This window comes from Aulonocara stuartgranti (genome assembly GCF_965226115.1).
Source record: "Aulonocara stuartgranti genome assembly, chromosome: 12".
Taxonomy (NCBI): Eukaryota; Metazoa; Chordata; class Actinopteri; order Cichliformes; family Cichlidae; genus Aulonocara; species Aulonocara stuartgranti.
Window position 1 is genome coordinate 6,820,348 of NC_138948.1, and position 52,607 is coordinate 6,872,954.

The window sequence follows — 52,607 nt, forward strand, 5'->3', positions numbered from 1 at the left end:
CTTAACGTGGCAACTCCGTTTATTGCCAAGCTGCAACATACAATACCTGGCACAACCGCCAGAGGGTGCTGCCTTAACTATTGGATAAATCCTTACCATAACATCCCCCTTTCTGAGTACATTATAACCATAATGTTTCCTGTGCTAATCCACATTTATGTCAACACTACATTCACTGCAACTTAACTTGTAGCTGAATATTTCAATGCTGTTACATTAACTTTTATTCTGTAACGGACATTTATTGTTTCCACTTTATAACAATTATTTTATTTAACTGTGTGAACCTATCCAACTATGAAGGTGGGGTAGACTTCCCAATCCTTCCGCTGAGTGAGGGGATTATTCTGCCCCTGGCTGGTCACTCAGGTGCTCGAGAGTACCTACTACCTACTTCAAAGTCTTTAAGGTACCTCGGTGGGTTTCTGTCTCTGGTGGGATATCTTTTTTCAGTAATCCGGTCATTCGGTGGTGTAAGACACTGCTGTGCCTTGTTCGAAACCGGGCTGCTGCTGTCTTCTGGTATGACAGGGATTTGCTGTTCTGTCGGTTCCGTCTCGGTCTCTTTTAGTGTGATGAGATGGCTCCTGTTTCGACGTAGAAGTCCTCTCAGGGTCTCAACAAGGTAAGAACGCGGCGTCTCTGCTCTGCCTGATATAGTTCCATTTGTTTTCATGTCTGTGATCCAGACTTGATCTCCTGGGTGTAATCCTGTGAGGTCTTGTGCTCTGTGTCTGTTGTTGAACCATTTCCACTGTTTTTCTCTCTCCTTCCCTTCTCTCTCTCTCAGTTTAGTGATGTTTGTCCAGCCTGGGTTGAGGCAGGAAGGAAGTATGGGAACCGTGGTACGAAGTTTCCTCCCCATCAGGAGCTCTGCTGGGCTATGTCCATTGGCAAGCGGAGTGGCGCGGTATGCCATGAGAGCGAGATATGGGTCTCCTTCTTTCTGTAGAAGGTTCTTTACTGTTCTCACCGCTCTCTCTGCCTCCCCATTGCTCTGAGTGAATCTCGGGCTGGAAGTGGTGTGAGTAAAATTCCACTCTGAAGCGAACTTCTGGAAGTGTTCTGAGGAGAATTGTGGACCATTATCCGACCTTAACTCTGTTGGAATGCCGTGGCGTGCGAATATGGACTTTAAGTGGTCAATCACTGCTGCTGATGTGGTAAAGGACAGCTTAGCTATTTCTATGTATCGTGAGAAATAGTCCACTGCAACCAAATACTGGCTGTTACTCCACTCAAAAAGATCAGCACCAACTAACTCCCACGGCCGTGTAGGAAACTCAGTTGGCATGAGTGTTTCTCTGGGTTGCTGTCTCACCTTTGCACACGTCTCACATTCTGCTACCAGCTGTTGTAGTTGAGAGCTCAGTCCTGGCCACCATACCGACTGCTTGGCTCGTTCCCTGGACTTTACAATGCCCTGGTGACCTGTGTGCAGTCGTGTCAAAACATCTTTTTGTAATATCTTTGGAATAACTATACGCATACCTTTTAGGAGAAGGTCATTTTCAACAGTTAGGTCCCCTGCATGCTGGTGGTATGGGAAACATGGACCTGGTATTTTGAGTTTGTCCGGCCAGCCATTCTTGCAGTAGAATTTGATTTGTTTTAGTGTTTCGTCTTTGTCTTGCTGCTCTCTTATTTGTTGTAGTCTCTCCTCTGTTGCGGGAAGACCTGAAATCACCTGATGAGCGTACAGGTTCATTTTGTCTCTTAATGTCTCATCACAAACAGTTTTGTCTGGTGCTCTGGACAGCACGTCTGCAGTTGCGATGTGTTTGCCTGGGACGTGCGAGATGGTGAAAGAGTATCGCATCAATCTCATTCTCAGTCTTTGTACTCGTGGTGGCAGTTCATCCAAGTTCTTGGAGCCCAGAAGTGGTACTAAAGGCTTGTGATCTGTCTGAACGTGGAACTCAATGCCTATAAGAAAATCCGAGAATCGCTCACATGCCCAGGTTATGGCTAACGCTTCTTTCTCTATTTGAGCGTACCTCTGTTCCGTGGGGGTTAATGCTCTTGAAGCGAAGGCCACTGGTTTAGTTGTTTCATCCTCTTGTTTCTGAAGTAGCACCGCTCCTAGTCCATAGGAGGATGCATCAGCTGATACTGTCGTTTGTGCTTTGGGGTTGTAGAGTGCCAAGTTCGGTGGTTTACTCAGTTCTGCCTTAATGTTGTCGAACGCTGTTTGTTGAGTTTCATTCCAACACCACATATTTTTGGCACTGAGTAGTTCTCTCAACGGCTGTGTTTTCTCTGCTAAGTGGGGAAGGTACTTGCCCAGATGATTAACCATTCCGAGGAATCGTCTCACTCCACCCACGTCCGTGGGCGCTTCCATGTTGCTGACTGCTTTCACTTTCTCCGGGTCTGCTTTGACTCCTGCAGCATCGATGATCTGTCCGAGGAACTTGATTGATGTCTTTGCAAACTCACATTTCTCGCTTTTCAATGTCACGCCTGCTTTTGTGAGCCGTTCCAGGACTGCGATCAGTCTCTTGTCGTGCTGGGTTTGTGTGTCAGCATAAACCAGAATGTCATCCATCTGGCAGACGACTCCTTCCAGCCCCTCTAAAAGCTGAGACATTCGTTTTTGGAAGTGTTCGGGGGCTGAAGATATGCCAAAACAAAGTCTATTAAAACAGAACCTTCCGAATGGCGTGATGAAGGTTGTGAGAAGAGCTGACTGTTTGGACAAAGGTATTTGCCAAAACCCTGAACTAGCGTCGAGTTTCGAGAACACTTTCGCGCCCTCTAGTTGACCTAGAGTGTGCTCAACTGATGGCAACATGTGTCTTTCTCTTTTCACTGAGTTATTCAGTTTGGTCAAGTCCACGCACACGCGCACTTCTTCTCTGTTTGGTTTAGGTACTGGAACCATTCCTGCACACCAGTCAGTAGGCTGCTCTACTCTGGAGATTACACCTAACTCTTCCATACGAGCAAGCTCTCTTTTGACTTTGGGCAACAGGGGAAGCGGGACCCTTCTTGGGGTTGACAGGGTGAATGGTTTAGCGTCTGCTTTAAGCTCAATTTTGTATTCCCCCTCCATTCGGCCTAACCCACTGAATAGTGTTGGAAACTGCTGCTTCACTGTTTCTACTGAAGTGAGTGACACAGTTTCTATTCTAGCCACTAATCCAAGTGCTACGCTCGCTATGCGGCTTAGTAATCCTTGTGTCAGGTCTGCTACTACATACACAGGCTGTACTGTAGCTTTGCTTGGAGTGCTCAAGTTAGCAGTAAATTTCCCTCTAACTGTTAATGGAGACATTCCCACCCCATATAGTTTCAGATCTGTGGGTTGCAGCTGCGGTTTTTGTGCTAGAGTGTTGTACTCTTTTTTGGGCAAGACGGTTACGTCCGCTCCTGTATCAATTTTTAGCCAGCAGTCTGCATTGTTAACTTTTACTTTAGTCAACCACGCATCCTCTGTTCTATCTGAGGCTACTGTTCCCAGAAATGCTATTTCTTTTTCTTCTCTGTTACCACCCGCTGCACGTATTTCTCCCACTGCCCCAGACCTACATACTCTTGCGTAGTGACCTTTCTTTTTGCACTGATTGCAGAGTACCTCTCTGGCTGGGCACTGGTGTTTGCTGTGAAAGGGTGTCTTTCCACATCGGTTGCATTGGCTTTTCACATTCCTCTCCGTGGTTTGTGGTACAGTCTTTCGTGGTTTGAAGTGTTTCGTTTTTGCTTTAACGATGTCCACGTTGCAAAGATTCTCCTGCTTGAAGTTGTTTTTAAGAAGATCCTGTTGTTTCTTAACAAGTTCACTTTGGCGAATCCGTATCACTGCTTTTTCTAACGTGAGCTCCGCGTCCATTTGCAGTTGCTCCGAGAGCCTCTTGTCTCTTATTCCAACAACGAGTCTGTCTCTTATCATTTCACTGTGCAGCGCCCCGTAGCCACAATGCTCAGCCAAGGCATATAGGGATGTAATAAACCCGTCTGCAGTCTCTCCTGCTTCTTGCTGCCTTTGGTTGAACTTTGCACGTTCAAAGATAACATTTCTTCTGACTACAAAGTGTGCCTCGAGTTTGTCTTTGAGAGTGTGGTACTCACTCGCCTCCTCTTCGGTCAGGTTCAACGAGGTGATCACGTCTTCAGCTTCATCGCCCATTGTATATATCAGAGTGTTAACCTGGTTTTCGTCCGATTGTAGCTCGAGTCCGGATGCTATCCTGAACCTGTCGAAGCGTCGGATCCATTTCGGCCACTCTTCCGGCTTTGAAAAATCAAACTTCGACGGCGGTGATACTTGAAAAGCTGCTGGTGCGGCCGCCATATTGTTAGTCGCGAGATGCTAGTTAGCGCTTCTTGCTAATTTGTTAGCTTAGCTCTTACTGTGGCTGGTATTGCAACCTTGCAGGGCGAGTTCTCTCCGGTGAGGAAGTTTCCGTGTTCCGTTATGTTCTTCTCTCCCGAGCACTTCTGACACCATGTTTTGGTAGCTCTCGTGACTTTAATAGCAACGCCATAAACGACACTGGGTCAGCTCTGTCTTAACGTGGCGACTCCGTTTATTGCCAAGCTGCAACATACAATACCTGGCACAACCGCCAGAGGGTGCTGCCTTAACTATTGGATAAATCCTTACCATAACAGTATTGTTTGACTGATGGCCCTTAATATAAAGACTTGTTTTGGGCTTTACGTTTCCCAGTTTTGTTTTAAGTTATAAATTTATTTTGTTATTTGCATATGGCCTAATAATTATCCTTATTGCTGTTTTAGAGAAGAGCGGTGCTTCAAAGGATAGTTGAGGATTTCTGTCAGAATCTGCAGATTATACAGTACAAATAAAATGTTCACGTTTCTCCAACGTTGTCTTCCCAACAGTTTCACTAACATCTACACTGGATGGCCAGGAAGCGTTCACGATGTCTTCTCGGGCGCTTCTCCGGCACTGATAATTGGCGTCTGTCTTGTGTCAGTGACGTAAAAGCCGGATTTAATTCAACATGACCATTCAAACAGCAGTCGCTTTCTAAAACATCAGATATGTATCGGATTCAGTACCACATACAAAAGTGACCCAGGTCCATTACAATAATGCTGAATATGTAACTTATTTAACTGACATAACTAAATTTAATTGTTGTCTTTAAGGCTATGGATAAGGGTTTTGCTTTGCTGTAATCATTTTTTGCCAAAACGTGATCTTATTTTATTTCAGGATAGAACAAAAAGGTTGCAAATGTTCCAAATACAATTTACATTTTTGTTGTTAAGACATAAGAATTTTGTGATGAGTGCTGTGTCATATATTTCTGATATGACAAATGTAAAATAAAATACCTAGTTATAAACAGCTAGAGTTTGTAAGCCTTTATTGAGTCTTTATTCTTAACAGGCTACAGGGACTGAATTTTACAGGCACCTTTGTGTTATGTAAGTTCTACTTCCTGGTTGTGCCAAAGCCAAAATGGTGGAAATACGTTTTAATTTAAACTTCCACAGTTTCACACTCAATAATTCAAAAATTCTCCGTGTCACAAGATGAAAAACGTAATGTTTCATTTTAGATACAAACTGATCACACATTAAATTACACAATTTCAAAATAACTGATTTCGAAGCGCTTTGTATTTCCGCTTTATTAAACAGTGAAACAAATTTTACTGATTTATCCATTTTTACCCCAATCTGAAGCTCTGCGTAGAGCTAGAGTGATCAGAGAGTTATTTTCATCTTAGTCACGGATATTTCTGTGAGAATAACGAAGTGTCGATGTAATTTGAGTACACTCGAACCTGCCGGCGGGTCAGCGATCGATTTTCAGTCATAAACGTCAATTCTGAAGTTTAGTGTAGGTAGTAATCGATTCTATCCACCCATCCATCATCCACAGTAAGCTACGGTTTTTACAATAAATGTATTTTAATCGTAGGTCGAGTTACTCACCTCTCCTAATCTCCTCCTTAATGAAAGCGAAAGCGTTTAGAATGGAAAACAAGGAAGCAGACGGACAAGTACGAGCTTGCGCAGAAATAGCGCCACTTGGCCATGTCTAAAAAGAGAGGACATTTTTTATGTATAAATAATAACAATAATAGTTCTGTTGCTTATCGTATATTTTGTAAAATCCTGCAGAGTTGAAGATTTAATAGCTTGTGTTACATTTCTGTTAAATTTGTATCGTTTGTCACAGAAAAGAGAGATTTAGGCTAGTGGACACATTATTCTTTTGTCTGATTTAAGCATTCTCATAGTGAAGTACTAATTGTAATTTTTTTAATTTAAACTAATCAAACTCATATCTAAATGTTAAACATATTGTCTCTCCAGCATTTCTTATATCAGTGAATATATGTTTATTTATGAATTAAACATTTATTTATATGTGTATTTATTATGCATATCAAGCACTGACTGAAATGTGAGACATTTTGCTACCCTTGAGCCACATAGATTCAACATGGTAGAAGAAGAGCTGATCTTCATTATTACTGATGATTAAAATAATAAATAACTATCAGAATTCTGCAGAATCAGTCTGGATCAGATTCAGATCGCTGTGAATTCAAACAGTCTGAAAATGAAAACCTTTTAGAGGAGAGTCACTGCCATCTGTTTCTGCTCTAACGGCTGAAGTAAATCTGCTCATACCTGAGCACTGAACTCTGGCTCAGCAATTTTCTACATTCATCAGAAAACTGCATTCTGCTCAAAATAAACATGAGCTTATGATTTGAGAGTTATTAACCTCAAGTTGCTCATACAAATGTGTGTGAAAACATTTACACAGGAAAAGCATAGAAAAAAATGCTTGTATAAACAGGTTTGAATGGCTGCATGAGGTAAGTGGTATAAAGTGCTTTGAGTGCTCAGGTAGAGTAGAAAAGTACTATATAAGAATTTACCATTTACATAGTGTACACATTACAGCTGTTTTTCTTTTCTTTTCTTTTCTTTTCTTTTCTTTTTGTTCTTGGTGCCTAAGCAACAGTAGAGAAATTGACACAATGGATCAAGGTCTGAAAATAAGCTGAAAAATTAATAAATAAATAAAATGAACCAATGACCTTGAAGAAAAAAACATGAAAAAGAACTCAAGACTCCAAAGGAACAGCATGAAAAGAGCCGACTAGAAAAACAACAAGGGCTGAGCAACTTGAAGAGAAAATATGAAGAAGTGAAGGATTCGTCACAGAGACATAGAAACCTTCTGTTGATGATCCTTTCTGCCACTTTAAACTCTAAATGTGACAAACTCATCAGACTGAAAAATGTCTGATGAGTTTAAACCCAGTTTTACTCACTGAGCTCATAGAAACCACACTTTACCAACATTTTCCAAAAGTAATCTTACATGATAAAAGGCCTCTGGGCATTTATTTGGGCAGTTACTTTAAAACATTATCAAAATTCAAAGTCAGTGGTCGCCAAGCATTATTAAGTTGATGCTAACAATCTTTTATTTGATTTCAATTTCATATTGAACACTACTGTTTTTTTATTCTTTGCTTTTTGTTTTTTCTCATTGACTAGCAGCCAATTCATTTGTGCTTGTTAGGGACCAAGCGGCCAAGGCATAGAGGACACAGGCAAAAAAAATATTTTCAAAAAGGGTTTTCTTTATTTTAACCCTCAAAAAGTTCAAAAATGACAAAATTCAAAAACATAATTAGCAGGCCCATAAAAGAGGTCAACTAAATATAACTATACGAAAGGTAATTTCCAGAAACTTAAACAAACAAAGTGGGATAAAACTCAACTCACAAACTGACCTAATTACAAAGACATGAGGGTAGCTTTTAAATGTGTGTGTTAGTCCCCATAGGGAAATAGTTCCTCTCCATTTAACCCATTCACCTAGTCAAGCAGTGGGCAGCCACCAATGCAGCGCCCGGGGAGCAGTGTGTAGGGACGGTACCTTGCTCAGGGGTACCTCAGGGTAGCCGTTTAGTGGAGTTGAACCCCCGACCTTCCGATCATGGGGCCACCACTCTACCTACTGAGCTATCCCTGCCCCAACCATAGTGGTTTGGCCAAACCATTTACACACAATAGGGGGAAACAAAAACACACACTAATATTAACTAAGCACAGAATAACCTAAGTAAACCTAAAACAACCCTGCTCCTGGTAAGCGCATGGTTGGTCCTGCTGAGCAGGCATTTTGTTCCCATAGTCCTCAGCCAAGCCTTTTGCCCAGGAAACAGCCACCGCCCAAACCCAGGTAACTCAAAGAAAGAGAAACATAATTAATATAACAAAACATTTTTAGAAAAACCATACAATGCTACTATGTGCGCCTCATAATATCAGTGTTAGGTTTAACCAAATGATTAATGAATTATATTAATGAAGAAAACTGCAAAACAAACTAATAAAGTGAACAAATGGACTGATTTACCCATGTGTGGCTGATGCCATCACAGTGCTGCCAGACGCTCATCAAGTGCAGTCAGCTTCCCCAGCCAGTAGGCGTGAATCATGTTGGGGTCTACAGCTTGCTGTACTTCTTAGGACACTACTTCATCGCACTTTTCTGCAACTCTGATAGTTGGCAAACTTCCCTCCGTGCTACCTTGATCTTGGCCTCTAGTCTCCTTCTCCATGAAGGGTACTGCTCTTTGAGCTCCTGCCCCTTTCCTGATGGGTGCCCCAAGTGGCCTTTTCTTGAGGCTTTTTTTGTTTTTGTTTTTAATGTGTGTTTGCGTGTAGAGTCCTGCCTGTGCCCCTCAACAATAATGTTTAACTATTAATCACAGTGTTGCTAAATAAAAGGATTGCATCAGTCACATGATGACCATTAACCAATGATCTGATCACCCTTTGGCTGCAGAGCGCGCTGGTTATGAGCCGGGAACGAGCTCGCAAATGCATTTTTTGCTACCTAGAGGGTGCTGAGCTGTAGTGGAAACTCACAAATTAATTGGGAGACGCAGACTGATGCAACAGAAATCAGTCAGTAGGGTGTACAGTGTACACTGTAGTCTATAGCACACAGGAGTATTAGCTTATTACGTACATGTTGGTAGACTGTCTCGTGGTGTGTTCGCAACTTTTGAAGCCAATATGATAACCTTATTACACCAATGATGTAGAGGTCCAGCCTTTCAGATCTAATGGTATCAAAGCTTGAACTTGAGATGATTATTCATGCTTTTATTTCCTCTCGTTTAGACTACTGTAACGGCCTTTTTACTTGTTTTAACAAATCAGCCTTAAATCGTCTTCAGACTGTGCAGAATGCTGCAGCACGTCTCTTAACAGGCACCAAGAGAAGATCTCATATCACTCCAGTTTTGGCCTCCCTTCACTGGTTGCCTGTAAATTTTAGGTTTCATTTTAAAATTTTAGTTCTAACCTTTGGGGCCCTACATGGTCAAGCTCCTCAATATTTATCTGACCTGCTGAAACCACATTCATCTTCTTGGGCTTTAAGGTCATTAGATCAGAGACTGCTGGTGGTACCGCGCACTCATTTTAAAACTCGTGGTGATCGGGCCTTTCAGACAGTGGCACCACGGTTGTGGAATTCTCTTCCACTGTCTCTTCGCTGCACGGACTCCATTGATTCTTTTAATAAAAAACAGCTGAAGACATTTTTATTTAGGAAAACATTTGATTAATTTCCTCTTATGCTGTTTTTATTGTTTCATTGTTTTATTTGCTGTTTTATTTACTGTTATATTGTTTTATATTTCCAATTCCTGTGTTGTAAAGCACTTTGTGATTTTTTTTTTTATCTGTGAAAAGCGCTATATAAATAAATTTTACTGACTTACTTACTAAATTAAAATCAAATCACTCAAAAATATGCTCTGGAAAAGAGTAGAATTCTTGGAACAGAGTTTAATATACAGAATCACATGAATAGAATGAAAATACATACAGTATAGTATAGCATGACAATTACATAGCAGAAAGCAAAGCGACGCGAACCCCGGGGTGAAGAGCCTTTAAGCACAAACAGCTCAGACTAATACACAATGACAGAAAGGGAGAAAAGCAGCAGCAGCAGCCCGGGGCATCTCGACCCTCCTCTTTATGTAGGGTCAGTGACCCCTCCTGCTGATGTTGGGTATTTTCCATTCCTTGCTTTTTCCCTTTTCCATATCAAAAATTTAACTAAAAAGTATTTTCTCAACTCTACAAATGTCAACATTAACCCCAATTATCGATATAATATGTTTGTCAAATTTTCCCCAATCAATTTTCAATTTTGCACTTTGTTCTTCTTAAATCTCCGACACTTGTGTTACATAACCTTTTGGCATTGCTCCATAACTCTGAGAGCACTATTAACAATTAATCTTCCTGACGGCTTTGTCGGGTTTGCTGCCAGGGGTGGGCTACGATACCTGTTAAGGAAGGGTTTTTCACAATTTTGGCAACCGGAGACGGGTAAAAGTGTCCAGGTGCACTCTCAGGCAGGCAAATTTGTTTACTTTTATGGGTTAGAGATGGGTGCTTCACCACCTTCTGGCAGCGGAGAAGCTCCCAGGTGCAGCTCAGCGGGGCCAAGTTTATTTAACCCTTTGTTTGGACTGGTTACCATTGGTCATATTACAGTCAAAGGTTACTTATTGATCCTAATCACTACATTTCAGACAGTATTGATCACATATGCTCATTCAACAAGTGGCACAGACTTCATTAATATACTTGTGCATAATATTTGATCTACAAATGTGGGTCTTGTGTTTATTTTAACATGCAGGTTAAATGCTTATCACCGTGATTCCATTATATAAACACTCCAGTTCAGATATATATAGAGAGTATATGTGTATATGTGAGTATATGTCCAGTGTACACAGATATGTCATAAAAATCCACAACAGTGGCAACAGACGAATTGAAACAAATGAGCGTGCTGTGTGTGCGCAACAGGGCCACAAAAATTACCTGTCCTTTTATTAACTGCACAAGTAGGGCTGGTCATTAGCTGCTAGCTAACTGGGTAAGGCTGTCATAAGTCTGTAGCTCTGTCCACCGTTTTAGGGAACAAATTTAGTTTTAAAGTAAGTTACAGGGCTTTTCCTGCCTTTCTGGAGGCCTTAAATTTAATTAAAAACTAATACGCATGTCCACATAATTATGGATTATTATAATTTGGATATTCAAAAAACACACTGTTTTAAAGAAAATACATTAAGAAACAGATTATATTAGATTTCTATTTAAAATATGACTGTTATGGCCCGTCAAGGCGAGGCCAGACCACGACATAAAGGGTGATCCATCCCCGTCCAACCCCAAGCAGCACGTCACACACTTAATACTTTGACAGTGATTTATTTACAATGAGTGCAGTTAAACAAAGGAAGGGAGCATATCATAACTTCAGGGTGAACCCAAGGCCAAAACAACAAACAAAAGGTAGCCTAGCTCAGAAATAAATACAACTTACCTACTCAAAAGAACTAAATCAAACGACAATCACTTTCCTCCCTGCCTAACAAAAACAGGAGAAAACTGATCAAACGAAAAGGCGGTCCACCCCTACATGCTCTTACATTAACCAACATAGTGACACAGTGAACAGTCTGCCGGTTGGGTTGGGCCAAGGATTAATGACCTGGCAGTCCCTGGCGGTGTCTTCTTATCCGCTGCCTCCCGGTCCTTAGCCAATCGGTGCGATCCATCCACCCTGGATACACCAATCACGGAGGAGCACCTGCACACTCAAATTTACATATGATAATTACGACAACAGTCGTAACAATGACAAAAGGCTGATTTTTACAGCAGCAAAATGATTGTATCTCTATAGTTTAAACATTTAATAAGCTTTCTGCCTGCACACAGTGGATAGTCAAACAAACTGAATCATCACTAATACATTATTTTATATTTATTACATAATTTTTTTTATTCTCATTGCTTTATTATTATAGCATTAGGAATAAATCATAAGGGAAAGATTCAGGATCAGCACCATGATGCAAACTTGTGGCCATAGTATTCTGGAGAAGGTATAAAATGTCATTGTATGTGTGTGTGTATAGATTTTTTGTGTTACAGTCTTACCCTACCATGACCACCCCTTTCTTTTGCCCTACTTATATTTCAGTTTCAGTTTATTTCCCGCAGTTTTTTTAATCTGTTGCCTTATGGTTCCAAGCGCTGTCACCGATCTTTGGATTTTATTATTACCTCTGATGTCCATCTTTTTTACTATGCATTTGGCAAATACACCTGTAAAATGGAGGCATGCTACAGTTTCTAATGAGTTCAAAGGTACAAGGACCATCTAGCAAAAATAGTCAACTGCAGCCACAAGATGGCAGTAATGTAAAGCATGGGTCCAAACAGCTGAGGAGCTTCATGACAGAGCAATGCCTGAGATAAAAGTAAAGAGATTGATTTACTTTAATACTTCTTAATTAATCAAGGTCTGTTTTTAGATTTGACTCGGCAAGCACTGCCTGCCTTGCTTGTCCTGATGGAAAACCACTGGGTGATGAAGACATGTTACTTATTGGATGACCTCTGATGAATGTGGTCCAGACATTAATGTTCTCCTATGATGACTCTACTTTTTACATTTAATGCCATCATCAATTGAGTATATTTTTTTTTTTTGCATTTTTTGTAGCTCATTTTAATTGACAGCATCAATTAAAGAAGTCCAGACACTTTTCTTTCCAAGCTTCTTAAACATCATAAATTGAATATTTCTTTTTAATATTTTAGCTAATGATAAGAAGACTGTGTGACATCTATAATTGTTATTAACATTAAGGGCAAGTTAAGTGAGGCAGTATATGAGAAGAAGTTAAAAAAAAAAAGACACACATTCACAATTGCTTGTGAGTGTTTGTACTCCCTGTCGCATCTAAAATGTTTGATATTCTGTAATCTGTGATTTTAAAAAATAATTAACAAAGTGAGCAAACTGGATTTGCACTGGCATCTTTGTAATGTTATGTTTCATTAGACATAAAACAATCAGAAATATAAAACTGCTAAAGAGCAGAAACTGGCAGGACTGTACAAAAAAATATCACTTTGTGATTGGTGTCAGAACACACAGCTGTTAATCAGATGCAGTGTGGTAACTTATTTTATTTGTTCAGGTGTTACAGAGCGCAGTAATAAACTACACATTAAAAGCCTTCAAGGCCTTGTCATTTCAGAATGTGCATGCATGTGAATCTGAGGATTAAAATGAACTACAAAAAAATGCATAAATTAATAAAATTACACACATTTCACACTAAAACAGCCCAACTACACGTTTCTGTTAAAGCGACTGTTGTATTCCAACTGTGGTGTTGCAGGAAAACACAATGCAACAGTGCCATCTAGTGACTCCTCAGGTTAACAGCACAGTAAAGGGGTCACGTTCAAAGAGTCACTGGCCACTTCTTTACGTACACCTGTTCAACTGCTCATTAATGCAAGTCTCTGATCAGCCAATCACATGGCAGCAACTGAAATCATTTATGCAACTGAACATAGACTCAGCTGTTATTGTCATACATTGTTAGACATGAGTTTAACCAGTGAATGAATGCCACACAGTGCACAGGGACAGTCTACTCAGATAAACCTCCTGAAAGCTTTCATTACTGCTATATATTAATTACTGTTCACAGTTACTGCGTGCTATTTTAGGAGTAACCTGTCTACCTGAGCAGTCATACTTAATTTAAGACGCCCACATGGACCCTGGCAGGTGTCCTGCTGATGACACTGAATACAAACCAAGACCCTTTAGTTTGTTCTGCACACTCCTCTAAAAAGTGAGGCGTTCGCTGTTTGTAATTACAAGTTGGTGTTTGTTGTTTTGTTGGGTGGTAGCAGCATGTGACCTTTTTATTATAGTTCATTAATCCATTTGAAGAGTAAATGAGTAATTTCAGTCTGACGTGTCTGACGTGGTCCAATAGTTCATTTCAGACACCATCGCTGCTGCCCTTCACTATTCCCTCTCCCATCTGGAAAACAAAGACTCATACATCAGGGTACTTTTTGTTGATTACAGCTCCGCCTTCAATACTGTCATCCCACACACAACTCACTCACAAGCTGGCAACACTCGGCCTGCACCCCACCCTATGTGACTGCCTACCAGTGTTGGGACTATAACGCGTTATTAAGTAACGCATTACAGTAACTACGTTATTATTGTGGTAACGAGCACGGTAACTAGTTATTATGCCAAAATCAGGAACGCGTTAGTCTTTACTGGGATTTAGATAGGGTCGTTACTCGTTACTTCGTGTGGTGGCTATCGCGGAGCTTCCAGATTCAGTAACATTAGCAAGTGGTGGAAGCCAGCAGGTGGATGAGGGAAAGGAGACGCAGGAGGAAGAGAGACCCGAAGCGGCCGCCGGTCTGAGTGTGAACTGAACTTCAGGTAAGAAGTTATGACCTGCAGTCTATCTGGGTCAGATATAAACCAAGTTTAGGTGGAGTTTATTTTCGTTATGCTGACTTTTTCGTACTGCGTGCTAGCTAGCATGACGGGGTTTCTACACAGCTGGGTGGGTGCTATGTTACTGATGTTGAACTTTATTTTGTTCATAAGGTTAATTATTAGAGTTGCCAACCGTCCTGTAAAAAAAACAGAATCGGCTCATATTCAGAGAAAATATCACGTGTTTCGTATTGATGTGAAAGGGAGCACAGTTTGTCCCAGACTTCAGCTACAATGAAAAAGACACAAAGCTGGAGTTACTCTGTGTTTGCTGCACAGCTGCCTCTTCTCTCATCCCCTCCCTTCCTCTCATGTTTCTACTTCAATCATGAAAACTGATCAATGATCAGCTGATCGGCTCTCTTGTTTGTTTATCGCCCACTTCGCGCCAGAAAGAAGAAACCAGCCGATGTCACGTTAAACAACAGCAGCACGTTTAAGCTTGATCAGCTGTTGTTAGAATTTATTTAATATTAATTTCTAGTATCAGCTGATGTTTGCTGGAGCCACAGCTGTGAAAGCTGCTGGTCATGATTTCGGTTTGGTTATCTGGTGAGAGGGAAACATGAAGATGAAACCAGGAGATGTCCTTACTGAATCATCAGAGCTGAACAGGTGATGGAGAAACAGGTTTACCTTTTAGGTGACATGAGTGAGTTAAAGGGAAGTTATGAACTGTTTCTGAGAGACCACTTACACCAGGATCCTGTTCTAAGTAGCTGACAGCTGGTAACTGTGCAGGGGCGGATCTAGCAAAGTTTTGCCAGGGGGGCCAGGTAGGGCATTAACAGGGAGAGGTGGGCACAAGGAAATACTTTTCTTTCTTAATCTCATTTAAAATGTCTAGCTTTTAAAAAATAATTATCTGAATCTTACAACAAACGATTGATAGATTGATACATATATACCATCAAAACAGTGAACATCATTGTCACAACAGTGTTTGTTTTCATTCAAAGGCTTTATGATTTTTCCTATAATGGCGGGCCGGTCTCTAGTCACAATGCTTGGGCCGATTTTTTGTCCCAGTCCAGCCCTGTATGCAGCTCATCTGAAGTCTGGTGTTACCTACATCTTCCTATTCGGAAGGCAGAATTTCCGAGTTCTGAGTACAATCGAAAGCACCACGACTGCAGTTTTTGTGTTGGATGTAAAAAGCGCACATGACGCTGTGACGTAGGCTAGAATCATGGCAGCGGTCAATGACGGTCCAGGCGTGGGATTTCTCTCGTGGAAATAGGCACATTTTTTTTTTTCTATTGGTAGGTGGCACAGTGCACTTGTGGCAAGTAAGCAAGCTAGAAGACTGGCAAAGTTATGGAAGAAACATATTAACAAGAGAATTCTGAGTAAAACCAAAGTTACTTTCCCTAGTAACTAGTTACTTTGAAAGTAACGAGTAACTTGAAGTAACTGAGTTACTTTTGATAGAACTAGTAATGTAACTAAGTTACTAATTTAAAGTAACTTACCCAACACTGCTGGCTACAGGACTTTTTGACTGGCAGGCCCCAGTCCGTCAAGATCAGCAACAGGTCTTCAGCCAGTATTATTAAAAACACTGGCGTTCCACAAGGTTGCGTCCTCAGTCCCATCCTCTACACCAGGGGTCCCCAAACCCAGTCCACGAGGGCCGGTGTCCCTGCAGGTTTTAGATGTGTCCTTGCTCCATCACAGCTGATTTAAATGGATAAATGACCTTCTCAACATGTCTTGAAGTTCTCCAGAGGCCTGGTAATGAACTAATCATGTGATTCAGGTGTGTTGACCCAGGGTGAGAGTTAAAACCTGCAGGGACACCGGCCCTCGTGGACTAGGATTGGGGACCCAAAGATAACATAATTTTGTCATGGTGTGAGGACAACAACCTCACCCTCAGCACTGACAAGACAAAGGAGATGATATTGGACACGAGGAAGAAGAGGAGGCCTCACCAGCCACTGTTTATCCAGGGGCTTGAAGTGGAGAGTGCGAGCAGCTTTAGGTACCTGGGTGTCTACATCTCTGAGGACCTCACCTGGACACTGAACACCACACAGCTGGTCAAGAAGGCTCAGCAGTGGCTGTATTTCCTGAGGAGGCTGAGGAAATTTGGTATGTCGGCCAAGATCCTCAGCAGCTTCTACAGCTGCATTGTGAAGAGCACACTGACCAGCTGCATCACTGCATGGTACGGCAGCACTACTGCTATGGACCGCAAATGCCTGCAGAGAGTGATAACAACTGCGGAGAAGATCACCAGGACCCCGCTGCCCTCTCTGCAGAGCATCTACCATTGCAGAGCCCAGAGGAGAGCTGCCTCCATCCTTAGAGACCCCACACACCCCCAACATGGACTGTTCACACTTCTGCCCTCAAGACGGTTTAGAAATGTGAAATCCAGAACATCCAGACTCAGCAACTCCTTCTTCTTCGCGGATGCAGCCTGTGACACTCTCCACTCTGTGGTCAGCAGACTGCAAACGCAATCTCCGAGAGCTCTTCTTTTAATATCAGGGGACTTTAATCATGCCTCACTGGACTCCACACTGCCCACCTTCACCCAGTATGTGACATGCCCAACCAGAGACAATAGAACACTGGACTTACTGTATGCCAATGCTGAAGAGGCATACAGTTCATCACCTAAGAGCATCCAATACACACTCAACACAAGGCTCCAGCCTGTCTCTCTTAACCACCCAGGTTAGGAGGGACTGAGGAGGATTAAAGCCAAGAAGGCAGCGGGCCCAGATGGCATCAGCTCGAGGGTCGTCAGGTCCTGCGCAGACCAACTGTGTGGGGTGATGGAACACCTCTTCAACCTGAGCCTGAGGCTGGGAAGAGTCCCACAGCTCTGGAAAACCTCCTGTGTCCTACCAGTGCCAAAGACTTCACGCCTCAAGGACCTCAACAGCTACAGGCCGGTGGCTCTAACATCCCACCTGATGAAGACCCTGGAGCAGCTGGTCCTGGCTCAGCTTCGGCACCTGGTGAGCTCATCATTGGACCCACTTCAGTTTGCCTACCAGCCTGGCATTGGAGCGAATGATGCCGTCATTCACCTCCTACATCGTTCACTCTCTCACAGGGAGACCGCTGGAAGCACTGTGAGAATCATGTTCTTTGATTTCTCCAGTGCCTTCAACACCATTCTTCCCACGGTCCTGAAGGACAAGCTGGAGAACTCTGGAGTGGACCATCACCTCACTACCTGGATTCTGGACTACCTCACCGACCGACCACAGTATGTGAGAACTCAGGGCTGTGTGTCGGACAGGGTCGTCTGCAGTACGGGGGCCCCACAGGGAACGGTTCTGGCTCCGTTCCTCTTCACCATCTATACTGCAGACTTCTCCCACAACTCCACCCAGTGCTTCCTGCAGAAGTTCTCTGATGACTCTGCAATAGTCGGCCTCATCACTGATGGGAACGACAAGGAGTACAGAGGACTGACTCAAGACTTTGTGGACTGGTGCCAGCTGAACTACCTCCAGATCAACACCAGTAAAACCAAGGAGCTGGTGGTAGACTTCCGCAGGCACAAACATCCTCCACTGCAACCACTGAACATCCAAGGTATGGACATTGAGACTGTGGACAGCTACAGGTACCTTGGTGTTCATCTGAACAACAAACTGGACTGGACTCATAATTCAGAAGCCCTCTACAGGAAAGGGCAGAGCAGGCTGTACCTGCTGCGGAGACTCAAGTCGTTTGGAGTGGAGGGCCCACTCCTAAAAACCTTCTATGACTCTGTGGTGGCCTCAGCCATCTTTTACGGTGTGGTCTGGTGGGGTGGCAGCATCTCTGCCAGGGACAGGAAGAGACTGAACAGGCTGATCAAAAGGGCCAGCTCTGTTCTAGGATGCCCTCTGGACCCAGTGGAGGTGGTGAGTGACAGGAGAATGGTGGCTAAGCTGTCATCCCTGTTGGACAACATCTCCCACCCCATGCAGGAGACTGTGACAGCACTGAGCAGCTCCTTCAGTGGCAGGCTGCGGCACCCACGGTGTGGGACGGAGAGATTTCGTAGGTCTTTCCTCCCCACTGCTGTCAGACTCCACAACAAAGACTTTAACTGATCAAACACACACACCCATACATGTGCAATAACACTAAGTGCAATATTCCTTTCTGGCATTGTTGTATTTTTACTCAGAATACAAATGCTGTATACAACTATTTTTATCCTATTGTATATTTTATTCTATTTCATTCTACTGTATATAGTATTTTATTTTATTCTATTCTGAACAGTTGTGTACAGTATTTATTCTTATTATATTCTAATTTTTGCTTCAGAATTTTTGCACTGTCCACTTCCTGCTGTGACAAAACAAATTTCCAACGTGTGGGACTAATAAAGGTCATCTTATCTTATCTTCCCCACTGCCTGCTTGAACAGCTGACCTATTTTTGAACAGTAATAGTAATTTTTTTGCGCATCAGGTCATCCTGCATATTAAGGCAGCATATTAAGCTATAGCTCTTTTGCACACATCTGTTTCAGACTTCAATATTTTGTCTCCTTTTCTGTCTTCATTTATTTATTTGTACTATTTGTATTTTATCTGTTCTATTTCTATTGTATATATTAATCGGCATCTGTGGGTGGACAGCAAAGAAAGAATTTCATTGCACAGAGAAATGCCCATTTTTTTCCTGTGACACATGACAATAAACACTTTGAATCTTTGAATATTATTTAAAGTAGCTTGAACAAACTCCATCAGGGTAGTTTACATCTTAGCAAACGCTACAGGCTCTTCTCTGCCTTTGCACTCTCTGTAGTGTGTGCGGTAAACACATAATAATATAATAAAATTATTAATAATGACAATAAGGCCACAACCCATGAATATGTCCACTTCTTCCTCTTCCACTGATATTCTTCCTGGAGCTTTCTGTGGCTTGCTTTCACCTCCTCCAGGTTCTGTTTTTGCTCCTGATGAAATTGCTCCCAGATCTCCTTTCTTTCTATATCCCAAGCATCTCGCTCTTTCTTCATCTGTCCTGTACTGCTCCAGCTTCCTCTCAGCTGCCTCTCAGTTCTCTTTCTGACTGAACTGACACTTGTTGGGTTTTTTTGTGTCTCCTTGTCTCCTCCTCTCGTTCTCTCTTTGCGCTCCTTGTTGATGGATTCATCTTTTTCCTTCAGCTCCTTTACTTTCAGTTTTCTCTCCTCTTTATTCTGTCCAGGCTGCTCACTGATTTTCAGCTTTTAACTCTTCCTCGTGTTTTTTCTTGAGGTCTTCATCTCTCCTCTTCATCCTTCTCTTTCACAACTCTCTCCACGTCTGTCTGTGGTACGTCCTTTGTGTCGTCACTCATCTCACTGATTTTACGTTCTCTCGCTCTGCTCTGATTTCCATCAGCACCTCCCACCTCACTCTGTTCAGCTGGAAGCTTCCTCACTATTACAATCAGACCCTTGATGTGTCCTTGGAGAAGCACCCAAATTCTTTAACTCTCATCTTTTTCACAGTATCTAACAGTTCTGGGATGTGCCGTTTGTCCTTCATGTTGAGAACAACAGATCTTCCTCCACAGCTCTCACAGAGCTCCTGGATGTCCTGGTTTTCCTTTAGACAGTTAAGAACAGCTGGATCTGTAGGATCTGAGTCCACAGTGAACAGAATCATGGTGAAGTCATTGACTCGAGAGCTGAATGTGTTCTGGATGGTCTCTAACTCTCCCTTGTCTTCATCAGTGAGGCAATCCACAGGTAGGACCAGGATGAAGGCATGGACACCTTCAGGATCACTGAGGGAGATAGACCTGAGTGATTCCTCCATCACTGCCTCCTGAGGTTTCTACAGGGTGGGCCATTTATATGGATACACCGTAATAACATGGGAATGGTTGGTGATATTAAAGTCCTGTTTGTGGCACATTAGTATATGTCAGGGGGCAAACTCCTCAAGATGGGTGGTGACCATGGTGGCCATTTAGAAGTCGGCCATCTTGGATACAACTTTTGTTTTTTCAATAGGAAGAGGGCCATGTGACACATCAAACTTATTGGTAATGTCAAAAGAAAAACAATGGCGTGCTTGGTTTCAACATAACTTTATTCTTTCATGAGTTATTTACAAGTTTCTCTTTGTTCACAGCCATTGACATATCGAAGAGGTTAACACGTGAGGAGCGGATCGAAATTGTGTTGATATCTGGTGAACGCAGTAACCGGGTCATTGCAGCAGATTTCAATGCAAGACACCCTACGAGACCACCCATCTCCCATGCTACAGTTAGCAAACTGCTTGCTGAGTTTCGTGAAACTGGTTCAGTGTTGGATTTGCCAAAATGTGGACGCAAGAAAACTGTCACTAATGAAGAAACAGCAGTGGCTGTCCTAGCTTCATTCAGCAAGAGCCCACAGCGTAGCACTCGCCGCATGTCACTGGAGAGTGGCATTAGTCAAACATCCCTTCGGCAAATATTACACAGCAAATCCAGCATGTCCAAATTAATACTGTCGGATTTGATTTCAACACTATTAAAGTGTCTATATGGGTCCACACCAGAGAGTGTTAATTTAACTCTTTTTGGAGAGTTGGTACGTTAACTCTGATTTAGTGTTAAACACCAAATCTGTCTGGAGTTGATAATTTAACACTTGGTGTTAAGAGTTTATATATTAACTCTCAAAGAGTATTTTAGTTTAACTACGTAAGAGTTATCTTCTAATTCATTCTAAAAAGCGGGAATTTTACTGTTCTGAACTTCTAGAAATTTCTTTTGGAAATAAACATTTACTAAAAAGACGCAATGGTTTTTGAAAAACATTTATTCTGAACTGTGCACCACAATTTCAAAACATTTTCTGAAAGATGTAACAGTATACATGTTCTCACTTTCATTAGAATTTTGTTTATCAAAAGGTCTGACATAGGTGAGCTGGTAAATGCAAATAACAGCATTCTCAACACTTATTTCTTCAATACAATATGCATGTCCTTCATTCATCACTTTGTGGAACTTCAATGCACTTCTGCTCTCCCCCATATTCCATCTTCACAAGCATATCCTGTGTGGAGATTGAATAAAAATTAGTTGACACTAATTAATGGCACAAATAATCCAGTAAACAATTGCAGCACAGTAAAAAAAAAAAAAAAAAAAGGAATCCTCTTTGAGCCATTACTTGTGTAAAGTATTTTCCGAAAAGACAAGGACACAGGCAACAGGTAATACTGAACTAAATGTAAAACCTCAACCTTTTTAATTTTTACCTAAACCGTGTGCACAAAACTCTGGAGGGATCTATGATAACGTAGAATCCAGTCAGGACGTCTGCTACTGCTGTTTGCTCGTTTTTTTTTTTTGTTTTTTTTTTTTTTTTATGGGCGATCATTTTCAGGCTTCAAGTAGCACCATTATACCAACATTTCACATTCTAGACATTGTTTTGGGTGTATTTGACCAAAGATTTGACTGAAAATTCACATGCAAGCTTTTTCCAAGGCTGTGGTATTTGCCCGCAAACAATACCTTTCAGCTAGCTAAAACAGAATATTATGCTATCAGCGAGCAACATGGCTAATGCCTTTCACACAGCTTTGTCTCAACTCCAAAGAGCCACAGAAGTAAAAGCTAATAGAAATAATTGAAACAATCTTTGAAAAAATGACTTACCAAGCATGGCAAACAACTCAAATATGTAGAGCAAAATGTTCTGAAACGGCTTCACTTCAGCTTCGATTGGAGCCGTGCTGGGGGCGGAGTCTGTGAATTTACTCTGTTGGTGTCATAGCCCCTGTAGGAGTTCAGAGTTAAGAGGTCAAGAGTTAATGTTTTCACTGTAACACCTCCAGATTTGACACAGAAACACTCATTTTTAACACTCGATTTTAACTACTATCATTTTACACCTCAGAGTTACATTAAAAGAATGTGACTCTACTTAGAGTAAAATTAACTCTACTTTTGCAAGAAGACGATTAACACCAAAACATTTAACACTTTTGAATCTGCTGTGTAGCTACTCACAAATGGCACCCTTACAAACTCCAGCTACTGCAGCATCTCAACGAGGATGACCCAGATCGGCGCCCAGAATTTGCAGAATGGGCAAAACAAAAATTGGAACAGGACCCTCAGTTCACGCAGAAGATTTTGTTCAGTGATGGCAAACTTTTATGTGACTGGTGAAGTTAACAAACAAAACCACCGCTATTGGTCTGACACTAACCCATGTAGCACCCAACTCAAATAGCTCAGGATTAACCCTCGGTTAAGGTGGTGATAGTACTATGAGCGGGGCCCTGGGTACGTTACTTAATTTCACTGGTAAACAGGAGAAACAATAATTAATCAGTTTTAACCTTTGTACTTAGAAGTCTTAATATTGGCGGTGCCTCCACTTAGTGAAAATGATATGAGTTCTGTTTAGTCTTCACTAAGAATAATGAATTTATCTAACATGTTAAACCTCTTTTTTACCTTTTTAGTAACCGTTATCACTTATAAACTCTGTAAGTAATAATTATGACACAACACAAAACTTTAAATTCAAAATGTGAACTTTAGTCAAAATAAAGTATGATTTAAATTAAAAAAAAAAATACAATATTCCAAGTTCTGAAGTGTTCCTTACAATTCAATTGGATGATTTTCTCTCTTCACAACTCACAGTCAATGTTGTAGAAACACATTTATCCAAAATACTCCCCTTTAAGTTCAGTTCAAATTTTGTAACCTTTGTGAGCTCATTTACTGAAACCGTTGCAGGCCTGATCGTTGCTCGGGCTCGTTGGGCCAGAAAACACACAAATGGCCGCTTCACTTGTTAAACAAGCAGAAAACAAAACGCACATGCTTAGATCTACTCACAAATCCTTTGGGCTAAGTGCGAGGGCAAGCTGAGGGGCAGGCTCGGTTTGTGACCATGCGGCCTCCACTCAGCAACGTGGTTGGAATTAGCGGCATACCCGGGCTGCTGAGTACACTGGGACAAACACACGGAAATCCTATCCACAGCAGAGGGGTCCAGAGAATTCCTCTCAGTCCACTGTGCATTAGAGATTACTATTTAGTTCCATAGAGTAATCTGTAGCTTACATACTCGGCATACATAGCTATTACTGGCTCTAAAATGCTAACTCGCAATTAACATCATACATTTTAAGTACTTATACATTCTGTTTAAGCTCAGTACCAACTCCACATTCAGTACTCACTCATCACAGGGTAAAACAGTCCATAACAGGAACGTAGACTCTGCATCCACGGCTATTGTTTTGACTATTCTCCCGTTAGCTCTGGTACACAACCTCCGATAATGTGCAGCTGCCGACTCTCACTAGCTTAGTTAGTGTTCCCTTTCAGTCGATTCACTCGGTACAACACATAAGTATGGGATATCACACCCTCGCGTGTCCTGGCTGAAGAAACCTTTAATCACGCCTTTAAGGCAGATGACGTGTGATGACACGCGCACGGCCCCGCCTGCACATATAGCCGCTGTCATCACAGTCATCCCTCAGTTCTTACGCTCTTCACCTCGCTGAGAACACCTCTGCTGAGTGTGGCTAGCTAGCTACTGCTAGTTAGCTCCGTTGTCTGCCGACTTGAACTTAGCTTAACTGCCCCTGTTGGTGTTAGCCTCCACCGCGCAGTTGGTGTGTAGGCTGCCCGCGGAGCGCTAATTTCAAGTTTTTCCTGTGCAGCATTTCGCTTTGCGTTTTGGAATGTACTCCAAACCGAAGCGAGCAAAGCAGAAATCTTCTGTTCGCCCCTGTCCTCAGGGATGCGGTTTCTCTTTGCACGACTGCGACCAGCACGATGCCTGCCCTGTCTGCCTGGGGATCGTCCATGCTAGGAGAGCCTTGACGGAGCCCGAAGCCTGTGCGTTTTGCCGCCAGCTCCAGCGCTCGACCCTAGAAAGACGGGTGACGTTTGTGGAAAAAGTGCTGGGACGCTCGGCTGTCGCACTGCATGACCCTCCCCTTTCCGAGTCTGGAGCCCCGGCTTCGTCCGAGTCCGAAGACGAGGATTTTCCGGTCGATGTCCCCGCAATTAGCTGGGCTGACCACATGGAATATGTTGACGGGTTAGCCGATGACGAGCCGGAACCATGCAGGAGCGCTGACGGGCTTCAGCCTGGGTTGAAGCCCGCCAGCGCTCCCCAGGAAGACGATGACGTGCTGGACATCGGCCTGGACATCCATGGTTTGTCGGAGGATGAGCAGGAGAGCTCATTGTCGGCCCAATGTGCCGCCGCTGCTGCGCCTGTTGACCACGATGACATCTCTCTTTTCTCCCTGTTTCACCGTGCTGCTGAGAAGCTGCAGGTGGACTGGCCCTCTCCTCCGCCAGCTCAGAAGCCGTCGCGGTTCGCGGGGTTTTTCCTCCCACCGGAGCCCGCAACGGTCAAAAACTGCCTTCCCATGTTCCCAGACGTTCTCTGCGAGCTAACAGCATCATGGGACAAACCTCTGTCTACCCGCGTCAATGTGCCCGGCTATGGACAGTACATGGAATTGGACGGCGCCGAGGGGGCTGGCTTAGCTAACCCACCCCCTATGGAGCCGTCTCTGGCTGCTTATCTGGCCCCGTCCCATAACCATGGTGTCGGTGGCCCCGCAACTCTGCCGTCCAAGCACTGCAGATTCTCTGCTTCGCAGCTGGAGAAGATTTATCGAGCTCAGGCCGGCACTGCTCGCGCCATGAGCTCTGTCACCATGCTCCAGACGTACCAGGCAATGTGCCTGACGGAGCTCGGATCGCTGGTTCCTGATGACATCCCGCTGGCACCTCTTCTTAACAAGGTCAGAGTCGCCACAGATTACATCCTCCGTGCGTCTCGCTGTGCAGCGCTCTCCCTGGGCAGAGGGATGGCTTCGACAGTAGTGGCGCAGAGGCACCTGTGGCTGACCCTCTCTGACGTCCCGGATAGGGACAGGGCTGTATATCTGGACGCACCAGTGTCTGCGGCTGGGTTATTCGGACATTCACTTGAAGCCATTCAGGCTAGATTCGATCTGAGGAAGAAGCAGACGGAAGCTCTGCGCGACATCATCCCCAGACGTCAGCCCAAGCCCGCAGCTAGCTCTCACAGGCCCGCCGCTCCTCTGCCAACTGGCAAGAGACCGGCGCCCACTGCTGAAGTGGGTGTGCCGCCAGGGAGAGCACATCCTCCGGCCCGAGCTCCACGCCAGTCGGCCTGGAGCAAAGGCCCACCCTCGGGCCCCCAGCGGGACCCGACGCCCAGGAGGAAGAAGCCTCAGCCCTCTTAGCTATGGTTTCGAGTGGAGAGGGGGTCCAGCTTAAGTTCTGTTCAGGTTGTCAGCCCCAGAAGGCGCTGCACTTTCCTAACACTGTCTCCCAAGCACAAAACCCCTGCACACAAAATGCCTCAGGTAACTCCCTGTTCAGGTGTGTTAAATGTTCAGGTGACCACATCGAGTGTTCCCGCTGTTTTTCATTGTTGTGCCCCAGAAAAGGTGCCTCCAACAAAATGTATAAATGTACATGTTTCCATGTTACAATCAATAAAGAGTGTTGTTTATTCTCAAACAATCAAATGCTCAGCCTGCAGGCAGAATGAGCCAGGTCAGGCAGGTGATGCAGTCCCCTGCAGACACACTGGGGGGCGACAACGCCCCGTCGACGGTGCTGCAGGTCAGCCGGCTGGCTGCTCACTTCCCTCGATGGCGCGCTTGCGCCCCCTCTCCGTGGGTGCTGCGAACCGTTACCATGGGTTACCGGTTGCAGTTACGGGTCAAGCCGCCTCGTTTCCAAAGAGTCGTAAACACGACTGTCAACACCGAGGCGGCCATGATACTCAGAGAGGAAATAAAGGCGCTATTGCAGAAAAGAGCAATACGAGTGGTCCCCGCTTCGGAGACAGACAAAGGTTGGTACAGCCGTTATTTTGTTGTTCCGAAAAAAGGGGAGGGCTTCGTCCCATCCTCGACCTGCGAGTCTTGAACACGTATCTACGAACGTACAGGTTCAAGATGCTAACACTCAGACAGCTCTTGAATGCGGTCGGCCCGGGAGATTGGTTTGCAACAATCGATCTAACAGATGCTTATTTTCATGTGGTTATACACCCGAAACACAAGCAGTTTCTGAGGTTTGCATTCGAGGGCGTAGCCTACGAATACCTAGTTCTGCCGTTCGGGCTGTCGCTCGCTCCTCGCACCTTTACGAAATGTGCCGAGGCAGCGCTAGCGCCCCTCAGAGAGAGAGGAATCCGCATCTTAGCCTACCTAGACGACTGGGCTCTCGTAGCTTGCTCCAGAGAGCAGGTGGAGACACAGCTGTCGCTGGTTTTGTCACACATTCAGACACTGGGGTTCTCTGTGAACTTTCAAAAGAGCTCACTAATCCCGAGTCAGCAGATTACTTTTCTCGGTTTGGAAATATGCTCGCTTTCCAGCCGCGCATGTTTGTCGGAGCACAGAGTGGCCACGTTTCATCGCTGCCTCGCTCAGTTTCAGTTGGGACGCAGACTGCGTTTCCAGACGATATTAAGCTTGTTGGGCATGATGGCATCTATGATCGCCGTAGTGCCACTTGGACTGTTAAAAATGAGAGCGTTTCAACGCTGGACTCTCTCTCACCATTTGTGTACATCGCGTCACCTCCGGAGGAGGCTGCCGGTAACTGCGTCTTGCATGCTAGCTCTCAGTCCTTGGAGGGAGCCCGGGCTGCTCCTGTCTCGCTCTCTGCTGTTATGGTGCAGTGTTCATTTTCTGTCTCTAAGAGCCACCCATGTCCCGGGCCACCTGAACCTTCTCTCCAGGGGGGTCCTCTGGTGAGAGAATGGAGGTTACACCCTTTAATAGTGGCTCAGATTTGGGACCTATTTGGCAAGGCGCAAATAGATCTTTTTGCTTCCAGGGTAAATACTCACTGCCCCCTGGTCTTCTCCATAATCGACCACGATGCACCCTTGGGCTTGGACGCGCTAGCGCACCAATGGCCAGACGTGCTCCTGTATGCATTTTCCCCAGTGGAAATGATATCTCCAGTTCTAGAGAGAGTGCGTCGGCATTCCCCCTCTCTCTGATTCTAGTGGCCCCTTGGTGGCCCACAAGGTCGTGGTATGCAGAGATAATCAGCCTGCTAGCAGCGAGTCCTTGGCAGCTTCCTCTCCACAGGGATCTCCTCTCTCAGGCGGGAGGAGAAGCGTTTCATCCGCGCCCAGATCTGTGGCGCCTTCATGCTTACCTGCTGAGAGGTTAAACTTGATTGCTAAGGGTTTGCCACCTAGTGTGATAGCGACAATTCAGAGTGCTAGGGCCTCATCTACTAGAGGCTTGTACGCTTACAAATGGCAAGCCTTCGAGCAATGGTGCCAGGACCGCCACATTCTCCCATTTCAGTGCTCTATTGTGGATGTTTTGACATTCCTGCAGGAGCTGCTGGATAAGGGCCTTTCATTTTCGACAATTAAGGTTTATTTAGCAGCTATATCTGCCTGTCATATTGGCTTTGACGGGGTGACACTAGGTGCACATCCCCTCGCCATACGTTTTCTGAAAGGAGTTCGCCGGCTGAGGCCCGTGCTTAAGTCCAGTGTCCCTGCTTGGGACTTGTCTTTGGTGCTGGAGGCCCTTTGTAGCCCCCCGTTTGAACCCATTGAGTCTGTGGATATGAAATTTCTTTCATATAAGACTGCATTACTTCTCACTTTGGCTTCGGCAAAGCGAGTGGGTGACCTTCATGCGCTCTCTGTGCATCCCTCCTGCACACAGTTCTCTTCTGATGGCCACAAGGTCGTATTGCGTCCAAATGCTGCCTATTTTCCCAAGATCATGCCTGCATCTTCTAGCTCAATGGAGTTTGAGTTGCTGAGCTTTTGCTCCCCTCCTTTTGCATCTGAGGAGCAGAGGAGGATGCATTCTCTTTGTCCAGTGTGTGTGCTACGCACCTACATTGAGCACACTCAGAATGTGCGTTTATGTGACCAGCTGTTTGTCTGCTTCGCTGATCCAAATAGAGGTAGAGCTCTGTCCAAACGGAGGCTGTCCCATTGGATTATAGAAGCTATCTCACTGGCATACGGCACCGGTGGTCTTGCTTTGCCCCACGGGGTAAGAGCTCATTCCACCAGGGGGATGGCAACCTCATAGGCTCTTTTTAAAGGGGTGCCTGTAGCTGATATTTGTGGGGCAGCTAGTTGGGCATCAATGCACACTTTTGTGCGGTTTTATTGGTTGGTCGTTACAGCCCCTTCGGTGGCTCATGCTGTCCTTTCTGCTGGGTCTACCACTCACTAAGGATGTGGTGGTCCGATTCCGGTTCGGTGGCTGCTCTGTGGGGCGTGTATATATGTCCCATACTTATGTGTTGTACCGAGTGAATCGACTGAAAGGGAACGAATAGTTATGTCTATAACATCTGTTCCCTGAAGGAGAGGAACGAGGTACAACACAAGGTGGCCCCACTGAGCAGTTTGGCTCGGTGAAGAGCGGCTATCGAACTGAGGGATGACTGTGATGACAGTGGCTATATGTGCAGGCGGGGCCGTGCGCGTGTCATCACACGTCATCTGCCTTAAAGGCGTGATTAAAGGTTTCTTCAGCCAGGACACGCGAGGGTGTGATATCCCATACTTATGTGTTGTACCTCGTTCCTCTCCTTCAGGGAACAGAAGTTATAGACAGAACTATTTGTTTTTTCCTTCCTCCTCGCTTAGATCCCGCCTTCCTTATGTCTGATTGGACAATAGGTTTACATCAACCAATGGGATACAAGAAAATACAAGATTGACAACCTAAAATGAACTTGTAAAAGAACTTGCAGCAAATACAAAGTTTTCCTTGTTTCACATTAGATAACAAACCTTTGGTTTTCTTGTAACTTATAACTCCATGAACACTTAAGTTATGATTGACTTCTATTTATTGTGATTTTAGACACGTTTTTAATGCATTTAAACTCTTTTTTTGTCTTTTAAACACATATATGAAATATTTACAATAAAGTCTTTACATGACAATATTTATATCCCTTTAACCTGTAGGGTCTAAAATAGATATTTGAGACCAGGCTACACCCACATTGGATGGGTCCCTCCAAGACTGTTGGAACAACAAAAGTGATGGTTTGGTGTGGTATATGGGGTACAACGATATTGGGTCCATTCTTCATCAATGGAAGCCTCAAGGCCACTGGATATTTGAAATTGCTACATGATGATGTGTTTCCCTCTTTGTGCACTGAAGCTGGTACGTTCCCTGAGTTTTTCCAGCAAGATGGTGCACCACCACATTACGGTTGAAGGCAGGTCTATGGTGTGAAGATACGAGATGTGCAGCACCTGAAACTACGGATACTGGATGCCTGTGCTGGCATTTCTCCTGCGGTGTTGCTATCAGTGTGTGAAGAGTGGGAGAAGAGGGTTGCATTGACAATAGGGCTGGGTATCGTCAATGATTTCTAGAATCGATTCGATTCCGATTCACAAGGTCCCGAATCGATTCGATCCACGATTCAATTCAATTCGATTTGAATCTGGGAAATTTTGACAGTCAGAAATATTATAATTCAGATCAGTATATTTACATGTTTTTGTATCTATAAAAAGGAAGCTGACACTCGCAAGACTTTATCAAAGGTGTGAGCGTCACAGCAGATGTCTTTGTGTCAAAGTAGCTGAAGATAAAACACAGAAAGACATGAAGGTGGTTTTCCTGGCCTGGGATTTTATAAAAATATTCTGCAGTAATAATAATAATGCAGAAAACAGATTTTTAGACGGGAAACTGTTCTTGAAGTACAGAGAGAGAGCGAGAGAGAGCCCCGACCGTGTCCGTGCCGTCAGGTGAGAAAGGCGATTCTGATCCACGGGTCAGCGCTGTGTGTTTTTGTCTTTGTGCAGAATCCGTGTACCTGCTCTCATTTACTGTCTTAGCTGTTTGCTGGTTGTTGAAATTTTGTGAGATTTCACCAGAGATTCTGGCATTTCAGGCATAATGAATTTATATTAAAAAATCGATTCAGGATGTTAATGAATCGATTTCACGTTGTCCAAGCCAGAATCGATTTTAATCGATAAATCGATTATAAAAACCCACCCCTAATTGACAATCCAACACAGTGGGCAGCACATTGAACACATTTTAAAGGTGGTCAGAAACGTGTTACGTTGAAACCAAGCACACCATTGGTTTTCTTGTGACATTACCAATAAGTTTGATGTGTCACATGGCCCTCTTCCTATTGAAAAAACAAAAGTTGTATCCAAGATGGCCGACTTCTAAATGGCCACCATTAGGGATGGGTACCGGTATCCGGTGCCATAAACGGTAGTAACCAGACCGAAAAGCAGCGCACATTTCGGTGCTTTATTTTGGTGCTTTTTTTTCCTGAGCTGTGACACACTTTAGATTCTAGCCAATCACTTTACGTTTCCGAGGATAGTAGGCGGGTCCAGGTACATACGTTCTTTTAGAGCAGAGCTAAAATGCCCAAGGCGAAGCGGTCAAAAGTCTGGTTGTACTTCACAGCAAAAGATGCAAACTCAGCAGCCTGCAACAAGTGCTTTAAGGTGATACTGTCAAAGGAGGTAACACCTCAAATCCGATGAAACACCTGGCGACGCATAGTGTTTTTTTTAAAAGCCGAGAAATGCGCCGTATTTGATAGCTTGCTGCGAGACCTCACACCGTGCACATCTACTGCGGGTGTGGTGCCTGTTATCGGACCCGGAGTTAAACAACATCCCCCAAAGAGTAGAGTCCTGGCCCCTAGCCCTGCCAGTGTAGCAGAAATGATGACGGATGATGATGGCAGCAACAGCCGTTCTTCTCTGCGTGAGTAGCTTAATGTTGTTCGTGTGTAATTTACGTTGAGTAGGCTAACCACGTTATTAAATTAATGCATGTAAGGTGAACTAGCAAACATCAACATAGCTACATGCGGCTGTCTTCTTGTTTGATGGCAGATACTCCCTTCACCCTGGCCAAAAAGGCTAAAATGCCCAAAGAAAAGATGGAAAACAGTTAAACATGAGAGGTTTTTGGACAAAGTTTGTGTTTTTTCCATTGTTTAAGCACTGCTTCCAGCCAAGAGTGATACCATATGTGCCCCATAGCTGCAGAAAAGGCTAACATTGTTATCTTTTTACAAAAAAACAGCTGAACATGACAGGTTTTTGGACCAATTTTGTGTTCTCCATTCTTTAAGCACCGGTTTGAACACCGTTTCAAAAGTACCGGTTTGGCACCGGTATCGGATAAAACCTAAACAATACCCATCCCTAGCCACCATGGTCACCACCCATCTTGAGGAGTTTGCCCCCTCAGATACACTAATGTGCCACAAACAGGACTTTAATATCACCAACCATTCCCATTTTATTACGGTGTATCCATATAAATGGCCCGCCCTGTATATTTCTATAAAAGCAAAAACTTGTGAAAAACATGGAAAAATTAAATTCCTGTAGTAGAAAAATGATGCATCAATTCCAATATTTATTTCCCTTTTTTCAGATTTTAAGTAAAATGTGTTTTAAATTTCAGGGAAACATTTGATATTGTTGATAGTGGTGTGCAGATCGATATTGGAATATCGATTCCTCCGATACCAGTTTTTTATGTTCTAGAATCAATTGTCATATTAAAATATCGATATTTTAGTAATTTGGGGTAAATTTGTAGTTTTTCATTAACAGGAAAACTTGGAAGGAACTACTTCCTCTTCCGCCTTTCTTAGTCATATGCGAAATATGGCTGCATAAAGGTGTCGCAGCCCCTTGACGTGTGCACTCATAACAACGGCTGAGTATAAACAAAGTCATGTGTGGAGGTATTTTACCTCTACAAAGAGCCAAGACATGGTTTGCGATACATGTGGCAAGACAGTGAGGTGTTGTGGCAATGTGTCATGAATTTTTGTAAATAAGGTCTGCAACACAGAAAGAGCTGTCTTTTCCCAGGAAGCTCCTGGCGCTGGCCCAGAGTTTCATCGGGCAAACCAGTTAGTAGATAACATAGTAAAACATTGTTACAGCTAGCTAAGCAGTTTTTTGTTACTAGGTCATACTGACACATACACATACTTAATCTAAGCATGCAAAGGTTATACAAAATCATGTGATTGGGCGCTATAAAAATAAAATTTAATTTAATTTAATAGCGCACAACTTAAGGGTTTTTATTTCTATATGATAATTCTGCATTATTAAGCAATAAGAACAAGTAGTCTGATGTCCTGTAATGATTATGAAACTATAATTTGAAATACAATAAAACAATAAGTTTTTGTGCAACGTATCAGTATTGGATCAGTATCATCAATACCACCCAGAATTTTAGTTGGTATCGGATCTTAAAGGAAATCAGTGGTATCGCACATCACTAACTGTTGACCATAAGATTTTATTATAATGATTAGCGCATTTATCTTAACATAGTTTCAGCAATAAATGAATTTGTTACAAAGGAAAGAATTTACCTCAAATACATAAAAAAACAAATCACAAAAATTCAAAATGATAGAATTCACCATTAACAACTGGAAAATGAGAATTTGACATGATATTGTGACTGTTAATGGAAATGTTTGCAGCTTCTATCATTATATCATAACAGCAACTCTGAATTAAAATCAACTCAAACTGCACTAAAAAAATACAACTTAGTCATGAAAGAGTCTACCTTTGAAAATACAAAATGAATATAAAGGTCAAAATATAGAAAAAAAAACACATTTAGTAGCCTGTAAATAATATAAAGGCCTCTGAATGATTGTAAAGAAGACATAATTTTGGTCGTTTCCAAAACCTCATTTTATACTGTTTTTAAAGTTTTGTTTTTTATCTCAGTTTACCTGCTGATAATTCTGGAATCATGTTATTTGTTGTTATTCTAAAAAGCTAAGAAACCTCTAACATACAGTCAAACAAACTGGAGAACATGCAAAATAAAAAAAAGCCAAGAATGTGAACATGGCTACATGATGCACTTGTGTATGACCGAGGCCTGTAGATACTGCTGGGTTACATGCTGATCAGTTACTAGTATCAGTGAATAACATTTATTGTTACAGCAACAGAAGAACATTAGCTGATGGTACACTTTTTCTTGACTTTTATGACGTCCCAGTCAAGATATCCATCCCTTTCCTTTTGATGTTTTTCTTTCAGGGCTTTGATTTCCTCTTCTTTTTTCTTTTTTTGGTCTTCGATTGCCTTGTTCTCATTTTTCAGTGTTTCTTCTTTGTGACTTGAAAGTGCCTCTAAATTCTTGTACTCTTTGGTGTGTTCTTCCTGTTTCTGTTGCATTTCTGTCTCATACTGTTGCTCCAGAGCTTCCAGCTCCTTATCATGTTTTAACATCAGGGCTTCAAGGTCTTTGGTGTATTTTTCTTTGAACTGATTGAACTCTTCAGCTTGTTTTCTGGCGTCCTCTTCATAAATCTTTTTCATATCCTCCATTTCCTTCTTGTAGTTTTCCTCTAATTCTTTTCGCTCCTTCTCTTCTTGTTCTCTTTTTAGTTGAGCTTCTTTTTTTCTTTTCTTTTCAGATTTTTCTCTTTCCTGTTCGTACTCTTCTTGAAGCTTCTTCAGTTTCTCTCTCTCTTCCTCGCGTCTCTGTTCATCTTCTCGATGCCGTTTTTCCCACCACTCTTTTCTTTCCTTCTCCCAAAGCTCTCGTTTTTCTTCCATCTCTTTTTGACTCTCCTCCAGTTTTCTGTCAATGGTTTCCTTTTCCTCTGATTCTGACATGATTTTTTTTTCCATAGCTTCTCTTTCTTTTTCCCACTCCTGTTGTTGACGTTTTTCCTGCATTTTTCTTTTCTCTTCTTCTTCTTCTCTAAGTTCTTGCTCTCTCTTCCTCTGCTCTCTCTCCTTTTTGATGTTTTCCTCCATTTCTTGAAGCTGCTTCTCTTTCAGTTTTCTCTCTTTTTCAATTTCAGCTCTCTGTTCTTCCATTCTTCTTTGCAGGTTCTTCTTTTCTTCCTCATGTTTCCGTTCAAGTTGTTCTCTTTCTGTCTGCATTTCTTCTTCTTTCTCTTTCAGGATCCTCTGCATTTCTTTCTGTATCGCAGCTTCAGCTTCTTGAAGCATCTCATTGGTGAAGCAGCTTCCTCCACTGTACTTCACCATGGTGTCAATCTTTGTTATCAGCTCACTGACTTGTGTGCGGTTTTGTTTCTCACGGTTATTGAACACATGGTATCTTCCTCCACAGTCAGAGAGCAGCTTCTTGAAGGAATTATCACTTATTTTAATGTACTCATCAATGGTCTGATCATCATTTTGCAGATTGTCTCCTCCGGTGAAAAGAACAATGGTGAACTTCTCCGAATTCTTCCCAAAGAATTTCTTGATCAGTTCTACTGTTTCTTTCTCCTCTTTTGTGAATCTGCCGATCTGTATCACCAACAGGAAGACATGTGGTCCTGGAGCCAGAAGACTGACACATTTTATCAACTCCTCACTGACCTCTTCATTTGACAGAGTTGTGTCAAACAGACCAGGAGTATCGACAACAACAACAGGACGACCGTCCACCTCACCGTGTACTTTCTGACAGTCTGTAGTTACTGACTGTTGGGCTGATGCAGCTTTAAACTTTTTCTCTCCTAGAATGGTGTTTCCTGAAGAACTCTTTCCACAGCCAGTCTTTCCTATCAAGACAATCCTGAGAGGCTCTGTGTTCATGATCTCATCATCACCTATAAAAGAAACATGTATGGGATTAAATTAGTGTTAAGAGCTATTTGTTGATAATGAAATACATATCAGAGTATCACAGTGAGAGGACAGTAAATATCAGGTACAGCTTACTTACCAGTGACTGTGACGTTTGACCTCATCTTATTAAGCTCTTCCTGTAGAGAAAATATTTTTGTCTGCTCTTGTGAAATTTGATCCATTTTTCCAAATACAAATGTTAATGTTGTATAACAGAATTGTTTATTTTTGTCTGGTCTCATCTTTTCCACTTGATTCAACAGTTCTGGGATCTGCTGTCTGTCTTTCATGTTGAGAACAACAGATCTTCCTCCACAGCTCTCACAGAGCTTCTGGATGCACTGGTTTTCCTTTATGAAGTTAACAAAAGCTGGAGCTGTAGGATCTGAGTCCACAGTGAACAGAATCGTGGTAAAATCATTGACTCGAGAGCTGAATGTGTTCTGGATGGTCTCTAACTCTCCCTTGTCTTCATCAGTGAGGGGAGCCACAGGTAGGACCAGGATGAAGGCATGGACACCCTCAGGATCACAGAGGGAGATACACCTGAGTGATTCCTCCATCACTGCCTCCTGAGGTTTTCTATACAAGGCAGGCAGCTCCACCAGGGAAATCCAACGTCCACACACCTCTCCCTGATGTTTAACACACTCTGATGAGTTGGAGACTGAATGAAGCTCTGTCTGACCTAAAATGGCCTTGGCTGCTGAAGTCTTCTCTGCTCCTCTCCTCCCACACAGAACCAGGTTTAAAGGGGGTTTGGATTTGTTAAACACTGTCACATGATCAGCATCTTCATTTAGAGTTAGATATCCTCCTCTGTTTTCACTCACAATTTTTTCTATTTCACGCATCAGTTTTTGTAGGTCATGTCCTGAAGGCTCTTTGTTGTCAAGATTGAATGTGTGTTGCCTTTGTTTGCAGTTCATTATGAGTTTTTCCACAGATTTATATTTTGTCTCTTCATCATGGGTCACGATGACCATTGAGTGGTTAAAGGCATGTTGACCAAATAAGCTCAGAATGAACTCCAGAGTTTTTCTGTCCTCATCAGTGAACTCAGAAGGTTTCATTAACAGTAGCAAAACATTTGGTCCAGGAGAACATGCATCAACACACTTCTCCATCTCTTGTCTCACTTTTTCCACAGGCAGGCTGAAGATGTCTGGAGTTTTCACTACTGTTACTGGATTTTTGTTCCACTCACCACTCGCAATCTCACAGTGTTTGGTTGCCATTAATCTTGGTACTTGAAACATCTTTTTTCCAATGACGAGGTTTCCCAGAGCTACCTTTTTGTCATCACTCTTTCCAAACACAACAATCCTGAGTTGGTGTTCTGTAACAAATGAGAAAATATACAAGATTCAAAATGTTTTAAGAATGAAATAAACTTCAAGTATTAGTACTTTCCATTATATATGCATTTAGAACAGTTACTGTCAGGTATAAAGCTCCACTGTGTTTTACTTGTTGTATGAAGTGCTTTGAGTGTTCAAGTAGAGCAGAAATGTGCTGAAGAAATATCACAGTATTACTATCAATGATCAATAACAAAATTCGTATTACAGTTGAATTTTGATCATGTTGTAATCTTCTGTTTTTTCTTAGTTGAAACTTGACTAAAACACAAAAAACACAATGAGTGAAACTGTGCCTCTCTAACTGTCCTGGAGTCAGAGTTAGGGTAAAGAAAGAAAATAAACACTGTAACACTTGTAACATTTTTTAGGAAACCTTTAACTGTCACATCTTCCAGTCATGTCACATTTGTACTGCTCAATACCTTTTTAAAAATTTTGAACCATCTGTACCATGTTTGTACAAATGATCAGTTATCTAATATTAACCACATTTTTAAATGAATAACATTTTTATTGTGTGATGGAAAAATTTGTTTCACCTCATCTAACCTCTGTCTTACCTCTGTGTGTATGTAATTGTAACTTTTGGTAGAGTATGAAGATGGGAAAACAACAGTGGTGAAAATTTCACTCACTTCACTTCACACCTACTAACATACACACAAACTATGAAGACCAGCTTACACTCATAAACATGGCCATATCTCTCGTCACTGTTAAAAAGGAAAAACTTAACAGACACTGTTGATAGAGGGAGTTAACTCTGCAGGTTTCAGAGTTAAATTAATAGTAGACTCTGGTGCTACTAGCCAGTGTTCAGGCAATAAACTTAGTGTCAATCAAATTTGTGAGATGACTGAGATTGTGCTGCCACTGCTGGGATGCAGTAGCTCCACCACCCCACTAGGAGGAGGAAGCTTCTCTAGTAAATATAGAAAAAGTTAATGGAGTCTGGCTAAATTGATACCAGGACAAAGGTTATTAGCTCCGAAGTTGACTGTACTGGAGCATGAGAAATATATGCTTGTAAGTATGATTATATTCTGTGTTCATGTTAAGCAAGTGATGTGAAATGGTTCTATATTCCAAATGTATGTTTTAATGTGTTTTTTCTTATGTTTGTAGTTTTACAGTGCCTTCATTAGGGAGAAAAATAAACCCTCCAATGACAACTAGAAGATTTTGCTTCTCCTTTTGAAGAACTGTTTATCTATCTGTCAAACTGGGCATCAACGTACAGGGAGGGCAGAATAGAGATGCTGCTGATTGAACATCACAAGAGATTTACAATATGAAGGCAATGTTCTTGAGTTGCTGAGCTTGTAGCATTAAAACAAGCAAGTGAAGATCAGTCACTAGGGATGCACCGATACCACATTTTTGGAAACGAGTACGAGTATTTGCATTTCAGTACTCGCCGATACCGAGTACTTAATAAAAACATGATTTAAATTTACAGGTAACAGCTTTAGTCCTATAATTTAACAAAAAAAAACAACAAAAAAAACAAGGGACTGGTTTGGAATTAAGAACATTTATTTAAAATGAAGAGCATGTTGTATGCAACATATTACAGAATAAATAATTATGAAAAAAAAAATTTAAACAGTGACAGTGCAACTCAAGTATTGTTTTCAGTTTATTGTAAACTCTGCCGCTTTGGACAACACAAGGGGCATTAATAAACATCTTTGCTATTTAGTGCACAATATTTGAATAAACTAACAACATCCACCAACATAGAACTGTAGCAGTCAGTGCAACTGAGGTAGGTATTAACATCAAGTCTAAGATGACTCACTTAATGGAGAGAAAAAGTGAGTGGCAGGTTTGTTTTTTTTAAGAAAAGTAGCTTTTCTGCATTATCAGCAGTCAGCCTGTTTCTGTTTTCATCTATAATGTGTGACACTGAGCTAAAAAGCCTTTCACTTTCCATACTGCTACATGGGGCTGAGAGGTATTTACGGGCTATTTTAGCCAAAGTGGGGAACCTGATTTTGTTGACAGCCCAGTACTTCAGAGGACTGTCTTCACGAGGGCTTGGGGCCTCTCCGAGGTATGTGTCGAGCTCAATGGCAGCACCTGCTGCCAGCGGCTGTGCTGCCTGGGGCTGCTCCTTAGCGATTTCGTCAAATACAGTGTCCAGACTGCTGCTAATGCTGGCCTGGGCCTTGAGGAACAGTTTAGCAGGAGGTTCTGCAGCTTCTGCCCGACTCCCCTCTGCCTCAGCTCTGGACATCATCTGCAGCTCCTGCTTCAGGTGTAGCTTGTCCTCTGGAGCAGTGTTGTTGGAGAAGAAGCGATCTTTATACCTGCACAAAATTCATAAATGTATTAATATGTGGAAAAATAGGACTGATTTTAGTTTCCCCTAAACCACTGTGACAAATGCCAGCCATTTGACTTTCTGGTAATAATAAGGGAAATGTATTTCATATTATATATATTGCATACATTTGTATTTGTGTATTTTAGTTACAAATATATAATATTTCAGATGTAAAATAATTTTACATTTAGTACTGTAGTTTATCATTGAATACCTATAGCACACAGACTTTACCTTGGGTCGAGTATGGTGGAGATGAAGTACAGTGGGTTGGTCTCGACGTCACTGAAGCGCTTCTTGACAGCTGCCAGTAAGGTTGCTTTCATTGTCGTGGTCCGCGTCTGTTTCTCTGTTTAGAAGTCTCACTAGCACAGTCACAGCTGGGATGACATCAGAGGCTAGTGCGTCGTAGCTGCTCACTTTTTTAGTTAGTTCCTCAAAGGGGGCGAGGATGGCAACAGTCGTCTCCATAAGAGCCCATTGGTGAGCGGTGAGATAGTCAGGGAGTTCGTGCTCGGACACATACACGCCCAGCACTCGCTTTTGCTCAATGAGGGACTGGAGCATGTAATACGTGCTGTTCCAGCGCGTCTGTACGTCCTGCTGCAGTCTCTTTATTGGCTGGTTGAGCTGTCCCTGAATGTGCTCGAGGCGGGAGTAGGCTAAGGTGGAATGTTTAAAATGCCCAACTATTTTCCGTCCCACTGCTATAGCATCAGCTATGCTCCTCTGTGCTAATAAGCATGGGTAAATAAGCGTGGGTAAACTCTTTGTACTCGTTGTCGTGTTGGGATTTTAGGTGCTTGATTAAATTACTTGTGTTAAATGCGCTACCTTCTGAGCCTCCTCTGGACAATTTCGCTGAGCACAATTTGCAGTCCGCCTTTGTTTTCGTGTCTTCGTTCACTTTGAAATAGTTCCACACGGCTGACTTGTCTCGCCTCACCTTCTCCCAGCTCCGAGCTGCAGCCGGGGCCTGGGGGCGGGCACTCGGCGCCTGTGATTAACCCCTTACATGCCGCTCAAACATAGACAGGTCTCAGACCGTGGTATCGGTCCTCGCTATCGGGGGACTTTTAACGAGTACGAGTACTTTAGAAAATGTGGTATCGAGGCCGATACCGGTATCGGGTATCGGCCTCGATACCAGTCCCTATCAGTCACCATTTACAGAACATTTCTGGATAAACACATCAGATGATACAGGATTTTGAAACATTATGGAAACAATATTTTTTAACTGATTCAATGAAATCTGTTGCTGGCTTGAAAACTTGTGGCTGGCTGAACTCAAGGAAAAAACTGAAAGTAAAATATTGCTTGGTGTTTGTTGACATGTTCTTAAATTGTGTAGAAGTTTTCCCTTCTAGTGGAAAAGATACTGATGCAGTAGCCAAGACTAAAAAATAAAGCCTCTGACTAAAGCTCAACAGAGAACCAGCTTAAAGCAGTGACAATTTCAGGTAAAGTTGACAACCCAGACAGCAGTTAAGGTTGAAGGTCATGCCACTTGGGTTCATGTCAGCCATTGCAAGGGGATTCCAGAACCCCAGCAATCACCCAAAGGGTTAAAAGACTTCCAGGTTGACGCTGAGGAAGACAATGTATGACATGTTCTGGCCTTTCAACGTACAGATGTATTGGAATAAAAAAAAAAATGGTGGGGTGGTGGGGTGAAAGAGCGCCCTCCTCCAACAAGAGCGAGCCAAGTTCCAACTCAGTGACGTGCAGAGCAAGACTTTGTGACCCCCTCAAAGGATCAGCGATGGAACACAGACAACATCTGTTTGAACAGCCAGGCTGATGTGGCCTCAAAAGTTCAGAATGTTTTTCAGTTACGGTGAGTATTGGTATGGCTTTTGTTTTTATTGTTTTTTTAAACAGCCACATATCTCTTCAAACATCATAAACTCCTCTTTATAACTGATCTAATCAAAAATAACTACAGTAATTACAGTATGCAAATTGCACAGGTATTTGAGGTAATTACACAAGTATTCAGTTCAATTCAATTTTATTCATATAGCGCCAAATCACAACAACAGTCGCCTCAAGGTGCTTTATATTCTAAGGTAGACCCTACAATAATACATACAGAGAAAAAAAACAACAATCGTATGACCCCCTATGAGAAAGCACTTTGGCGACAGTGGAAAGGAAAAACTCCCTTTTAACATGAAGAAACCTCCAGAACCAGGCTCAGGGAGGGGCGTGGCCATCTGTTGCGACCAGTTGGGGTGAGAGAAGGAAGACAGGATAAAGACATGTTGTGGAAGAGAGACAGAGACTAATAACAAGTGTGATTTAATGGAGAGAGGTCTATTAACACATAGTGAGTGAGAAAGGTGACTGAAAAGGAAATACTCAATGCATAATGCAAGAAAAGTCAAGCGTGCAGCTGCCAAGATGCCACTTGCCACCAGTTTGGCCATATTTCAGAGCTGCAACATCACTGGAGTGCCCAAAAGCACAAGGTGTGCAATACTCAGAGACATGGCCAAGGTAAGAAAGGCTGAAAGACGACCACCACTGAACAAGACACACAAGCTGAAACATCAAGACTGGGCCAAGAAATATCTCAAGACTGATTTTTCTAAGGTTTTATGGACTGATGAAATGAGAGCGAGTCTTGATGGGCCAGATGGATGGGCCCGTGGCTGGATTGGTAAAGGGCAGTGAGCTCCAGTCCGACTCAGACGCCAGCAAGGTGGAGGTGGAGTACTGGTTTGGGCTGGTATCATCAAAGATGAGCTTGTGGGGCCTTTTCGGGTTGAGGATGGAGTCAAGCTCAACTCCCAGTCCTACTGCCAGTTTCTGGAAGACACCTTCTTCAAGCAGTGGTACAGGAAGAAGTCTGCATCCTTCAAGAAAAACATGATTTTCATGCAGGACAATGCTCCATCACACGCGTCCAAGTACCTCAAAAATACAACTTGCCTAATAATTCTGCACTCCCTGTATAGATAGAAAAGTTAACATGTGTTACTCTGCTGCAAAATCCAGATCAAAAGTAACTGATGTATGATAGCTGTGTGGAAACGTATGGCTAATTCTGGTTTTATCTCAAACTTAAAAGAGGCTGATAACAGAGTTAAATCATGGTTTGTTGCATTAATTTATCCACAGGTTTAGTCGCAGGCACTATCCCCTCATGGTACGGTTAAACGTGCAACTTTAAAATTAAAGCTAATATTTAAATTTAAATTAAACTGTAAAACTTTACAAAAATAAAAACAATATAACCCACAAAAACAAAACATAAGCCTGACTCTTACATTTCGACTGATTCACTGAGCGTGCTAATTGTATTATAGTAATAATCACACACAATTTAAACTTTGTTTGATGTTTGAAGTTCAGCTAATTACTAACACAAAACCAAAGGGAACCTAAAAGGAATGATTTACTGTGAGGAGATGGTTATCGGTGAAAAACAGACGGAACCCGTGTGCGCACTCCTACACACCCAGAAAACAAAAACTTAATTGGAAATGTTTTCAGTTTATAAATCTATTCTTGGTATGTGTAGGTCTCTCTCTCTCTCTCTCTCTTACACACACACACACACACACGCACACACACTTTCACACACACACAAAATATCATACTTTTTGTAACATTTTTCAGAATGAGAGTAAAATCAAATGAATTATTATGTTAATTAAATTGCATTAATATTTAAAAATATAAAAATAAAAGCTTAAATGTACATGGGCCATGAAACCCTGAGGGTTGTTAGGTAGGACACTGAATTATTATTAATATTAATTAATGTCTGCGTCATCATAACGTCCGCTTTTCAGCAGCACAACAACTTTGCACTTTCCAATCATTTATGTTCTAGAATCGATTCTCACATTAAAATATTGATATTTTAGTAATTTAGGGTAAATTTGTAGTTTATCATTAACAGGAACAAGTAATCTGATGTCCTGTAATCATTATGATGCTACAATAGATTGAGATACAATAAATAAAATAAGTTTTTGTACAAAGTATCGTATCGGATCAGTATCGTCGGTACCACCCTGAATATTACTTGGTATCGGATCGGAAAGGAAACTTTTTACTCACTATGATCATCATTCATCATTTTCCCCCAGTAATTAAGGTTAGGATATGTATTTTTTTTATTCCAATCCATTCTTCATTTGCAGCATTTAAATAACCTTTATCAGATTTGATGGTTTTGTTACAGACTTTAAAAAAAGTGTTTTGCTTTTCTTTCACAAATGTAGGGATTGTGTTAAAATGTGAAAAAAAATAATGATGTCATGTTTTGTGACGAGGACCCACGCAGAGAGAGACTTGATGAATTTAAGAATCTTATGATTTAATAAAGAAATTTGCAGACTTGCACAGAGAGGGTAAAATTATGATGACTGATAACGGAGACGAAGACAAGAGACGATGAGGACAGGGAGGAACAGGGGTTTAAATGCACCAAGGAGACAGTCAGAGGGAACTCGGTACAACTGGAGACATTTAAGGATGCAGGGACTAACAGAGACATGGAAGAAGTCTCATCGTGACGAGTAGTTTATCTTGCTTGGCTGCTCAGCACCCCCAAAGCTCTGATCCTAGAATCGCCCCTGGTCTTTAACAACCTTGCTGTGCATTAATATTGAAGACATGTATAGGATTGAGCTAGTTTAGTTTTATTATATTGATTAATTTTTTTCAAAATAAGCAAGAGAACAGTACCTCCTGAAAAACTTGAGTTTTTTCCTTTTGAATAAGTATTATTTCTCTTTATTTAGACAAAAGTATTTCTTATCCGATGACTCAAATAATCTAAGGAATAGTGGATAGCTTATTCTATTACTGAAATAATCAATCTTTCTGTTTGAGATTTCATCAGATTCACAGTCGATTTGGTGTTTGTGTCCCAATGTGTGCACCCAGAAAAATGTCACAATGTTTGTCACTTATTATTTAATGCAGGGGTCTCAAACTCACGGCCCGGGTAATAAATCTCATGCAATTTGGCCCTTGTATGTATGTATTTATTTATTTATTTATTTATTCGTTCATTCATTCATTCATTCGGGGAGGGGGGGGGGGTTGTTTATGGTTAAGTTCTTTAAAAAGCAAACCAAAATAATTTGCAGTAACTGTTAAAAACCTGTATACAAATGCATACTTCTGTTTGAGTTTTATTTATTCATTTGTTTTATTTCATATGAAGGCAATATGAGCAGAGAGTAGAAAGATGTTGAGGGATTGGCTGTGCTATTTCAATGAGTGTTATTTGTAAAGAAAACAACTTTCACGAGCAGTCAAAAACGAATGTGTATGTGACTCACACAAATATGTGGTCACAACTGTGAATTAAGTGTTGTTACATATGGAGGCAATTGTGCATGTTTTACATTGCTGGTTTACTGATATAATGAGGTTCACAAAGTCATGCATGTTTTGTGTCACAAGGGAGAGCATATCACTTTGGACAGTAGAGGGCAGCAGAGTGCTGCCATTCTGGCAATTCTGACCAGGCCAATGGCAGCAGTTTTCCTGTTTTCATTATCTCTCTGTTTTACAGGTCAATAATGTGTCCAAATGTATAGAAATGCACAGCTAAGCACTAATTTAAGACTGTTTATGATGTGAAAAGTATCACACTGTATTTATTTGAGCTACTCCAGCTCTGACACACTAAATAGCTATGCCTGGGTAATGGTGGACGCTATTGTCCTTTATCAATTATACCTGCCTCCATATGACATGAAGGTCCGATCCAGTTATGTTTACAGTTCCGGTATACTTGTGTAACTTCGTCTTCATTGCAAGTGTTTTTTTTGTTTGTGTGTAGCATGTCTGTAAAATGTCCCTAGCCAGTTCCTAGTCAATCATAAAATTGCTGTTTAAATGCTGTTACAAGCTAAGATGTCTGAAAATACAGAAAGCTAGAAAGCTCATGAGTATTGCCAACAAAAATGTCAGCAGGTACAGTAGAACTAAAGGTAGAGTCCTTCTTCCATAACAAGACACTAACATGACAATGTGGATTATTGTCCTTATTATTCTGAGGTTGGACACGGTACTGAAACGACTTGGGTTTCCTCTTGGATTTCATGACGGTCAGTAAGCTAGTTGTGGCTCCTTTCTAGAATGTAGTTTTGGCTGTGTCCACCCTATGGTTTTTACCTTCAAAAGAAAATAAACTATTCTGTTTTTGAAACTGCAAATCCCGCTGTTGGGTTGGTCGTTCCTTGGGAGTAGGTGAGTAATTTTTGTGTTGTGCCTTGGTTTCCCCTAGGCTGGAGCATAACACAATACAACACTAAAAGAAAAAACACATTTCCTTCATTTTGCAGGTACCACTGCTTACGTTTTTCTCTTTTGATTGAACTCACAGTTTGAAAATAATATATAACACATCATCAGTCCTTTTTGTGGTGCAATTTTACTCTGGGATACAAAGTTATTTGAACATTATAATGAGCAGTACTCAAACTGAACTCACCGGCTATTGAAGTCGCCATAATTCACTCTGTCACAGACCACAGAAACTGGACACCAACCTCTTCAACAACCTCCAAGAAGAAAAAAAGAATAGATAAGATAGAAAATGTATCTCTTATACTTGCACACAGTTTATATTAGGATTAATATGAGCACTACAGCATGTAAAAATATAAAGATAAGCTCTGACGGACTTGGCTCTATGATAGGTCTCAAAGTGATAAATAAAAGCATGTTTATATATAAACATATATAAATAAAAAGCACGTTTTTTTAACATTAGTAATTCTTTTTGTGCATGATTTTATATTGTTGTTGATAATGAATTAATTAAAGCAACAAAACAACCTGAAGAGCCGGTTGGGAGCCAAAAGAGACGGCTCGTTTTAGTGAGCTGAGCTGAAAGAGCTGGTTCTCTAAAAAGAGCCGGAATTCCCATCACTATAACCAAATAATTAAGCTCCAAATGTTCAAAAATTAAAGCCTCTAATATCCACCAAATGCTGACTCCAAAAGTGAGTCAAAGGCTACGTTTGTCTTAATGCTCAATTCTGATTTTTTTTATCAAATCCGATTTTTTTGTCTGCTTGTTCACACTACATATAAAATGTGACAGCAAGCGTGCTCTAGTGTGAACCCTCAAAGCGGCCCGCATACGCAAAAGAAGACGTCACACACAACGCGCTCTGTTTAGACCCAGACCAAACAGTATTTGTTTTGGTAGCTCTCGTGACTTTAATAGCAACGCCATAAACGACACTGGGTCAGCTCTGTCTTAACGTGGCAACTCCGTTTATTGCCAAGCTGCAACATACAATACCTGGCACAACCGCCAGAGGGTGCTGCCTTAACTATTGGATAAATCCTTACCATAACAGTATTGTTTGACTGATGGCCCTTAATATAAAGACTTGTTTCGGGCTTTACGTTTCCCAGTTTTGTTTTAAGTTATAAATTTATTTTGTTATTTGCATATGGCCTAATAATTATCCTTATTGCTGTTTTAGAGAAGAGCGGTGCTTCAAAGGATAGTTGAGGATTTCTGTCAGAATCTGCAGATTATACAGTACAAATAAAATGTTCACGTTTCTCCAACGTTGTCTTCCCAACAGTTTCACTAACATCTACACTGGATGGCCAGGAAGCGTTCACGATGTCTTCTCGGGCGCTTCTCCGGCACTGATAAATGGCGTCTGTCTTGTGTCAGTGACGTAAAAGCCGGATTTAATTCAACATGACCATTCAAACAGCAGTCGCTTTCTAAAACATCAGATATGTATCGGATTCAGTACCACATACAAAAGTGACCCAGGTCATGATGCAATCTCCATTACAATAATGCTGAATATGTAACTTATTTAACTGACATAACTAAATTTAATTGTTGTCTTTAAGGCTATGGATAAGGGTTTTGCTTTGCTGTAATCATTTTTTGCCAAAACGTGATCTTATTTTATTTCAGGATAGAACAAAAAGGTTGCAAATGTTCCAAATACAATTTACATTTTTGTTGTTAAGACAAGAATTTTGTGATGAGTGCTGTGTCATATATTTCTGATATGACAAATGTAAAATAAAATACCTAGTTATAAACAGCTAGAGTTTGTAAGCCTTTATTGAGTCTTTATTCTTAACAGGCTACAGGGACTGAATTTTACAGGCACCTTTGTGTTATGTAAGTTCTACTTCCTGGTTGTGCCAAAGCCAAAATGGTGGAAATACGTTTTAATTTAAACTTCCACAGTTTCACACTCAATAATTCAAAAATTCTCCGTGTCACAAGATGAAAAACGTAATGTTTCATTTTAGATACAAACTGATCACACATTAAATTACACAATTTCAAAATAACTGATTTCGAAGCGCTTCGTATTTCCGCTTTATTAAACAGTGAAACTAATTTTACTGATTTATCCATTTTTACCCCCAATCTGAAGCTCTGCGTAGAGCTAGAGTGATCAGAGAGTTATTTTCATCTTAGTCACGGATATTTCTGTGAGAATAACGAAGTGTCGATGTAATTTGAGTACACTCGAACCTGCCGAGGGTCAGCGATCGATTTTCAGTCATAAACGTCAATTCTGAAGTTTAGTGTAGGTAGTAATCGATTCTATCCACCCATCCATCATCCACAGTAAGCTACGGTTTTTACAATAAATGTATTTTAATCGTAGGTCGAGTTACTCACCTCTCCTAATCTCCTCCTTAATGAAAGCGAAAGCGTTTAGAATGGAAAACAAGGAAGCAGACGGACAAGTACGAGCTTGCGCAGAAATAGCGCCACTTGGCCATGTCTAAAAAGAGAGGACATTTTTTATGTATAAATAATAACAATAATAGTTCTGTTGCTTATCGTATATTTTGTAAAATCCTGCAGAGTTGAAGATTTAATAGCTTGTGTTACATTTCTGTTAAATTTGTATCGTTTGTCACAGAAAAGAGAGATTTAGGCTAGTGGACACATTATTCTTTTGTCTGATTTAAGCATTCTCATAGTGAAGTACTAATTGTAATTTTTTTAATTTAAACTAATCAAACTCATATCTAAATGTTAAACATATTGTCTCTCCAGCATTTCTTATATCAGTGAATATATGTTTATTTATGAATTAAACATTTATTTATATGTGTATTTATTATGCATATCAAGCACTGACTGAAATGTGAGACATTTTGCTACCCTTGAGCCACATAGATTCAACATGGTAGAAGAAGAGCTGATCTTCATTATTACTGATGATTAAAATAATAAATAACTATCAGAATTCTGCAGAATCAGTCTGGATCCGATTCAGATCGCTGTGAATTCAAACAGTCTGAAAATGAAAACCTTTTAGAGGAGAGTCACTGCCATCTGTTTCTGCTCTAACGGCTGAAGTAAATCTGCTCATACCTGAGCACTGAACTCTGGCTCAGCAATTTTCTACATTCATCAGAAAACTGCATTCTGCTCAAAATAAACATGAGCTTATGATTTGAGAGTTATTAACCTCAAGTTGCTCATACAAATGTGTGTGAAAACATTTACACAGGAAAAGCATAGAAAAAAATGCTTGTATAAACAGGTTTGAATGGCTGCATGAGGTAAGTGGTATAAAGTGCTTTGAGTGCTCAGGTAGAGTAGAAAAGTACTATATAAGAATTTACCATTTACATAGTGTACACATTACAGCTGTTTTTCTTTTCTTTTCTTTTCTTTTCTTTTCTTTTTGTTCTTGGTGCCTAAGCAACAGTAGAGAAATTGACACAATGGATCAAGGTCTGAAAATAAGCTGAAAAATTAATAAATAAATAAAATGAACCAATGACCTTGAAGAAAAAAACATGAAAAAGAACTCAAGACTCCAAAGGAACAGCATGAAAAGAGCCGACTAGAAAAACAACAAGGGCTGAGCAACTTGAAGAGAAAATATGAAGAAGTGAAGGATTCGTCACAGAGACATAGAAACCTTCTGTTGATGATCCTTTCTGCCACTTTAAACTCTAAATGTGACAAACTCATCAGACTGAAAAATGTCTGATGAGTTTAAACCCAGTTTTACTCACTGAGCTCATAGAAACCACACTTTACCAACATTTTCCAAAAGTAATCTTACATGATAAAAGGCCTCTGGGCATTTATTTGGGCAGTTACTTTAAAACATTATCAAAATTCAAAGTCAGTGGTCGCCAAGCATTATTAAGTTGATGCTAACAATCTTTTATTTGATTTCAATTTCATATTGAACACTACTGTTTTTTTATTCTTTGCTTTTTGTTTTTTCTCATTGACTAGCAGCCAATTCATTTGTGCTTGTTAGGGACCAAGCGGCCAAGGCATAGAGGACACAGGCAAAAAAAATATTTTCAAAAAGGGTTTTCTTTATTTTAACCCTCAAAAAGTTCAAAAATGACAAAATTCAAAAACATAATTAGCAGGCCCATAAAAGAGGTCAACTAAATATAACTATACGAAAGGTAATTTCCAGAAACTTAAACAAACAAAGTGGGATAAAACTCAACTCACAAACTGACCTAATTACAAAGACATGAGGGTAGCTTTTAAATGTGTGTGTTAGTCCCCATAGGGAAATAGTTCCTCTCCATTTAACCCATTCACCTAGTCAAGCAGTGGGCAGCCACCAATGCAGCGCCCGGGGAGCAGTGTGTAGGGACGGTACCTTGCTCAGGGGTACCTCAGGGTAGCCGTTTAGTGGAGTTGAACCCCCGACCTTCCGATCATGGGGCCACCACTCTACCTACTGAGCTATCCCTGCCCCAACCATAGTGGTTTGGCCAAACCATTTACACACAATAGGGGGAAACAAAAACACACACTAATATTAACTAAGCACAGAATAACCTAAGTAAACCTAAAACAACCCTGCTCCTGGTAAGCGCATGGTTGGTCCTGCTGAGCAGGCATTTTGTTCCCATAGTCCTCAGCCAAGCCTTTTGCCCAGGAAACAGCCACCGCCCAAACCCAGGTAACTCAAAGAAAGAGAAACATAATTAATATAACAAAACATTTTTAGAAAAACCATACAATGCTACTATGTGCGCCTCATAATATCAGTGTTAGGTTTAACCAAATGATTAATGAATTATATTAATGAAGAAAACTGCAAAACAAACTAATAAAGTGAACAAATGGACTGATTTACCCATGTGTGGCTGATGCCATCACAGTGCTGCCAGACGCTCATCAAGTGCAGTCAGCTTCCCCAGCCAGTAGGCGTGAATCATGTTGGGGTCTACAGCTTGCTGTACTTCTTAGGACACTACTTCATCGCACTTTTCTGCAACTCTGATAGTTGGCAAACTTCCCTCCGTGCTACCTTGATCTTGGCCTCTAGTCTCCTTCTCCATGAAGGGTACTGCTCTTTGAGCTCCTGCCCCTTTCCTGATGGGTGCCCCAAGTGGCCTTTTCTTGAGGCTTTTTTTGTTTTTGTTTTTAATGTGTGTTTGCGTGTAGAGTCCTGCCTGTGCCCCTCAACAATAATGTTTAACTATTAATCACAGTGTTGCTAAATAAAAGGATTGCATCAGTCACATGATGACCATTAACCAATGATCTGATCACCCTTTGGCTGCAGAGCGCGCTGGTTATGAGCCGGGAACGAGCTCGCAAATGCATTTTTTGCTACCTAGAGGGTGCTGAGCTGTAGTGGAAACTCACAAATTAATTGGGAGACGCAGACTGATGCAACAGAAATCAGTCAGTAGGGTGTACAGTGTACACTGTAGTCTATAGCACACAGGAGTATTAGCTTATTACGTACATGTTGGTAGACTGTCTCGTGGTGTGTTCGCAACTTTTGAAGCCAATATGATAACCTTATTACACCAATGATGTAGAGGTCCAGCCTTTCAGATCTAATGGTATCAAAGCTTGAACTTGAGATGATTATTCATGCTTTTATTTCCTCTCGTTTAGACTACTGTAACGGCCTTTTTACTTGTTTTAACAAATCAGCCTTAAATCGTCTTCAGACTGTGCAGAATGCTGCAGCACGTCTCTTAACAGGCACCAAGAGAAGATCTCATATCACTCCAGTTTTGGCCTCCCTTCACTGGTTGCCTGTAAATTTTAGGTTTCATTTTAAAATTTTAGTTCTAACCTTTAGGGCCCTACATGGTCAAGCTCCTCAATATTTATCTGACCTGCTGAAACCACATTCATCTTCTTGGGCTTTAAGGTCATTAGATCAGAGACTGCTGGTGGTACCGCGCACTCATTTTAAAACTCGTGGTGATCGGGCCTTTCAGACAGTGGCACCATGGTTGTGGAATTCTCTTCCACTGTCTCTTCGCTGCACGGACTCCATTGATTCTTTTAATAAAAAACAGCTGAAGACATTTTTATTTAGGAAAACATTTGATTAATTTCCTCTTATGCTGTTTTTATTGTTTCATTGTTTTATTTGCTGTTTTATTTACTGTTATATTGTTTTATATTTCCAATTCCTGTGTTGTAAAGCACTTTGTGATTTTTTTTTTTTATCTGTGAAAAGCGCTATATAAATAAATTTTACTGACTTACTTACTAAATTAAAATCAAATCACTCAAAAATATGCTCTGGAAAAGAGTAGAATTCTTGGAACAGAGTTTAATATACAGAATCACATGAATAGAATGAAAATACATACAGTATAGTATAGCATGACAATTACATAGCAGAAAGCAAAGCGACGCGAACCCCGGGGTGAAGAGCCTTTAAGCACAAACAGCTCAGACTAATACACAATGACAGAAAGGGAGAAAAGCAGCAGCAGCAGCCCGGGGCATCTCGACCCTCCTCTTTATGTAGGGTCAGTGACCCCTCCTGCTGATGTTGGGTATTTTCCATTCCTTGCTTTTTCCCTTTTCCATATCAAAAATTTAACTAAAAAGTATTTTCTCAACTCTACAAATGTCAACATTAACCCCAATTATCGATATAATATGTTTGTCAAATTTTCCCCAATCAATTTTCAATTTTGCACTTTGTTCTTCTTAAATCTCCGACACCTGTGTTACATAACCTTTTGGCATTGTTCCATAACTCTGAGAGCACTATTAACAATTAATCTTCCTGACGGCTTTGTCGGGTTTGCTGCCAGGGGTGGGCTACGATACCTGTTAAGGAAGGGTTTTTCACAATTTTGGCAACCGGAGACGGGTAAAAGTGTCCAGGTGCACTCTCAGGCGGGCAAATTTGTTTACTTTTATGGGTTAGAGATGGGTGCTTCACCACCTTCTGGCAGCGGAGAAGCTCCCAGGTGCAGCTCAGCGGGGCCAAGTTTATTTAACCCTTTGTTTGGACTGGTTACCATTGGTCATATTACAGTCAAAGGTTACTTATTGATCCTAATCACTACATTTCAGACAGTATTGATCACATATGCTCATTCAACAAGTGGCACAGACTTCATTAATATACTTGTGCATAATATTTGATCTACAAATGTGGGTCTTGTGTTTATTTTAACATGCAGGTTAAATGCTTATCACCGTGATTCCATTATATAAACACTCCAGTTCAGATATATATAGAGAGTATATGTGTATATGTGAGTATATGTCCAGTGTACACAGATATGTCATAAAAATCCACAACAGTGGCAACAGACGAATTGAAACAAATGAGCGTGCTGTGTGTGCGCAACAGGGCCACAAAAATTACCTGTCCTTTTATTAACTGCACAAGTAGGGCTGGTCATTAGCTGCTAGCTAACTGGGTAAGGCTGTCATAAGTCTGTAGCTCTGTCCACCGTTTTAGGGAACAAATTTAGTTTTAAAGTAAGTTACAGGGCTTTTCCTGCCTTTCTGGAGGCCTTAAATTTAATTAAAAACTAATACGCATGTCCACATAATTATGGATTATTATAATTTGGATATTCAAAAAACACACTGTTTTAAAGAAAATACATTAAGAAACAGATTATATTAGATTT

The 52,607-nt window shown here is 41.6% G+C and overlaps 1 protein-coding gene and 1 long non-coding RNA gene across 2 annotated transcripts; both read right to left on the minus strand.

The window, feature by feature from the left end:
* Positions 1-21,143: 21,143 nt before the first annotated feature.
* On the minus strand, positions 21,144-22,153 carry LOC309719408. Its single transcript, XR_014280237.1, has 2 exons — positions 22,010-22,153; positions 21,144-21,401 (listed from the first exon to the last, which is right to left on the minus strand). It is a non-coding gene; the product is annotated as an uncharacterized lncRNA (long non-coding RNA).
* An 11,078-nt stretch (positions 22,154-33,231) lies between these two features.
* On the minus strand, positions 33,232-35,000 carry LOC309719518 (uncharacterized protein; the record flags this gene model as incomplete). Its single annotated transcript, XM_082555679.1, has 2 exons — positions 33,232-33,240; positions 33,525-35,000. The coding sequence occupies 2 exons, from the start codon at positions 34,998-35,000 to the stop codon at positions 33,232-33,234; spliced, it is 1,485 nt and encodes a 494-aa protein (XP_082411805.1).
* Positions 35,001-52,607: the final 17,607 nt, after the last annotated feature.